General features: G+C 35.4%; 2 protein-coding genes across 2 annotated transcripts; both read right to left on the reverse strand.

The window, feature by feature from the left end:
- Positions 1 to 25,840: 25,840 nt before the first annotated feature.
- LOC131626621 (uncharacterized) lies at positions 25,841 to 32,816 on the reverse strand. Its single transcript, XM_058897456.1, has 11 exons — positions 32,417 to 32,816; positions 30,144 to 30,266; positions 29,918 to 30,014; positions 29,097 to 29,132; positions 28,035 to 28,222; positions 27,799 to 27,901; positions 27,083 to 27,264; positions 26,936 to 27,013; positions 26,740 to 26,842; positions 26,575 to 26,668; positions 25,841 to 26,460 (listed from the first exon to the last, which is right to left on the reverse strand). The coding sequence occupies exons 1-11, from the start codon at positions 32,710 to 32,712 to the stop codon at positions 26,105 to 26,107; spliced, it is 1,656 nt and encodes a 551-aa protein (XP_058753439.1). The 5' UTR covers positions 32,713 to 32,816; the 3' UTR covers positions 25,841 to 26,104.
- Positions 32,817 to 33,175: 359 nt separating this feature from the next.
- On the reverse strand, positions 33,176 to 33,526 carry LOC131626614 (uncharacterized). Its single transcript, XM_058897451.1, has one exon. It carries the CDS (start codon positions 33,524 to 33,526, stop codon positions 33,176 to 33,178), a length of 351 nt encoding a protein of 116 aa, XP_058753434.1.
- Between the last annotated feature and the right edge of the window lie 38,563 nt (positions 33,527 to 72,089).

The following is a 72,089-nucleotide window of genomic DNA, read 5'->3' on the forward strand; positions in this document are numbered from 1 at the left end:
ACAAGTTGTCGTCAGGTTTATCAAGAATCACATCATCTGTCGCTACGGCATTCCTAGTAGGATAATCACTGACAATGGGTCAAATTTGAATAACAAAATGATGAAGGAACTTTGTGAAGAATTCAAGATTGAACATCACAATTCATCTCCTTACAGACCAAAGATGAATGGAGCTGTAGAAGCAGCTAACAAAAATATCAAGAAAATCATTCAGAAAATGGTCATCACTTACAAATATTGGCATGAAATGCTCCCGTTTGCTCTTCACGGTTACCGTACATCTGTACGTACTTCGATTGGGGCAACTCCTTTCTCCCTTGTATATGACATGGAGGCAGTCCTACCCATAGAGGTTGAAATCCCATCAATAAGAGTCTTGATGGAGGCAAAATTAACAGAAGCTGAGTGGTGTCAAAACATATTTGATGAATTGAACTTAATCGAAGAAAAGCGCATGACAGCTTTATGCCACGGACAACTATATCAACAAAGAATGAAGAAAGCTTTCGACAAAAATGTTCGACCTCGCACAATCAAAGGAGGCGACCTTGTACTCAAAAAGATTCAATCTTTTCTCACAGATTCGAGAGGGAAATGGACTCCCAATTATGACGGCCCATACGTGGTCAAGAGAGCTTTCTCAGGAGGAGCCTTAATACTCACGACTATGGATGGAGAACAATTCACCCGTCCTGTGAACGTCGACGCAGTCAAGAAATACTTCGCCTAAATAAACAAAAGAACAGCTCGCTAAGTTGAAAACTCGCAAAGAGCGGCTTAGGCAAAAAAGAGCGTCTCGGTGAATCGAAAACCCGAAAGGGCGATTCAGGCAAAAGATAGAGACATAAAAAAATAAATAATCAATCCCGGTAGACTTAAAACCCGAAAGGGGTAGTTTACGCAAAAGTTAGGGATATATGGCAAGTAATTGTGTTCAGGACAAACTTGATCATCCAGAAAATCCATAGCGGAGTATTCGTCATCGGTAGGTCATCTTCTACGAAGCACGAATACAGTGCAATTCAGAGTGGAAGGGAAAGATAACGGTCGTCACGTTTCATCGTAGTCCTTTTCCCGAAAATTACCAATTTCTAACTTTGTAAAAACTCCATGGAATCAAGCATTTGGCTGGTTACCATTTCATAAATAATAATTTGAGCCTTGTGCCTTTTCTTTGCAAATCAAGTCTTTTTCAGTTTCTTAAAATGCGTTTTTAGTTTAAACAGTCATTTTCTTGAAACAAAATATTTTCATAAAATAAAATGAATTTACTTGCAAAAATAAAGGTGAAATTTCTTTCTAAGGTTTACAAACAATAGGAAGAATGCAAACAGTTGCTCCAAAAACGGTTGAGACTCTGGGAACCAAGATTTCCCCATGAGGTCGCTTTGCGAACATCTCCCGATGACGGATCATCACTTCAAATCATATCACTCACTTCAAAACAGCGGGCAACTGATAAACCAGTTATCCCCAACAGAGTGCATATCTCAAGAAGAAGACATCTTCTGATCATCACAAAATTCAAGTCGTGCTAGGATTTCACATCCGCGACAATTCTATTCACACTCACTTTACATTTTTATAATCATCATAATGTCCATGCATGTCTCACATCATAATTACATAATTAGCATAGTCTAGTTAGGCTTTGATCATGCTAGTGCCCGAGTCACTTGGGCATGTACCCGAGTTTCCCCTGCAAATCGTGAAAGAACTTTCTTCTTCATAATGACAGTTCACACGCAAGGATCTCCCCAGCAAGTCAACAAATGGTAATCTCCTTCAAAGAGATAGTTTGTTCACTTTTGGAGTTCCCCATCTGAGATTCTCCCGCAGAGCGACACTCGACAATCTTCTTCAGATAAGATAGTTTGTTCCGCATTTGAATTCCTCACAGAGTCGGCAAGCGGTGTTTCTTATCCAAGTAGTTCAGATTCCCCGGTAGAATTGACAAGTGGCAGTTTGTTTTTCCTCCTGGAAAACAGTTGGATAAATCCCCACAGAGTCAATGAATGACAGTCTTTGTCGAGAAAACAGTTCATCCGCCTTCAAGCGAAGTCATTAGCCCCTCAAAAGGACGAATTATCATATGGCATTCATTCAAGAGCTTTGAATTAAAAGAAAGCATGATCAAGTTTCTTATCAATCATCAAATGGCGTCTCTCCAACAAGCGCGGGTAAGAAGTTTGGTGAGGAAACAAACCTTTGGAAATTTTCTCTTTATCTGAGATATTGTCCAAATATAACTGAGACCAGTTCCGCGATATAGACATCCGGATCGAGGGGAGGTTATCACAACTGAGACCAGTTTCGAGATACAGACATCCGAAACGAGGGGAGGTTGTTTATCGTCATTATAACTGAGACCAGTTCCGCGATATAGACATCCGGATCGAGGGGAGGTTATCACAACTGAGACCAGTTTCGAGATACAGACATCCGAAACGAGGGGAGGTTGTTTATCGTCATTATAACTGAGACCAGTTCCGCGATATAGAAATCCGGATCGAGGGGAGGTTATCACAACTGAGACCAGTTTCGAGATACAGACATCCGAAACGAGGGGAGGTTGTTTATCATCATTATAACTGAGACCAGTTCCGTGATATAGACATCCGGATCGAGGGGAGGTTATCACAACTGAGACCAGTTTCGAGATACAGACATCCGAAACGAGGGGAGGTTATTTATCGTCATTATAACTGAGACCAGTTTCGTGATACGGACATCCGAAACGAGGGGAGGTTGCTTACCTTTTTCTAAGTATCAATACTTAGTTAAAGAAGATGGATTGCGCATGTTATTTTGCCATCCATTCACCCGAATCCACATAACGTTTTTCTACAGGAGTTTGTCTCCCTATCCCCCGCCAAGTGCGACAACGGGATCAAGTCATGCAAAGATTTCATCACTATTACATCTCAGAAGCGCCCAAAATTCGGGCATTCTTTGGTATTTAAGTCTCTTTCATTCAGAAGAGATCGAGATATCAATCTCTCTCCCTCCAATTGAAAGAAACTTAAATAGGGGCATCTGTCATACCCTAATTTTGACCCCCCCTGAGATGTCATATCTTTTAACTTTTCATCAAAGTCAAAGCAGATACTCAGAGCAGTCACTTATTCATCTGGTACTTAGTCGAGGGTGTTCAGGAACAAAAGAACTCAGGCAAAGGATCAATCAGAAAAAGGGATGGTTTCTAACACAACTATGGGACTCAAAAGCTTCATTCTATTCACCTATGATTGATTAGATACCCATCACCTGGACTCAGGATTGCTTACCTCACCAGTCTAGGGTTTTGAGCTCATCAAGGACTAAAATCAGGGATCACATTTGGGAAACCCTAGAAAGCTCAAGGGCATCACTCAAAGGCTTCAATCATCCTCAATTAGTTCATATTACAATGTCCATAGGGCATTACACTTCAATCCAAGGCCTACAGTCATCAATTTCATCTGGTCGACAATTAGGGTTTTTGACCTAAATCACCAAGATAGTTGACTTTTTAATCAGGACATGGATCCAAAACCCAAAGCATGACTCAAGAGCTTCTATTACCTCAATATAATCCATTCACATCACTCATTTGAATAGGAGAGTTTGATTCATCACAAAAGTCCAAGAATTCACTTCACTTGGAAAAAGTCAACTGTACAGGATCACCTTTGACTTTTTGGAAATTTTGGTCAACCATGACTTTTGAAGTTTTAAATCATCAATATATGATATTTGAAGTCATTTGATCAAGAAAAATCAAGAAAATCAATCAAGAATCAAAAGTCAAAAGTTTGACTTTTCATACTTAGAAATTTTTCTAAGTGTTTTCAAGTGGTTTTTGCCAAACTTTGGAAGGGATTTTCTCAAAATTTCACCTACAAACTGAAAAAAACTTCCAAAGTGAAAGTTGTAGATTTTGATCCAATAAACAACTTTGACACATATAATTGTTTGGCTAAAAATCAACCATTGAAGAGATATGGAGCTTCAAAGTGGCTGCCTTCACAAAACATGCAAGAAAACCCTAGTTTTCTTCAAACTTTATGGGACTTTTTCACTAATGTCCCTAAAGAATTTGGGCAAACACCAAACTAATGAATTGAAGTACATGTTAAGGGCTTTCCAAATTGTGCTCAACCTTCTCCAAATTCATTTTGAGCTAAGAGATATGATTGATCAAAGTTAGGCACTTGAAGTGAAAATTATAGGTCATGTGCAATTTGGAACTTTGCAATTTTGTGCAAATGACTTCACTAAGTGATGCTACCCGACCTCTAATACATCTGCAAGCACACCATACATCCATTTTCATCATTGCATAAGGATTAGAGAATATTCCCAAAAACAAAGGCATGTGATTATGTAATGATTACATTTGAGAATTTATGGCAAGATGATGAATCACCAAAGGAATCTCTTCCCAACCAATTGGAGCTCATTCCTGTCTCAGATTTGTCCCCTAAGATCAAGCAAAATCGAGGGCTAGGGGATTGATCAAATGGAATCAAAATTTCCATCATTGCATTTTGGATATTTTTGAATTCCTTCATAGCCAAGAAACCAAATCAACCTCACTAAGTAACCACACTCCTCTGCAACTATACTGAACCATTTGCCTATAAATACAAGTGCTATCCTTCATAAAATTCACACCAAAGCAACTCTATTCCTTGCTTTCTCTTTCTCTTCTCATGCTTATGGTTTTTCAAAGTTCTTTGGCAAGAAGAATCGTTTTCTTCAAACCAGAGCTTCTCTTTAGAAAGTAAGCATTCTAACATCTCAAGGGGGCTCATTTGAGATGATCCAAGCACCTGGATCACTTCTGTAGGTGGAGGAACACCATTGTTGCTTTCACTTTGGAGCTGTTGCAGTTGGAGGTCCATAGAGCAATTCAGAAGGTTTCAAGCAAAGCCAAGCATCCAGACACGTTCCCTACGACATAGTGAAGCTGTTCAGATGGCTGCAGCTCATCTGTAACTGAAGATTCATCATCCTCCATGTCCACTTGAAGCTCAAATCGAAGGTGTCAGGTAGAGCAATTCAGAAGGATTGAAGTCACAATAAGCATTCAGTTAGCATCACTGAGTCCCAAGGAAGCTTTTAGGATCACTCATACAAGCCCAGGTGTTCCTCATCATCCTCATGACCTCCATTTTCAGAGGTATTTTTTCAAACTCCAACCCACTTATTTGAGTATTCTTTCTCATATAGCTCGATACTATCTTGTTCAGCATCATCAGAGGATTGAAAACCCTCTATCATCATTCATATATTCATCTTGTTTGTCATTTAATTTTAAATTTAGGGTTTATGTGTTCTTCGTGTTCATACTGAAATTAGTTAGCTACACTTAGAATAAATGAATTCTGAACCCATGATCATGTTCCTCGTCTAAAAACGAGCAAAATTGATGTTTACATCGTACCATTTGGTTGAGAAACCAGAGAGTTAGAATTTTGAATTCTCACGAGCTCAAGGAAGAAGATGACTATGGTGGCGCGCAAATTTGAATCCCCTGGTTCTTTTTAAAATATAATCAATTCATTGCGTATGTTATACCAACTGAGCGCGTAGCTCAGTTGGTCAGGTTTTGTGGAGTAGTTGTCAAGGGCGTGGGTTCAAGCCTTGCTAGGACCAAAACCAATTTTTTATCACTTTTTTCCATTTAATTTCTTCACAACTTTAATCAATTATTTAACCTATCAAATTAATTCATTTTGACTTCATTTTTCACACACTTGTTGATTAATATATATATTTTATGAATAAATCAAAAAATCACAAAAATATTATTTATTTTGTATATTTTTATTAGGTTGAAAATGGTGTTGTTTTAGTGTTTAAAATATGTTTTAATATATGTTTTCATTAAACTTTCAAAAAACCTAATACCTCATAAATACTTTGTGATAAAACCCTAAGCCATTTAGGTCTCAATTAGGTTTAGATTTCATCTTTACCCTAATTAAGTTGACTTTTGTCAAAATTCAAAACTGTTTTAATATTTCAAAATAAACAGACGATCGAGGTTGTCAAACAATAGAACCTCGCATCATTCTCAACTGTTTCTCATAAACAAGAAAATCATTTTCATTGGGCCTCTAATAGAGTGTAAGTCCCAACACCTTTTTCTTTTCTTAGTTTGTTTTCAAAACTGTATTTTCAAAATCTTCTTTCTGTTTTCAAAACATTCTTCTGGTATTTGAAGGGCATTATTCCCGGTGAAACTCTTCAAATACCTATGTGACCTTTGTCCATCTTCACTTCTTCTGTTTTCAAAAACCCTTAACTGTTTATCATAAATACTCAACTGTCATCAATAAAATTGCTGGAAAGGCTTTGTACATACTTCTTCAAAGGCCTCCACTCCATCCAGGTTAGGCTTTACAAGCTTTCAATTTACAGTGTTTATTTAAATTACTGTCAAATATAGAACTGTTTATATATATTAGAACTACGTCTGAGTGTAAACCCTAGTACAGTTAAACCATATATATATTATAGGAATATGACCTAGGATTGAGAATGTCTTCCCGGTGAAGGCTCTTTCCTAACTAGAGATTTGTAGTTCAAACCCCCAAGATGAATTATTCCCGGTGAAACATCCTGGCAAAAGCCTTAGAACAAAAACTAGGACACATCCACCCAAAGAGGAATTATTCCCGGTGAAACCTCTTACCCATTTGCTTAGAGCCAAAATAATTTCAAAACCACATAGCTTTCTCTTGTGCTATAACAAGGACCCTCGATGACCCTCGATTAGCCTCCTCTTGGGCTTTGTACAAGGACCCACAGGCTTCTTAAAAGCATTTCCAGCTTCCTCTTGAGCTTGTATACAAGGACCCATCAGGTTTCTTATAAACATAGGAAAAAGTCTTTAGTTACCTTTTAGCCTATCCTGGTGAGTTTCTTCCATTCTTTAAACCAGACTTTAAACAAGCTAAGTTTGTCTCAATCTCATATTGTGTACACCTTTTGGAATGAGAGACATGGACAGTCTCTGTCACCCTTATCTTCATCCATCTTCCTTAGCAGAGTCTAGGATCCATATTTGCTTATCCTCAGTCAGTGTCAGCCTTAATCTTGGGCTTTAAAACAAGAAGTCTCCACTAGATAATCTTTCTGCCATTTTATTTTAACAAAACCCCTGGAAAGGGTTAGCCTCCACACATTCCTTCATTTTAACAAAAACCCCTAGAAAGGGTCAGCCTCCAAAATCACTTCTTCAAATCCAAAAATTCATTCTTTCAAAAAGATAAATTCCCCAAAAGAGTCAAAACCCCTGGAAAGGGTTAGCCTCCAAAAATCCAGTCTTTTAATAGACAATTTCTCCAGCTGAGTCAAAATCCCTGGAAAGGGTTAGCTTCCAAAAAACATAAAAATAAATCAGTTTGTTAAATCCTCTAGCAGAATAAAACTCCCTCAGTAAGTCTTTCATTTTTAAGTAGCTACAACCTCGGGCTTTGTACAAGGCAGATAAACCACATTTCCTGTGTCAAAAATTCCTAATCTCAAGGATCTTTTCCCCATAAAGTCTTCCATACTCAGTTTCTTTAAGAGTCCGCCACAACCTTGGGCTTTGTACAAGGCAGAAAATAATATTTCCCTAGCTAGAGTAGCCACAACCTTGGGCTTCATACAAGGCACAAATTAATAACTTCCTCGGCTAAGAGGTAGCCACAACCTTGGGCTTTGTACAAGGCACACAATTAGAGTCATCCATAGTCTTAAAAAACTCAGTTTCCTCATCAGTTAGCCACAACCTTGGGCTTTGTACAAGGCACACAAATAGAGTCATCCATAGTCTTAAAAAACTCAGTTTCCTCAGCAGTTAGCCACAACCTTGGGCTTCATACAAGGCACACAAAAATAGAGTCTCCCTAAGTAGAGTCAGCCACAATTCTGGGCTTTGTACAAAACACCAAATAAAATCCATCAAATAAACACTCTCCAACTAGAGTCAGCCTCAATTCTGGGCTTTGTATAGAACACAAAAACTCCTTAGTTTAAATTCTCCCCAGTAGAGTTATCTTTCAATAAGTCAATAAATCAATCAAAAGCCTCAAGCTTGGGCCTCATTCAAGCCAGCTAGAAAATCAAATCTTTCAAACAATAGATAGACATAGCTCATCTTCAAAGGTAGATATTTCTCTTATCTCACCACAAACAAACAATCATTTCAAACAAATCATCATTTCAAACATTCTCCCATTTAGGACTCGTGAAAGGCATGCTCTGGAAACACACCCAGACTTGTACGACCTTTTCCCTAATTTGGTTGAGAATCTTTCATTCAAGAGGCATGTTGGTTGTCATACTTGATCAACCCAAGTAGGCTCCCCCTCTTAATGAAACTTTTTTTTAGCTTTTCTGTCACTTTAAAAATGTTTGTGGTGGAATAGTAGAAATACCTCTCTGTAAAGATGATTTCATGTCTCTTTACTGTAAACAGAGATTTAATTCAAGCTTCAACCTTGAGCTTCAAGCAAGGCATCAAAAATCATTAATTTCCCTAATTAGTTCCCCGAACTACATTAAGCTCTGACTTCCATTAGGGATATGTAGGCATGAGGTTCACAAGGAATCTCAGCGAGCTAATAAAATACCAAAAATAGTCAGTCTGTCTGTTTTTCTTTTTAATCAAAAATTCAATTCCTTCTCCTAACACAAAGGAGAAAGTTTCCCAATAACAAGCAACAAACACAATCACATTGACACAGAGAAGGTTCCCGTAGAGTACTACGGATATGTAGGGTGCTTAAACTCTTCCCTATGTATAACTGACCCCCCGGACTCCAGAATTTCTAGTCTAGGTGAATCCCCACACTTAGCAAACTCCTAGGGTTTACTTGAGATCTTTTTCCCCTTTTCCTACTCGTAGGATAATTAAAAAGTTCGTGTGATATCGTAGGAAGAACTGAAATAAAATTCATCCCGCCACGGGCGCATTCTCCTTCCAAATTTCGTGTGAGGGGTCTAGCGTGCCGTCCTCCCAAGTGAAACGGGGAGGTAAAAAAAACGACACCACAGAGTCAGGATGGGTTAAAGGTGACTAAAGATCCTTGAGCTCCGACGCACCCAAAGGTACATACGTAAACCTCTCTCATGCAAAAGAGGTACATAATAACCAGTGGAGGCCTATCTCAAGCGCGAACTCTCATATTGACCAATCCTTAGCTTGCACAAGGGAGGTCTCCATGACTATGCCGCTCCTATATTAAGGTGTACTCGAATCCGGGTATAAGATTCATCTTCCATTCAATACCCAAAACAACCTTGAAAAATAAAGCAAGTAAACAAACAATTATTAAAGTGAACTAGCTCTAAGGTAACCCCTCTTTAAATAAGTGTCCCCAGCAGAGTCGCCAGTTCTGTAATACAGTGGGAGAACTGGATTTTTAGAAATGTTGTGGTAAGCAAGAGTTGCCACCGACTTTTATTTTATCCAACTAGGAAAGGCAAAAAGAACAGGAAAGACCTTTGAAAGATTTTGAGTTCGGGGGGTAGGTTATACAAAGGGAAGGTGTAAGCACCCTTTGTATCCATGGTTATCCATGGGCTCTTAATTGCTTAGCTCACTTGTTCGTTTGAGTTGTTTGAAAAGTGTCGTGTGTGTTTAGAAAAAGATTTTGAATAAGGACTTTAGCTTCTAAATAAGCATAGCCTTTTTGAATTGATTCGAAAAGGAGGTGTGAAAAGCATTTTGAATTTTGAATTGAATGTGAGCAAGCATTTAAGAACACCTACCCTAAGATTGTCTTTTTTATTCTTTAAGTCTTTCGGGCGAAAGGGTCTATCCATACCATGAGAGGGCAGGAAGTCTTTCAATTGGATGTGCGGGTCATCGAAGGGTCATCGAGAATTATCGTTCGCCTCAAGACTGTCCCTACCATAAAGAGGGCAGGTAGTCTTAGGGAAGGATATAATAGTCATTTAGGCAACCGGTAAGGATACCTTAGAAATCGAAGGGACTATCACCATTTAATCGAGGGACAAGATCATTTATACTGAAGGCGACATCGAAGGGACTATGATCTTTAAACGGAGGGACATGGTGATTTTGAATCGAAGGCAGCAAGCTAAGGTATCCCTACGCTTCGAGGGACTTGACTATTTGATCGAGAAGGCAACCAAGAGGGGGTACCCTAAAGGTGAGTGTGAGTAGCAATTATGTGTATTATGTTCAGATATTTATCTTTGATTTAGCGATCTAATGATTGCTTTTAGTCTTGCCACTCCCTAGTTTACTAACCACGCAATAAATATTGTGCAGGAATTAAAGTGCGGAAAGTAAAGACCTACGCTATTACAAGTTTAGGGATGGGGGATTTACAATAAACACCTGTAGGGGGTATGCGGAAAGTAAAAGACGGAAATTAAAAAAAACCTAATTAATTATTACATTAAAAAAATATTTAAATAAACTTGAATCGTCGTCAAATCTTCGATGACCTGAAAATCAAGGATGAAAGTAATAGGATTAGTGTATGAAGGAACTATTTATCATAATCCTAATTAAAATAATTGATTTAAAATTATGTGCGAAAATGATTAATTTTGATGTTTTAAGTTAATTATTTAAAAAAAAAACATGCAAGACAATTAATTTTTAAACGTTAAAAACAATTTTTGATGAGATTTAAAAAATCGAGTTCTCGATTAATAATTAAAATAAAACATTATTTTTAGTTAATATGTTTTTAGAAAGAAAAAAAAATTAATTAATAGTTAATGAGTAACAAAATAATTTAAGAAGAATTATATAATTAAAGAAAAGAAATTAAAAATCTTAGCTTCGGATCCTGTGTGGAGAGGTCCTGAGGGAGCATGGTGGTCCTGCATATTCAGGTGCGTTGGATCTGTGCTTCATGTTAATCCAATGGTGATACACTAAAGGTGCATAGTGGTCGTAGTGAGGGAGTGAGCACTGGAACTGAAACAAGGAAATTCATAGAAAAAAACAACACGCCTGGGTTCGAACCCAGGTCGTTGGGGATTGATAACATTGTTCCACGCCATTTGTGCTGCAATCACTACTTGACAATAAGTGAACTTTAAACAAATAAATAGAAAACGTGATTCAATTAGTGGAATTCAAAAAACAAGTTAACGCTGGGCCCACATGCATCTATTCAGCGAATGAGAAAGAGAGAGAGACTATGAGTATATTGACTGACGAATCACGCTAAGAGAGAGGGAGTGGAAAATTTGACCAACGAATGATCCTGCGCCACGCGTGTTCCCCACTGTTCATCATCCTCAACAACATCTGAACCCAGATTTCCTGCGGATTCTGTAATGGAATTTCCTTTGGAAATTCCTGCGGATTTTTCCTTCGAATTCTGCAAAAACATCAAACTCAAAAATACACGTAAAACAAAACAACCAAGGCGCCCAGATCTACATAATGGAACCTCCAGAGTTCGAATATGACTTTCGTTCGGTCTGAAAAGCCCTGGAAATTAGAACCCGATGATGAAACCAAGTTATGCCCTAACAATGGTGTAATCTTTATCCTACGTGAAAACTCACGAGTGGTGGTCCAAAACAGTTCTATATAGCATCATGATCATAAATAGACATAAAAAACTCAATAATAATGCATGTATGAAAAATTGGAGACTTGAAAGAATGATGTAACCGTGATTTGGTGTGACCCTTCCTCCACGCGTTCTGAGATTTGATGAAGGCAAGGATGAACCCCTCTACTGAACCTATGCTTTGAAGTTGCACCTTTCTTTGAAATCTTTGTTCTCTTGAAACCCTAGTGTTCTTCTCCTATTTTCGTTCCCCTCTTTCTGAATATGCTAGCCATATATATAAGAGAAGATTAGGTCAACCAAGTTGGAAAGAAATTATGTAATTTGATCATTTAGAAATATTGAAAAAATTTGATTGAAAATCTCATAAAAACTTCCTATTTTTATTCAATCTTTTTTCAATCAAATATATATTATTTTCTTGAGCTCCAAGAATAATCTTTGATAGGAAAAATCAAATCATGCACAAATTTGATGCTTATTTTATTTTATCTTGATTTAAATTGAATAAAATCAAAAAATAAATAAAATAAAATTCAAAGCCATGCACCAACGAAATTTCTTGGTCCTCAAGGTGTTTCTCGGGCCTTTATATGATCCAAAACAAAGCCCTATGATTTAATTCATTATTTAACTATTTTATTTGATTTAATTTGGGTTTTAAATGAATAAAATCAATATTTAAAGAAATAATAATAATAAAAATAATGGAATGGGCCTATGGACGCGGGATAAGCTTAAGATCATGTTCCAAGACCAAAATTTAGGCCCATGGGTTCAAAAGATCAAAATTCTTCATTTTGCACTTCATGCACTTTTCCAAAATTTCCCAACTTTACCAATGCGTATCTCTCTCAATATTAACCCTATGAAGGTGTTATTGATCATTTTAGAAAGCTTAGAGTGTCCTCTAAATGACCCTTTTGGTTTCATCTCAATTGAGTTTTCCATTTGCAAGTTATGAGCTTTGACCCAAAAGGTGTTTTTGTTGACTTTTTGGAGGACCTATAATCTCTTGATTCATATCTCTCAAATAAAGCATTTTTAGCCTTGTCATGTGAGAGACAAAGTTGTATATAATTCAATTTCCTTCAAATTGAGCTTTTGATGGAAAATTTCTGATGTTCCATGTGAAAGTTATGGCTGGTCAAAGTTCTGTTGACTTTAGGTCAAAAAACCCTAATTTAGAAACTTTAGGTTTTGTTGATTTCTGAACTTTCCTTGATGAATCATGATCAATCCTTGATCAAATGATGAATGATACTTCAAAATGAGGATGTTGACCAAAAATCAGGAATTTTGACTGTACTTTGATCATAGTTGACTTTTAGGTCAAACTAGTTGACTATTGACTATTTGAACTGTTGTCTGAGCAACCTTATGAATTAGAGCTTGCAACTTGGCATGAGGATCCTTTGAGGCATATGAGAGACCATGGGTTCCATTTGAGGCCTTGACTTATCCTTTTTCACCAAGAAATTCAAAACCCTAGTTTTAAGAGCCTTTGATTAGGAGAGTGTGTACTCAATTGAGTCTTGAGCTTTTGATGCTTGCATGAAATTATGGTGGGCAAATTTTGGGGTATGACAGTGTGGTTGTGATGATTGAATTGTAATTGAATGCTCTCTTAGGTTTTGACACATTCGTTTCAATGGTCGTGAGATATGACACTTCCTTGTTAACCAAGCCAAGCTACAGCCCTAAAGTCCTTTGTGATTCATGCTTTTACACTTTTTATATATCTTTTGCTTAGATGATTTCATAATTAATTCTGGATGTTTGCGTCATTGTCTGGTGAGTGTTAGGATCCTCCATTTTTGTTCTCTCAAAGGAGAAGTGTGTAGGTGTGATTCATTCTTGAACTTCTGTTGCTTGTGGAATTTCTAACATAGAATTTGTATATAGGATTAACATCTTGATCATGGTACTTTGATTGAAATTGGTAAGGATTGATCTTTGTGTACTTTTGGAATTTGAACCATTCAATTGTTCTTGTTTTTGCTTGATTGGTTCATTGTTGATATTTGTGTTCCTGGTAATTTATCATTGTTTTGTTTGAGGACAAACAGCAGTTTAAGTTGGGGAGAGTTATTAGGTGCCAAATTGTGTTTATTTCTAGTTTAGTTTGTGGAACCTTTCGACCGATTTTATCGAGTATTCGTATAATTCCTTTTAATTTTATATAATTATTCGTAGTTTTATAATTTCAGCTTTTATTTCATGTTAATATGTTTTTTAGTTATGATTTTGCAGGTCTTGGCAATTTTTGAAAGCTTTGAGCTTCATTTGGCCAAGATTGAAGTGTGGCTGGCAGAGCTTTGCGCGCTTCCAGCAGAGAAAAGCGCGTGTGGCGCGCTTGGGCGGTTTGATCTGAAACTGACTTGGCACGAAGCGCGCGTGGCGCGCTTGGGTGGTTTAATCTGCAAGTGACTTGGCGCAAAGCACTCTAGAGGGCGCGACGCGCCCTGGAAAGAAAAGAGAAATGCTATATAAGGATCAAATCAGATATTTTGTGGGGGGATTCCAACTTTTGAGAGCTCAATACACCATTGTCTACTGTAGCAACTGAGAAAGTGAAGATTCGAAGCTTTGATCGTCGATTAATCGCCGTTGATGCTTGTTATTCTTCATCCTTTCCTTGTTGAGCAAGCTACCATGTCTATGGATAGCTAAATCTCTTTTGTATCAAGACAAGATGTAATCTTCCTTTACTTTTGTATGTTTTTCTTGTGAATATTATGTATGAACAAGTGATGATCAATATAGATGGTTTAGTTTGTTTATTAAAGCTTTTCTATGGTATAAATGTTTGAGACATCAATGTTTGTGCCTTGACCTAATTTCATCATCTATCAAACTATAAATTGCAGACATGGATTTAACGTTTGATATTTACTTTGTATCGGTTTATAAAACGTTACTTGTATTGTTTAAGTGGAGAAATCGGCCGTTAAACAATACGGTAAATCTAGCTATATCATTGTTGACACGGACGGTATAGACGTCGATACATAATTATATTGATCGTTAACAAGTTCATATATATATATATATATATATTTATAGGTTGACATACAAAGTTAGGTCGGTGAAATCGAATCTTGATACATTCTCTTAACCTTAGAACTTTCCTAATTTTACTCTTTGCTACTAAATCTTTGAATGATCTTAAACCAAACTCAAAGTAACTTTAACTCAAAAACAACATAAACTATAGAACGGCCGTGATATCGCAATAATCCATGTGCAAACGATAATCTAAAAGTACTCCAAAATACTTTCAACACTTAGTCAAACCTACATACCAAGAATGCACAAAAAGAATCAATTACATCACACCACAAGTCTTTCGACAAAGCACGGAGAGAATACTCATATTTGTCGCAAATAACCAACAAAAAAGCGTGCAAATTTCATTATTATTATTTAAAACAAGCAAAAACAAACAAACAAAAACAAAAACAAAATGGTTCCCTCCCCCACACTTAAGACATACATTGTCCTCAATGAAAAGAACTAAATATTTCAGTAAGAGTGAGAGAAAGGAAAGAATTCACCCGAGCAGTCAAGGAGGATAGGTGATTGCATACGCAGCTTTTTCTAGTGAGGACTCTTTTACAATCTCTCCTTCCAAAGTAGGGTTCTCATGGAGCAGCTTTGGGTAGTGTCCATTGACCTTGAAATTTGTTTTAGTGCCTTCACCTTTTATTCCATGATCAAAGAACAATCTCCGAAAAGTAAAAGTTTCGAATGCGCACGTGAAAGTGATGTCATTTGTCACAATATCAAGGATCAATGGTTGAAGGGGATGCCTCACTGCTTTTGCTTCATCTGAAAGTGAGATTTGATGCACATTACATGATGGAATAATATCAAGGATGTCAATCAAAGTCCATCTAATTCCCTTCTTATGTTTCTTCAATGATTTCTCTTTATTCTCAAATTCAGCCTTTGATGAATAATTTAAATCTTCAGGAAGTAGTTTAGACTCTAAAGAAGGTGGTTGTTTAATAGATGGTGTGTTCGGGGCATCCGGAGTGTCAAGTTCAATTTCATAAACAACTTCATCGACAACTTCACTTCTGCAAGGCAACATCAATCTCAGCACATACAACACAAAGGTTAGAATTAGTATAATCAACACATGAGTAAACATCATCAAAACCAGAAAAAAAATGGAAAATCAGCAGCTGCAAACAAATCATAATAAGTGTCATCAACAATTTCATAATTAGGTTTGTAAATGGAATTAACGACCTCTTTATTTTTTTCTGGTGCTGGTTCAACCGGTTCAACACTCTTTCTGAAACTCAAGGAAATCGCACTTACATTAGGACCTTTTTAATTCACTACTGTTTAGGCAAGTAGTTGTTTTGATCCTTGAGCTTGCATGGCATGTATTGAAGTTACAAGTTGTCCAACCTGTGTCTGCAAATTCTGAATAATCGAATTTGTTCGTTGCTGAAATTGGAGATTATTCATAGCCAATTGACAAGGTCCTCTAGTGAAGGTGCAAAAGTGGTAACTTGGGGAGGGAAGAACCTTTCTAGGAATACTTTTTTGAGATCATTCCAACTTGTAACAGAATTCGGCTCAAGCTAGTATAACCAATCTTTTGCAGCACCTTCAAGTGAGAATTGGAAAACTCTCAACTTGATATGATCTTCTGTTATTCCTTTAGGTCTCAAAGCATAGAACAAACAACTTGGAAATCTTTCAGATGCTTATGTGGATCCTCACCTGCAAGACCACTAAACCTTGGCAACAAGTGTATTAAACCAGATTTCAATTCAAAAGGAACAACAACATCAACATATTCAATATATAAACCATTATAATTAACATCAGGAGCATCTAGTTGCCTTAGTGTTCTGTGATCAGCCATGTTATCAAAATCAAGTTCATAATCAGAATCATTTAAGCAATGCAGCAACAAATGCGAAAATGCCAACAATATCTTATAACAGTCAGAAACAAATAGTATAAAGGAACACGATTAAAATAAGTTCAAAAAAAATCTAAAAACACAAAATTTAATCTAATTAGATGAAATAAGAATTTTAGAATTTTTTTTGGATTTTTTCGAAACTATGAAAACAGTAAAAAATTCATAAAAAATAAAAAAAACGATGAATTTGGGAAATTGAGGGAAATATAACTTAACTCTTTTAGATTAAGGGAGTAATGATCGCACGATTTTTGAGCTCCCAGAATGCAAAAAAGTTTTACAATCGGACACAATTTTTCCAAAAATTGATTTTTCGACTCTAAACGCGAATTGGCCAAAACCGTGAGGAAACTAGGGCCTAAACGCGAGAACACTGAACCTATGACTCTAATATCAGTTAATAACGATAAGAATCCCTGGAAACGGCGCCAATTTGATCCGTTGTCGCGCGCAGATAAAAAACGAGTGATTTTTAAAACTGTAGATAACGTCAATGGCTCGAGTCGTATCGCAAGGATTCTTGTATTATATTAACTAACAGTAACGATTAATGGTGGGGGTTGGTTCAAGGTTCGATTTAACAAACATATTAAATTAAGTGATTATCAAAATAAGCTAAACGGCTAATCCTACTGATCTAGGTTCCGACTTATCATCGACTATAATAACACCAATCCCTAAGCGGCTTCGATCCCATTCAATTATGAGACCAATCAAACATGCGCTTATCAAAATCATACGTATTATGTTCTTGTTTACCTAATTAAGCAAACTGTTAAGAGTATGACGAGCTAACGAATTAAGCACGCGATAACACGCAATTAAATTTAGGAACATGCATACAATCGAATTTAATCAATTCTATCCTATGAACACATACGAATTAAGAAAACAATTGCAATCAAATTAATAAAATGATTTCATAGAAAATAATTGAACAAAAATCAAATTTAAATTAGTATTAGAATAACCTCAAAGCTATAAAACCCGTAAGTAACATGATTTGCCTTTGGATTAGTTCTCCATGAATCGTAAAAAAATAAAGAGTATTTTTTTATCGTGAAAATTGAAGGTGAATGAACAATACCATTCCTGCCTAGGTAAAAGGGAAAAATAAGGAATTCGGGTCATAACCCAACTGGGTCAAAAACATGAAAACCCGGCCCAAAATCGGTCCAAAATTAATTGTTTCTTATGACTGAAACGTCAATGACTTTTCTGAGGCATCTACAATCTGAATCAGCTTCTGGCTTCAATATGAAAGTTGTAGCTCTTTCTCTCAGCTTTCCGGAGATTAGTAGAACGCGTCGATCCGATTCTCGAAGCTCCAATTATGATCATTTTATTAGAAGCTGCTAATGATGAAAATAAAATACGAAAATCAGTTATAGGTAAAAATAAAGTGGAATATGAAAACACAATAAAACATAAAAATAAACAAAACAAAGTATGGAAACGCGTAAGTACAAACATAAAAGAATGTGCATTAAAATACACTGATCAACATGCTTTTAATTGATTACACCTCCGTGGTAACCAACTACATCACTTGAATTACTGTTTTCTTACTTAACAGTTATTGATGTGTAAATTCGTGTTTTGCATTTGTATTTCTGGCGAGTACAAAGCTTTCATTACATGTAATAGCTATAAAAATTTAAATTTAACTTCTACATAAACTCTAACTTTTCAAATATATTTAACCCCTTTTAGATTTTCTAGCTATAATAAACTAACACAACATTGGTATTTGATTTTAAGAAGTGTCTCAGATTCTTATGCTCCTAGAAACCGCTGGAGACTGGCTACGAAGGCATACTCTCTCATTTCTGTTAAGTTGAAATGTGACTAAATAAATTTGAGCTAATCAATTGTCTTTCTTTTCTTTTTGAGGTCAAGAAAAATCCTCTCCTTCGTGTTTTGAAGAAATTGTGTATTGCTACTAAAGAGGCAAGTAAGTTGTGTCGTCTTCTTCGTTAACTTCACCTATTCTCGATGGGGAATCAATGATACACCTTATCACGTTGATCTCGTGGTAGTTGTTGTTGAGATATTATTGAGATTGATATTATTAATATAATATCAAATATAATATAATCTAATAATATCAAATATAATCCAAGTTGTGTAAGCCCAAACCCAATCAGGATTGTATATAAATAGTCATAGTTTATAACATTATTTGTACAATTCAATTTAATAATATAATCCTTATTTCCTTTATTCTCTCTATTCTCTCCTCATTAAAAGTGTCTCACGCACTATCAAATTGGTATCAGAACCTGGTTATTGTTCTTGAGAACTTCACGTTAGAGATCGTGTTTCCAAGGAACGTGAATCAATCGCTGCAAAGATGAACGATACTAACGGCATTCTGAATTCGCTTCCAATGCTTGACGACAAGAATTGGATTCAAAGGAGAAAACAGATGCAATCTCTATTTGGCTTTCTTGAAGCCCTAGAAGTGGTTACTAATGGAGTTCTTGTGCTGGCTGCAAATGCATTTGACACACAAAAAATTGCCCACGTCGAAGCCATGAAGAAGGATTGCAAGGCTGCGTATTGCATTTAAACAGCGATTGTTACTGCAAATTTTGGCAGAATCTCTCGTGGTGAATCGGCGAAAAAGGCATGGGATATTCTTGTCAAATATTATGAAGGAGGTGAGAAAGTCAAGGTTGTTAAGTTGCAGACCTTGCATCGACAATATGAACTATTGTCGATGCGAGAAAACGAAAAGGTTGCAGAGTATGTGTCGAAGGTGCAGAAACTCGTCCATCTCATGAAGGGTTATGGTGAAACCCTAACTGATAAGATGATATTTAAGAAGGTAATGCGTACTTTGACCTCTCACTTTGATCATGTTATCATAGCTACTCAAGAATCCAATCAAATGGAAACCCTAAAATTGGAATATTTGATTGGTTCATTGGAGGCACATGAGATTAGAATTGTCGAAAGGAAAGGAATTAAAGATTCGATACAAGCTTTGTAGGCTTAGTCATGGAAAAAAATGGCGGTTCCAACAAATTCAAAGGCAAATTCGAAAAGACTCAAGGCAAGAAGCATTAGTCAAACTCTCGCAAGGAGCAGGTCGAAGATAGAACTTCTGAATCCTCGAAAGGAGGAGGAGGAAACTATCAAAAGGACAAAGAAGATAAGCAAGGTAAAGGTGTGCAGTGCTATCACTGCGAGAAGTGGGGTTACTTGTCTAAACATTGTTGGTACATGAAAGACAATGGATCTACAAAAGGCAGGGACGAAAGAGTGGACCTTGCACGCCAAGATTCAGATGATTCTGAAGGTATGGTAGTTATGGCTACAGTTGCAGATAAACATGTCGAATTCAAGATCTTGTTCCTTGATTCATGATGCTCGAATCACATGACTGATCAAAAGGTGTTGTTGGCAGATTTCGGCGAATCGAAGAAGAGCAAGGTAAAACTTGCATATAATAGTTCGTTGCAAGTAGAAGGTACTGGCAACATAGTTTTTCACATGATTAATGAGGAAAGCTATGATCAAAGATGTGATCTATGTACCTGGTATGAAGTGCATCCTGCTAAGTGTTGGACAACTGGTCGAAAAAGGTTTCTCAATTGTCATGAAAGATGGAGTTTTAAAATTGTTCGACACTCAGAATAATTTGGTCTTGAAATCTCCTATGTCGAAGAACAAGATGTTTAAGACCATGGTAAGTTTGATTGAAGTATAATGTCTAAAAATTGTTGTCGACCACAAGGATAGTTGGTTGTGGCATTTGAGGTTTGGACATTTGAAATTTCGATCACTCAATCAACTGATTACTCAAGATATAGTGACTGGTATTCCAAGTCTTGAGATGCCTAACAAATTATATGAAGGTTTTTTAGTCGGAAAGAAATCTAGAAATTCTTTTGCTTAGACTATGCCAATGAGATCATCCTGAATACTCGAAGTGGTACACTCATATGTATGTGGTTTATTCGAAGAACATACTTTTGGTGGAAAAAATATTTTGTTTTGTTTGTCGATGATTTTAGTCGAAAGCTATGGATCTATGTGATTAAGAGAAAGAACGAAGTATTTGCAATCTTTAAGAGATTCAAGATACTTGTCAAAAACCAGAGTGAAAAGAAGATCAAAATTCTGCGAACAGATGGAGGTGGTGAATACACATCCAAGATGTTAGAAGAATTATGTGTAGACATGATGTTGATCACGAGGTAACTGCTCCTTATACTACTCAACATAATGGAATTTCCGAAAGAAGGAACAAAACCATATTGGATATGGAGAGATGCATGCTGAAGCAGAAGAATCTGCCAAAGTCCTTATGGAATGAAGTTGTTTTGACTGCAATTTATATCCTGAATAGGTGACCTACCAAGAAGTTGAAGAATAAGGTTCCTGAAGAAATGTGGAGTTGAAATTGACCATCAGTGAATCATCTAAAGGTGTTTGTCTCTATGTGTTACAAACATGTTCGTGATGCAAGAAGAAGGAAGCTTGATGACAAGAATGAACCTATGATTCTGGTAGGATATTCAATCCAGTTAATGCAAAGATTTTGTTGAGTTGAGATATTGTGGTTGATGAAAATTCTGCCTAGGATTGGAATTTGAGTAATTCAATCAACAGGTCATTGATGATCTCTGACTTCAAAGAAGAAACAGTTGAAGTCGAAGTTGATGCAATTGTCGAAACTTCATTCAAAGTCGAAGTAGTTTCCAACATTCCTGACACGGTCGAAGTCGAAGAAGGTGTGGTTGCTACAAGCCAAAGACATCAAAGAACTTGAATTCTTCCAGCAAGACGTCAAGATTATGAAGTAGATTGTGATGATGAAGTCACACCAGATGGATAATTAGTTCATTTTGCTTTACTTGCAGGTGCTGAACCAATCAACTATAGCGAGGATTTAAAGATTTAACCATGGAAGTTAGCCATGGTCTAAGAGTTACAAGAAATCAAGCGAAACAACACATGGGAGTTAGTCGAATTTCCAGCACAAAACAACTATCGATGTAAAGTGGGTGTTCAAACAGAAACACAATGACGATGGGTCGATGGAAAAACATAAAGCAAGATTAGTAGCTTGAGGATTTCTTCAAAGGTAAGGCTCGACTACTCTGAAGTATTTGCTCCAGTAGCAAGATTGGAGACTGTTCGACTAATGGTAGCATTGGCATGCAATCAAGGCTTGAGTGTCGACATTTCACTTAGATGTGAAGTCAGCATTTCTGAATGGTCCTTTAGAAGAAGAGGTCTATGTCTCACAACCTCCTTGTTTTATGATTCAGAAGGAAGCGAGTAAAGTATATAAGTTGCATAAAGCACTCTATGGTCTCTATATGGCACCGGGCATTGAACAAGAAGATTGAATCATACTTAGTCAAATTAGGATTTGTCAAATGCAAATATGAGTATGGTGTCTATGTTTAGGTTGTGGCACAAGATAATACAATCACCTGCTTATATGTCAATGACTTGCTGGTAACTAGAAATAGCTTGGAGAACTTGTTGAAGTTCAAAGAGCTGATGATGAAGGAATTTGAAATGTCATATCTGGGAAAATTGTCTTATTTCATAGGCATGGAATTTCAAATTCCAAAGCAAGGTATGGTGTTGCATCAAAGGAAGTATGTCAAAGAGATACTCAAGAGATTCAGAATGGATGATTCGAATCTTGCATCCTCACCTGTCGAAACAAACTTGAAGTTGGAGAAGCATGGAGAGGAAGTCAAAGTCGATGTAACTTTGTTCAAGAAAATTATCGGATCTCGGAGATATGTGTGCAACGGTCAACTTGATATAGGTTTCGCAGTCAGATTAGTGAGCAGATACATGAGTGAACCAAGAGTGTCACACATGAAGGCTGCAAGAAGAATTATAAGATACCTAAAAGGATCAATAGACTATGGAATTCTATTTCGAAGAGACTCTGAAGACGAATAAGAAAAATTTACTTGCTTTTCAGATGATGATTGGTTCGGAGATAAGGAAGATCGGAGAAGCACAACTGGATATTTCTTTCAAGTATTTGATGCTCCAATTTCATGGTGTTCGAAGAAATAACCTGTGGTGGCATTATCATCGTGTGAAGCTGAATATATAGCAGGATCCTATGTTGCATGTCAAACAATTCGGATCCAATCAATACTTAAAGAAATGGAGGTCGAAGTGAAGAAACCCCTTGTGTTGCAAATCGACAACAAGTCATCCATAAATTTGGCGAAGAATCCAGTTCTGCATGGAAGGAGTAAGCATATCGAAGCTAGATTTCACTTCCTGAGGGAAAAGGTAATCGAGGTGAACTTGAAGTTAGGAATGCTCGAGTGAAACACAGTTGGCCAAGATTTTCACCAAAGGATTGAAGATCGACATATTCCTAAAATTGAGAAAGAAATTAGGAATAGTTCAGGTTGACTATTTTTATAGTTGTTCGACAACTTGCATTATAGGGGGTATGTTGAGATATAATTGGGATTTGTTGAGATATTATTGGGATTGATATTATTAATATAATATTAAATATAATCTAATCTAATAATATTAAATATACTGCAAGTTGTGTAAGCCTAAGCCCAATCAGGATTGTATATAAATAGTCATAGTCTGTATCATTATTTGTACAATTCAATTCAATAATATAATCCTTATTTCCTTTATTCTCTCTATTTTCTCCTCATTAAAAGTGCCTCACGCACTAACAACTGTATCAATGCCACTTTTAATAGACAATGGCAATAGTTGTATCAATGCCACTCTTAATAGATAATAGGGTAGTACTTCTTTAAATGTTTTCATTGACACTTCTTCTAAACAATATGTGTTTGATGTTAATTAGTCAATAGCTCCTCCGTTATAAGTTTTACTAACCATGAAGGAACCTTCCAAATTGGACGATCATTTCCCGAACTTAGGATCCCAACTAAGAAATACTTTTCCAAACTAACTTACCTTAAGTGAATTATTTGAGCTTGACTATCTTGATATAGACTATGACCATCCTCTACTTTGAATTCTTGATTCTATCCATAACTATCAACTGATCTTTGTCTAAAGAGTATAACTCTATTAGCATTTCTTGATGATATTCATCCATAATGACTTTGTTTTTTTTGGAAAAATGGTAACTCCACTTATGTTAGTTATTTAAGTGCCAAATAATTAGATTCATCGCTTGTAACTTAGGTGGTTAATAGTAGTTTTACTTGAACTAAGTCATTTTGTTGGGTATTATATTTGAGTACACTAGATGCTCTACTTGTAGATTTAAGCTTGTATTCTACACAACAGGCCACTTGTGTTTATATGATGAATTGAACACTTGTGCCTTAATGAAGAATATTGTGATGCTATGTCACCACATAGAATGTTCTTAAAGATATTACCACATTTGTGTCTGTATAAAGAATAAAGGATAAGGATCAATATAAGGAATGAACGGATAAGAATTCATACAGATAAAACAATTCCAACGACCAAATAATTGGAAAGGGAAATTTTACATGGCAATTTAGAATTCCCAAGTCCTATATAAAGGACCACTTTAAGTTTTTAAGGACAGACACACAATATCGACTGTTTTGATTGTAGCTACGGATTCCCATGGATTGCCTTCTTCTTCGTTGAGATGCATATTAAACATTAGGATCGATGTTCAAATGATGATAGGCTACAATCGGGTCGATGTCGAGCATTTCATGAGGGGATGCAACAAAGAGATCTACGTTAGCCATAAGATATTCGATTAGTATATTCTTCACCCTGGATGGGAGTCCAACCCATATCCTTAATAGCCAGGCAAGATTGTGGTCAAGTTAATTATCTCAAAGACTCCATTTGAAATCTGCCTCAATGCTCTGACTAGTGTTCTTCCCTAAGCCTTTTTTGACATCGTTGTGGTGGCGAGGAGGTTTCTTAATAGTGTATCATGGGGACGGCTTATTTCCCTTAAGTAGGAATCAAGGACAATTGGTTTCCCGACATCACTATGGCATGTCACATTGAGATGGATTGGGGAAGCCACTCAGTCTAACGCTGTTACGAAAGATCTCCCAAAGATGCCGCTGAAAGCGCTTTTAAACAGAAATATAAGGAAGCGAAGAGTTACCTTTCTTTCATCTTCTCGTTTTCCAAGTGATCACGATAGACCAAATAATCCACAGGGGTTAGTTATGAAATCGTTGAATGCAAGGAGGCTTCTGTCATCGCACATATCCAAATCTTGTTGACAATGCCCTAGCTTCACGAGCGTTTAGACATACAGAACATTACATGAACTTTCATCATCTACAAGAAGGCCAGATATGGCAAGATTTGTTAGGCTGGCTGCAATGATCAACGGTAGCGCAACATTAGGGATTTCATCCACCTTTTCGCTTTCTCAAAATTCTAAGATCGATATATATTCCCTTCGTAATTTGGTATCAATCGTCACTTGGAGGAGGTCTTGTAATTGAGGATCTTCGTTGCACAACGCTTTCCCATGGACCTCATCGATGACGGAGGTTCGAAGTGGCGTGAGATCGGGACAGAGTTCTTTGGTGTGATGTCAAAGGTTAATTTCTCCATCTTGACGCAATCTTGTAGCAACCTGGATCGAACGAGATTTGATCGTGTGATTTAGAAGGAATCAATTATCGATTCTCACAAATGGCGACACTATTATGTACTGAAACCAAAATTGTAATTGATTCGTAGTGGTGGAGTCTTGATACGGTAGTGTGGATCTTCAACACGGCAATGTGGGAGTGGAACTATAAAATTAGCACTCCAACGCCAAGTCAGTTAAAGAGTTTGACAATAGATAAAGTGTAAGTTTGAAAAAAGTGTGTCCCTTGTGCTTTTCGTATGTCAATTATATATGATCATATATGATGAACAATTTTAATGGATTTCACTTTATTGGACCTAACACTTGGATCTTATCCATATTGGGCTTTGTTCAGCTAAAAAATAACCATATTGGGCTTTGTTCAGCTAAAAAATAATAATTTAAAAAGATACATGATAGAAAGAATTTGAAAGAAATGATAGATGATAAATAAAAAATAATTTCGAGTAAAATTTGCTAAAAAAAAATATACATTAATATATCATGTATAAACCTCATAATCATTCAAGAGGAAAATCAAATGATAAAAGAAATATGGTCAATTGACTGCATTAATTAATGTGATTCATTGAAATGAATCCGGAAAAGATTCACACAGATTCATATCAATTGAAATCCCTTTCGTATTCAAAAAAAAAAAATTGATTCTTAGTTATAGCAAAATAGGCATTTGTTGAAGAGTATGAGATTCTAAATTCGCACAAGTTTAAAACAATAAATTGCCATTAAAATTAAGAACAGTCAAGCTGTTAAAACTGTTATTTCATTCAAGACTTGGCCAAACATAACATTTTTGAAATTTTTCCCTTATATTTATTTAGCTAGTTCAAAAGCAAATTAAGTGTTTAATATTTCATGGACTAATTATCATTAATACTCCAGAGAATGAGCACAAATGTATCCATCCAAATATTTACATAAGCTCATATTTGCAAAGAGCAGAAACACATTCATTGTCTTTATAATCCTGCTATTTACATCAACCAAGTATTAGTCTTCAAATCATTGTCCTTATTTGGAAGTAATGCCTGCTGACTCAACCATAGACAGGTACTCAGTTATGGCTTCCCCTTCTATATTAACTTCAATGTCATAATCGGCGAAGGCATCACCATTAGCTATATCTGCCGAGAGCTCGTCTTCCATCTCCACGTCCCTTGATTCAGCTTTTTTGTGATCTTCAACCTCATTCATTAGGTCTAAAATATCAGAACTAACATTGTCAGGTAAAGGGTTAGATGAACTTGCACTGCCATGAGAAGCAGCAATTGAATTCACTTGAGGTGGCATATTCTCCGCCGCAGGTTGTGCTGTCAGTCTCTGCAATACTTCATCTAACTTGCTGCTTTCCTCAAAAGCAGCAATCACTGCAAAGAAGCAGGAAATGAGAACAAAACAGAACACCCCTGTATTGTAATTCTCTTCTAACTAGGTTTCACTTAAACAAATTATTGTGCCTAAAATCTAAATAACTTGTGTACCTCTTGATTTTTCAAATCCCATTTGTACAACTTTCTCAATTGCAGAATCTTTTGCTTGTTTCTGTCTTTTCCTTTTCCTTGTCTCGATGTTAACCTTCGTGTTGAGTAAAGTAAGTTATAATATTGTTTAACGGTGCATGGAATTCAGTTAAGACATGTTTTTACCTGTAAATCAGAATTGGTTTCTGGATTCGTCAAATCATCCAATGCTTTCTGAGTATCGTTTTCATTTCTTCTAAGGGCTTCAGCAGCAAGCTCCTTTTCAAACCTACCAGAATAGCCGTGTAAAGTTTAACTAGAATAGTAAATATGAAGTTTTGTGAAACCAATGGATCCAATAGAACACCAAAATAACACTTACCCAATAGTTATCAATTCCTTCAGTCTCTCCAGATCCACGGCCTTTTTTAAGGGGGTCACTCCAAACTTCTTTTGCTCCCTGAAAAAATGTTATTCAGAAACCGAGATAAAGAAAATAAAAAGTCAATAAACATCAAGTTGCACCCACCTAATTTCATCTCTTCTTTTTAAATCTTCCTCCTGTTTTTGCAATTTCTTTGCCTTCTCCTCAACAAGGAAATCAATGGCACCCCCAACATCTTGATTATTCATTCGCAATGCTCTCTTTGCATTACGTTGATTGTAGCCCATGCTCATGACAAGTGATAAAGCTTCATCTGGCACTTGCAGCTGCAACACAACAGAACATTTTATAGGAGAGTCGGGCTCATTATGAGCCTATTGTTGGCAGCAGTCTTATTTTACAATTTCAAAACAATGAATCCATGACTCAACCCTATAAGCTCCTAATCACACGACAACTCCAAGCTTCGCATCAGTTCTCCCCTTCATGGTATAGAAGGAAAGTAAAAATTGAAGTATGTAATATGCCATACTATTCAGCCAAGACTATATGTTCCTTTTCTTCTTTGAAAGAGAAAATGAGGCAGCATGGGCGTACAAAATTAAACAAAACTGGCCATATATCAATCAATTTTAAATAATAAAAAAATCTGAAAGCAGAAAAATGCTGAATTAATAACGGAACCTTAAAAATCAGTAAATGTTGATTTTTTTTCAGATCTCTATCTTAGAGACTATGACATATAAGACTTCTACCAACTATTGCGAGATCAATAAAGGAAACCAACAGCTAGAACATGTGTAAATGTTGATTTTTATCTTACTCAATTTATCACAATATGCTATAATACTTCAACCCACCTGAACAAACTTTACTTTTGCAGAAGCTAATGCTTGGCTTGATTTTTCCAACTGGCCAGTATGAAATGCCACCACCCCTTCAAGAAGCTCTAGTCTCAAATGCCTATGTACAGAAATTCAGCCAACTTAAAAGTTGACAAACAATACTGATAACTAATCTACTTTTAATTGCATTCCAGTAGTTTCATAATTTCAAAGGCAGAAAAAAGGATAAACAGTGCAGCGAAATAACTCACAATGCAAGTTCTGGATAGCGACCACCTTGTAAGAGTCTAAGGCGGAGAGAATCCTTCCCATGAGCACGTCCAATTCCTGCCCTAGCCATTTCAAGGCGCTTCCCTGCATCCGATAGCCATCTAATGTCCCGTAGCATAAAGTAGCACCATACCATGTCAATTTGCAGTATTGGGACATTGTCAATAAGCTGAATAAACATAAATTGTATTAATTTCAGAGATTAGGAAGACATGCGAAAAAGAATTTGGCTCCTCTTAAGGGGAAGAGAACAATTAGACAACTGAAATATCAAAGACCAAAAGATGGAGAAAATTCATGCATAAATATAATATGAAGAACCATTCCTTTAATTTTTTATGAAAGGTAATATATATTCCACACTTTCCACTCTAAAGTGAATCCTTCACTTTGGATGAGCTAAATTCTGTGGAAAGTTATCTTTAAAGAAAATTGGAATCAATAATGTTCTATTAGGATCCTATCTTTGAGTAAGAAAGAATTCCCAGAACCGAACACTATTGTGTAAAATTGTTTCTTCAGGATACTTGTCTGTCATATAATTTTCTCTAGCTATTTTAGGTACAAATGTTTCTTCAGGTGTTTCAAACAGCTTCTTTAAAATGCATGTCTACAACAAGCTCATTTTTGGGGTTGGGGAACTATTTCAGCTGTAAATGAGACTTGAGGGAAAACAGAACAAATAATGTTAGATAATCCCATTAGTTAGTTAGTTTCAATTAGATAGTTAGTGGACTTGAGTAGTTAGAGAGTAAGATATAACACTATGTAAATAATGGAATAGGGGAAAGGACGAGAGCATTTAGTCAAATAAAAAGTGTCGGGGACTTCAATTTAGGCATTGGGATGTGTAGACCCTCAAAGTTATGCAGAGTTGCTACCAAGGGGATTTTTCCAATTAATAATAAACTGGCGGTGACTATTTATAAAGACAGCTAATAAACAGTTCAGGTGAAATAAATATGCAGCTTAAATAAATAATTGGCAGGTAAATTTTGTCATATGTCAAAATGAAAATATAATCTATAAATTGGACTACTCACCTCAATGACTTTTGGATCACAAATAGAGAATGCCTCCTGCAAGATAAATTTCATATGGAATTCTTTGATTAACGGCATGAAAAAAGCTTTTGAATAAATTAATTTTCATAGATATAATAAATAAAAACATCAAACAGTTCAAGCTATTGAAAATGTTGCAATATAACATCGTATTAAAGCCTCTTCGACCAAGTGGATCCTTGCCACTGCCGCCCACATCCTTCTAATTAAAGTTGAATTTCAGTATAAGGTAGATGGGATTGTGCATTGTCAACACTTTAAGCCAAAAGGGTTCTTGCAAGAGGAGACATGTTTGAGATATAACATAAAAAACCTTCCATGTATCGTGATAGCTTAACCTTGTTGAATAGATGGTTGGTTAACGAAAAAGTTTTATTGAAAAAGAAAGTTAGATAGAAGAGGGGGTAAACGTGGAACTTCATTAATTATTAGTTAAAGTAATACCAAAAACATTTTTCAACAAAACTTTTATAAAGATAGGAAATAAGTTACGTTTGAACTTTGAAAACTCGTTGGATTTTTACCCTAATGAAAGAGTTAACTTCAACATACAATTAAGTCAAGTGCATTATCCTCATATTACATTGAGCACATTGGTTAGTTATACTGCTAAAATTAATTTGCTTCTACACCGATTTAAAAAATACGTTTGCAGCAACCTATAACCCATACCAAGATAAATATCTTAAGATCCTGCTAACTTGTTCACCAAGGACACATGTTTTAAGAGAATATTTCTATAATGAGCTCCTAAAATTGTGCCCAAGTTAGCATTTGCCTTAAAATAATAAGCAACTGACCTCTCCCATAGTAAGCACTTCAAGTGCATCTTTGTAATTTCCCCCTTTGATAAGACGCTTCCCCTTTGCATGAAGCATCAGTCCCATCATCACTGCCCTGCAAAATGAAAACTTGACTATCACTTCAACAGTCAAAATGGTATATTGTCCTTTCATAGTTAAAATCCCCCCACTAAAAAAAAACTAATTCCATCTAGATGCATGAAAATGCCACAACAATTTATACCTCTGATCAAGCTCGGTTCCTAAGCGTACTTTCTGTCCATTTTGATCTTCAACTTCTATGTTAAAGTCTTCAACAGGCAATGAACCATCTGCATGCCTTTCAGCCAATGCAGTTGCAGCTGCCCTGTTTGCATGAAACTCAAATAAGCTTCGGAGACAGTATTAATGCTAACATAGTATCAGTTGCGATATTAATATTGATTCTAATCAGATTTGTTGGTAACCTTTCCTTATCATTAGCCGTAATAGTTACAGTAGTTAAGGGATATTAGATCTGATCCCAAAACTATAGGATCATGATAAGAACATAGTCCTCTTCAGATTATATCAATCAAGTATATAAATGCTTGTCAATGTTTGACAAAAACGAGAGTTTACTCAAAATCGGTAGAGGATTCAAAAATCGTAACTCGAGGATCGTAACACGGATAGTGAGATTTTACTATTAGTAGAAAAATATATTTTTATATGTAGAATTACATACATATGCTCTAAATTGATCATATATAAAAATGATAAGTTCAAAGTCATAACCATAAATTCATAAGTTAACGATAATAACCATACATTCGAACAATCGTGAATGAGATAATAGAATTTATGCTGAATAATTGATTAAAAATTGTAACGGTTAGTGAATTTACTGAGGAAGAAAGAAGGCTGCAGAATTGAGGAAGAGGGCTGCAAATTATCGCTTTAGGAAGGCTGGAATCGAATGAAAAGATTTTAGTTTAATGAGAATTCTAATCGTGTCACATAATTCTCTTTTTAAAAAATAATAAATCAGAATTAAATAAGTAGACCCGACCCGGATCCAGCCCTGTTTTGGAAAATTAGGGTTTTTTAAATAAATAAAATCCAAAAACACGTAAGCACCGCTTCAGAATTCATTCGCCGCTTTGAGAACTCCAAAATAATCCTGCGCCGCTTTCAGAAATCCAAAACGATTCTGATTATCAACTCAGTCGAGTTTACCGAGTTTGTGATATGCGATGTTACCTGGATCGCAGCACGGAGTCATGTGAATAAAACGTTGAATCGTACGTTTTTGCGAGTTAACTCGCGATTCTGCAAACATTGATGCTTGTACAATCGTATTTATAGGCTATAACTAAGATTGTACAAATGCGTGTATATAAATGTGTGTACAATCATTGTTACATCTTTCATGCATGTACAATTCCAAAATGAAAGACCAAATCAAATCTCCGTTTTCCTCAATAAAATAACTAGAACAGGAAAAAGGAAAAAGGTACAACAGTTATGAGATTTAAGCTCCTGGGTAAGAAAGTAGTTTGGGGAAAACGTTTAAAAGCTAAAGAAAGGGTAAATAGTCAAATCACTCTCTGAAATATATGCACATTCAATCATTCTAGGTAATTATGCTTAAAGTTCAATATTCGCTTCTTTGGCAGAACTGAACTCCATATAAAATTCATATTAATGACAAAATTGGGCAATCAGACCATATTCATTGGCCATGCAAGTAACTTCTATCATTCGAGGAACTATTAAGATCGATGTTTTGTTGCATAAGAACGAATTTGACTACTCACGCTAAAACTAAATTGCATATAAAAGTATTTTAAAGAATCTAATAACCCTTGCTTTATCACTTACAAGTTGTGCATTTCCTATTGAATAAACAATGAAATGGTCCAAAAGGAGTAAATAGTAAAACCTTATTTGCTAAAGGATAAAAGTAGTGTTTTATAGAGAAGTTAGAACAAAACAGAACAACGCGCGAGTTCTGTTCTATACACAGTGCATGTTAAAATTACAACAAAACAGAAAAAATGAAAATTAGTAGGTATGATTCATTCCACTAAAAAGAGTGGAACAAAAGAGAACATAACAAAACATACTATCCATTTCAGTTCCCATCATGTGTTATGGAGTAATAGAAATATTATGAATGACATTTAAGATACTACCATCTCCGAGTCGAGAGAATCATCAATTTAGTCCCTGAAGTTGTAAAAGCCACACAATGTCCCAAAATCTAAACCACCAATATCACATCCATTGAAACCAATTTTAGGAGCAAAATTAACCAAATAACGATCAAATATTTCTACTTTTAATGATCATTTTAGTAAGCATTTGTAAGTCCAAACACTAAAATGTTGATTCCCTAACTATCATGGAATTTCAATTCAGTCGTACCAAACACAGACACCAAAAACACGATTTTGACGTCGACATCAATAATAATTTGAAAAAATAAATAAATTAAACGTAATTAGTTTCAGTTTCGGTATCAGTTTCAGTTACCTAATACGTGCAAGCCTTTGAGAGCTCTGTTCCTCAACAACAAGGGACTTCCCCTGTTGAGGAGACGAGACAGTAGCGAGAATCTTAGAGTTATTCTTAACGCCCAATTCAGTCAACGTTAGGGTTCCGTTATCATCCTTGAGAATTCTACCGGCGCATATGAAGTTGATGAAGTGAGGGTTTTCGCAATTGGATCGCTTCGCAACTTCTTCACGTAACGAAGATATGGTCCAATTCGACAAATCGACTTCTTCTAGTACACCGGACCATGATCCTGCTATCTTCAGTTTCGCCATGGTTCGATCACGAAAGTGTTGATTATTGATGATGATGATGATGATCGGTTCTGGCTTTCTGGAGTAGTGGAATTCTTAACTGAGAAGTTTTGTTGGAGGGGTATTTATAGGGGAACGGTTTTATTTTGGAATTGAATAAAATTAAATTAAAGAATCTTGTTAGAGAATTTCTTTTTAGACCTCCTAATCTTCTTAGGGGTCTGTGTGAAAATTCATTTTTTATCTCTCAAAATAAGAGATTTATCTTCAAATCCACCACATTTCGTTTTTTTAGAGGTATTTTTGGAGATGTATTTTTGAATATATTCATTGGTGGAATTCAGAGTTACATCTCCAGAATAACGATTTCCATAAACAAAACCTAAAAACCAGAGATACTTAATATAAATTTAACATAGATGTTTCAAATTACTTAGATATTGAAACAGAAAATTTAACATTACATATTGTTATAAACGAGTAGTTAAGGACGTAGCAACATTTTAACGAAATCTTCTCCAAATCTCTGAATCTTCGCATCAACTTTAATCGGACCCTTAGTGGAGTATTGACAAAAAGTACTAAACATAACCTTTAAATCGTCATCTTTCTTCAATGCAAATTGGGTGAACTGCACATTTCCTTCAGTTTCGAGTGATGGTGAACGATACTCGAGCTTGACTAACTTCCGAATTTTTGGATATTGTAGGAGAGAATTGAGTATTGTAATCAGCTCGGTGAAATGCGTGTCCTCGGAGAACCTAAATTGAAGTGGCGGTTTTGCACCATTGAAGTAAACAAAAGCAAGATGAGGATATGTTTGAGTTAGAGGCATGTCTCTGATTTGTGGTGTGTGATATTGAAGAATTGGTTACATACCCTATTAATAAAAGGTATGGAGCAATTTGGTCCCAAGATTTCTTATCTTGTGTCAGAGCATGTTTCGGAGATACAATTCCAAATTCACCCTTATTTTGTAACAAAAAAGTTATTTTCGGAGATACATATCTGAATAATCCCTGATTGTTTTTTATAAACAATTAGGAAATGTATTTATGAATTATGCAAAACTAGAAACATAAATTAATTTGGCAGAATCAGCACCGTGGAAACGTAAAATCAATTAAATCGGTAAAAGTAAGCAGCGCTAAAAATGTTGAGTAGATATATTATATATGTATTGAATCGTGTAGAATTTACATTGTGCACGAAAATACATACAAAAAATGGTTCGGTTACTTTCTAAAATACACTGAAGGAATTGTCACTACTTAAATCTAAAACCGATTCTTTCTTCTACTTCTCCCTATTTGATTCTCTCTCAAGCTCTGACAATTTAGTGAACTCTGTCATTCTTTCCAAAAAGTGATCCGGCCAAGTTTCTGCCTCTTTTGCGGAATGTTCCATCCACTCCACTGATGTAGCCAGAATAGGACACCCCGATTTCAAATAAACCTGAACAAAATGGAGTGATCTAAGATACCCAATACAAATGATACGCCCGAATGGATCTTTAGGTGGACGACTCCAACGTAGAAATAATGTCTCCAAAAAACCATATCTTGTCAGATCGATACATACCCTGTCATATGAACTTTCTATAAGATGGACCATTTCGGGGAAGTTCATCCACTTTTCAGGTGGTACAAAACCGGTAACACATGGAACAAGAGCATTGTGAATTTTATTGAATCCTTCCTTATTACCATATAGTTGTGTGTAAGCTTCCCTATGCACCGTCAACTCTGAAATAAATGTTTTTCGCACAAGATTCTGGTTCTTTTCTCCTTTACTAAATAAACCAGACACGACACGAAATCCACAATTACCATAACCCCTCAAGTCTACAACCCTTTCAATGTGTTTGTGCATAAAAAGCGGCATCTTATCAATGTGTATAATCGGTGGTGGAATTGGTGGTATCTTACTCGGAGATGTATGAGGTGGTTTGGAAATGCGTGCTCCCTTGAAAACACTTTTTGGGATTTTGGGGTTGGAGAATCTGGGAAATGTGAATTAACAACTTCATAGTAAGACACAATCTTCTTTATTGAACTATTATCTTATGTACTTTCCACACTTCGAACTATCTGACCCCATTGTCTCTGCATGTTTCGCTTCATGAAAGATAAAATCCAATCCCGCTCGGGATATGTTAAGAACCAATTGTGAGTATAGAATGTTAGCTTTGAAACGGTGTTCTACCACGGTTGTGCCCCGACCAAAAGTTGTTTGAATTTCATTATGTTGGTTTTGAAGCATTTGGTTCACCGTGTCCCATTCTTTACACAAATCTCACTTGCTATCACCCAACCATTTCTTCAACACCGCATGTGCATATTCGACTCTATTAGTTGTTGTGTTTCCCAAATGTCTAACCTGGTCCATCTAAACACACACAACTTTCTCTTTCACCTGATCAAGAATAGTAGATTCCATATACTTTAGAAAATTTAGATTCTTGACACACAAGCTCCTGAAGTGTACAACATTCTCCACATACAACTCTTCTGTAGAAGAATTTATAATATTTATCCATGCACCCATTATATTCTCCACCATGACACTAGATTTGAGCATGTTTTCATCTTTACTCTTGAAATCTTGGGTGCCAACCGCAGGTTTGAGTTTGAATCTCACATTTTTTGTTATATGATACCGACAAAGTAAAGCATAGTATGTAGGAAACACACTACCAACCGCATTCATAAGGGTATTATCTCGGTCGGTTACAATGACACTAGGCATATTTTGTGGATCCTTCAATGAACTCTTGCATATGTCTACTTCCCATGTAACATTGTCTTCTTTCTCACATTCGAGAAATGCAAATCCAACCGAAAATGTCTTCTCCATAAAGTGACACCAACATTTTCTGAGAGCGGAAGCCTATACTTGTTGGTCTTGTACATTGAATCAATTATAAGGAGGATTGGAAATGTGTTGAACAACTTGATACTTTCTGTATGAGTCCAAAAAAATGTCACGAACACTTACTTTATCATCACATACTATGTACCTTGAAACATAGTGGTTATCGTCCAAAAGTTTCAAAAGTTATTGCCTTTCGGATCTCGTACCTCTGCCCGCAATGTTCCGTTTATAACGTCCGTTGTATACTTTCTTGATATTTGACACATTTTATGGTCTTTTCCGCTTCAAATATGCAATTATGTTTCTCGGCGCAACTTTGATGATCGACATTTCTGAAATCATTTCTTTCTCCTCCGGCTTAAGTCGACCTATAATTGGATGACCTTGTAGCTTGATGTCTAATGCAAGATTATGTTTACTACAAATGACACCAAATCGCTATGTATCATCCACCCTACATGATCCACGCAATTTAAATGGACACTCACATTTTCTCGATCCGATGTCATCATGTTTTAACTGCCGAACTTTTGAAACATATTTTCCACCTCTCTCGCATATCATCGTTACAAATGCTTGCCTTATACTACTGTCATTGCCAGACCTTCCAATCACAATGCCAAATCTGAGTTTGCTAGCTTCTATTCGGACCTAGTCAAGCATATGTTAACGAGCATTGAAAACTCAATCATTTGAAAATTGTTGTCCAACATCCATCTCGACAACAATCCTTTTAGCATCATCATTCACCTCATCTAGCTTAGCATCATCATTCACCTTGGCCGAAACAGCTTTAGGAAACATGTTGGGGTTCTCCATATCTAAAACGGGAAAAACAAAAAATCTGTTAAGAATTTTGTTTCTGTAACAGACAGTTTTGGAAATACACTTCCAAAATAATTTAGGTGAGTTTCGGAAATGCATTTCCGAAGCAACGAGGTATTTTGATCCTAAAATCAGCTCCAAAGTAAGGAAATGTGGGATGAAATGATGAAAGTTTACCTGAAATTGCAGCTTTTTATGCTTTCTTTGACATGATAAAGCACTTGAAACTTGGTTTGAAGACGAAAAATGGATTGAGAATGGATGAGGTTTTTGAAGGATTTTTGGTTATGGAGTGGAAAAAGGAGAATGAAATAGTTTATCACCAAGATAGTATATACTGATTTATTTTAGAAATACATATCTGAAAATACCCCTGAATGTTTACATTTAAGGTTCAAATGTAAATAAGGTGATTTCGGAGATGCATCTCAGAAACACTTTAAAATATGATATGAGGTGCGTTCGGAGATGCATCTCCAAAATTCCTTAAAATTTTATATGAGGTGCATTCAGATATGCATCTCCAAATGACATTTTGGGGGGGGGGGGGGGGGGGGTTAGGGGTTTTTTCACCCCTACAGGGTGGAAAAAGAAATTATCATCTCATTATTCTTATTAAGGTTGGATGTGTATTCTTATTCGGGCCAAAAACACTCAACTCAACTTTGCTACCCTCATATATAACCTATGGTTGGATGTCTTCTTTTCCTCCTCATTCAACCTCCTTGGATTGGTTTTTTCTCGGTGCTGGCTCCGACAGCCCGCTGTTGTGTTGTCGAGGCTTCCTTTTCAGCCTTTTTTTCCTCTAGTGACGCCTTCATTGCGTCCTCGTCATTGGGTTCTTACCCTTATAGTTTGGAGACACATAAGGGTAGCCCTTCGACCCATTACCATTCTCTTGATCAAGCATACCTACTTATGGGTCGAGTACCTTCCACTTGGGTCGTTTCCTTCCTTTCTGATTTAATGGCTTCACCCACTTCCCTTGTAGGGCATCAACAAGAGGCAAAATGTCCTTTGTGTAGAGTTGTAAGGTTTTGATGTTAATGTTGTAATGAATGTGAGGTTTATGACATGGTTTTTTGTTTGAATGTTTAAACATGGTGAATATGGTGTATGAATGATTTTAAGAGGATGGAGACTAGTGGATGAGATGTTAGTGATTGTTTATTCTACTGTAAATAAAACATGAAAAATAACTATGCTAATAATAATCCTAATATTAATAATCATTTATAAAAAAAAAGTGAGAAAAATAGGAAGATAATCATATTAGAAATAAAGAAAGAAATGCAATAAAATGGAAAAGGTGAGATTCAAACCCGAGACCTCATGCTTGTACCTCCTTAAATCTCATTTTACTACCAAATAGGCTATCTCATTCATTCAAGATAAAAATGACTACAACCCATATAATAGTAAAATGCCCAACTTTAAAAGTGAAAATTATTATACAATATGATGCACAATTTGCTTAACATGGGTATTCTATATGAATACGTTTCAAAATTACGAAATCAATTTAGTACAAAATTACAAGGAAATATTTCAGACAAAATTTTACATTAATTTCAAACATAAATTCAACAAATGATTACAACATAAATTTCAATTGACAATACAAAATGTCTTAAACAGACACAAGAACAATACCATTTTAACTAACATCAATTTCAAATGATATTATAAGATACTATTTCAAATAGATTGAACCAATCCTCCCTCCCCATCCTCTTAATAAGCTCTTCCACTAACCAAGAACATTGTTACTAACACTACATTCAACCTTAAACAACCAACCCTAAATATCATTGATTAAATGATCCATAGTTTTTTGGTTATCCAACCCGTTCTTCAATTTTGAATTCTTCTTCTTTTTCCTTTTGTTGATATTTACATATGTATATATAGAAAAAGAATATTCTCTAAAATATTCCATAGTGTATTCTAGAATAGAATAGGATATCTATGTAATTAATACTATGATTTATATTTTTTCCCTATGTAATTCATCTTCCGCTGTGCTATTCGAACACACGGTTTAATCTAAATGTCTCTTAGTTTCGCTTATTTCAACATGGTATCCAGAGCCTATTAAGAGGCAACTCTTCGCCATACATAGATATTCTATTCTAGAATAGAATAGGATATCTATGTAATTAATACTATGAGTTATATTTTTCCCCTATGTAATTCATCTTCTACTGTGCTATTCAGACACACGGTTTAATCTAAATGTCTCTTAGTTTCGCTTATTTCAACATGGTATCCAGAGTCTATTAAGAGGCAACTCTTCGCCGTACTTTACCCGGTTTACCCACTGTCTTTCGGTGAAATATTTTGTTCGCAAACCGTGTCATCACTCTGGTTTGGGGGATGTTGTGCTCACGACATGTTACCTTATAAATCACATGCCCTCATTTGTCCTTTATAATAAAATACCTCATTCAATATGGTTTACAAACTCTCTCCTTCACCCAATTCCTCCTCGAGTCTTCGGGTCTATATGTTTTGTACGCAATTTGTAACACAGCTATTCTATTTTCTTTAATTTTAATGTTTTATTTAAATATTAGGAATTTGTTTGTGTGTTGTTTAGTCTAAATTGATGATTTATGCTATTTTATTTACTTTGGATATTATAACGGTATTTTGATAATTTAATAATTACTAAAATAGTCGAGTTTGGGAGCGTTAGATTTTAATTAAAAATTAGATAAATTAAAATACTAGCAAGAATTAGTTATATTATTATGAGAAAGATATTATAATAATATAAGGGTTAATGTAAATTAGATAAAATATCTTTTTAATTATTTTAGGTGTGACAATTGCCTTAGATATGTTTTCAATTTAAATATTTACTTTGTAATGACAATAATGATAATTGTGATAATAAAACTTAATTTTTATTTATTTGGGATAATAATAATAGAATTATATTACAGTTAAGAAAATCACCTTAAAACAGTAAGATAATAGTGAGGGGTGTGTAAGTAAGTAGGAGCTGAAATGGTCAAATGAGATTAATTGGGACTATAAATACTTAACTTGGTGTTTGAGGCTAGGGTACGACAAAAATTCCAAATTTGTGAGAAGCGGCACATCAGAGAGACGAAGAGGAGAATTTTTGGAAGGGAGAATGAGGAACGTCAAGACTTTTGTGAAAGCGTCAATTAAGGTAAGGGGGAGATTGCTTACTATGTGGTGGGTTTAGGAAGCAGGATGATGAAGGTTCCCTCACCCTCTCATCAGCGCCAAAGATTTTTGTATGTTATTCCTATGTTTGTATTGATCGATCCTGTATGTTGTGTGGTTATACTAATTGTAAATTTTTTGACCCAATGGGATTTACTTAACCCCTATGGTTTATATGATAATATCTCACAAGTGTTAATTGTTATATTCATATTATAATATGTGTGTTTGGAATTTTTGTGGAATTGATCGTGTCTATGCTCTGTGCCTAGGGCCGGTCCTGACATTTTAGAGGCCCATGACAAAAAATAAAAATGGGCCCTAATATATATTTAAAATTATAAGAATTTTAAAATTTTGAGATAATGCGATAGAAATTTTAAAATTTTATTAAATTTAATATATATAGTAACGTGAAGAAATTAAAAAAATTATAAGGCCTTAAAAATATTCTAATAGACTAAATTAATTATTGTTCAAAAATATTTTAAATCTATTAATTTAATTATATATATTTAATTATAATAGTTTAGTTAAAAATAATATTAATATTAATAAAATTTAATATGATTATAAAATATGACAGTTTTGCATATACTAAGAATTGAACACACAACCTATTCTATCTCAGCTATCAGAAGTACCACCGCGCTGCAGTTTCACTTTTGTTAATATTGCAACATAATGCATATATATTATATTATTATATTTTCTAAAGCCCAAACACATAAAATATGAGGCCCACATTTTTTTGAGGTCCTGGGCTATGGGCCTGCTTGCCCTAACCCAGGGCCGGCCCTGTCTGTGCCCAAATAGGATAATCCCATTTGGTCACTTTTTGGTGATCAATGAATATCGATATAGTATTTTGGAAGATAAAATGAGATTTGAGAGAAATATGTTTGAATACTGTAGATATCACATGAATTTGATGGATTATGTGTTTTTGGTGATTTGGTAGTAAAATTGATAACGAATATACCCTGAGAATAAACATTTTCTTGAAAATGATATAAACTGTATAATTTCCCAGAAAAACATATAAAATTGTATTTTTCAAAAAATTGCATTTCTCTACGCGTTTCAAAAAACATATATGATGTTTTTGAAAATATTTATTTCTGCTATTTTTCAGGGGATTGATATCCACGTCGGTGTTCCTCTATTGTACACTCAGACTTTCGATTTGCAGTTGGCTGTTAATGTTATTATGTAATGTATTTGAATTGGAATATGGCAACCTAATGCTACAAGCATGTGCGTGTTCTACGTCTTTTGGAAGCACTAACATGGATTTTGTGTGTTTATTTAGAGGGAAAGGTTCGAGGGCGTTGTTGAAAAAGTTCAAACGGATGCTGGTACACGATGCAACAATTTACTCTTCTATTCAATTAGAGGGTCTAGAGGTAGTTTATAGTTATTGTAAGCTCAGCCTTTGAAAATATTGGTTTAGTTCTCATAACTTTATTTAAGGTTGTTCTCTTTATATGATTCGTTAGTTTCAGTATCAAGAATGGTACTTGTGCCCTCTCCCATAGAAGCAACACATCCCATATTTGTTGCTTGTGTGTACATTGGTTTCACTATTCCTTGGGGGGACTAAATGCATGTAGTTGAATGAACTTATTTGATCCAAACAACTTCTAATCCTATTTTTTATCAATGTATCAGCAGTAAGAGTGTCTCTAATTTTCCCAAGAAAGGAAATGATGGACACAATCCTAGCTCTTCCGCAAAACTGCAAGTTCCCGAGGAATCTCGTGATAACTAATTCTCCGATATTCCTTCATTTTTTATCTTGATTTAATTGTTCATTACACTAAATAGTTAATTGTGTGATTTATATTACTCGTGCAGATATATTTTGATGGTAGAACCTGACCACATATTTGTCAATCCTTCGCTTAATTTGGCTTCAAAAAATGAACCAGCGGGGTATCTGGTTTTGATCAATCGGATTCATTCATGAAAAGGTTTTTGTTTATTCTGTTGGATTTTGAGAAAGAAAGATATAGTCCTTTACGGACACTTCGTTGGAAGTGGACCAACTTTGGAAATCGCGACTCGGTTGCCTCAATTTCGAGCTGTTGTTTTGCATAGTCCAATACTTTCTGGCTTAAGGGTCGTTTTTTCGGTAAATTTTTGATAAATTCTAGCATAATGATATTTAGGATAAATTTTTATGTTTCTTAACATTTATTTATGTAGGTGTTGTGGAAAGGATTGAAATAATTGAGAGGCTGAGTACTAAACTATAAGGAAGTCTTTTGTGTTAGAGGTGCATGCATATGCCTGAATGGATTTACACATAGTAATCTGTTTTATTTGGTTCAGATCAAGGTGTCAATTCCACTAAGCTGCAAAATTGCTCATAATTATCAAATGTTAGGATGAGATATTTTGCCATATAGTTTCTTAAGTATGGTAGCCTGCAATTTTTAGTGTGTACTGAGGCATAACTAAATAGAATAATTGTTCAGCTGAAAAGAATAAGAACAAAATTGTTAAGGCAGTAGTTAATTTTATAATACTCAGTCCTCTTATTTTCTTAATTCATAAAATTCAGTGTAATATTGTTTTGAAAATTAACATATTCAGTTTATGTTCATTTAGTTACGATTTTCAAATAAAAATTGAGGAAAATTGATCTCATTTTATTAGATTTCTGAACTATTGTTTGTTGTATATCTTGTAGTTATGGTTTTCTGCTGATAAAAAAACTAATTATATGCTTTAAATTTTTGAAAAAATTAATATGATAATAAAAATAAAGTAGATACATAATTTGAAATAATATATTTTAAAACTGGTATATAATTACTGGAAAATACTATTTGTTACGAAGGAACAAATAGAAGAATGGCAAGAATTACACTAAACCCACCCCATGTTTCCGTATAATGCCACGTTTATATTTTTTTCTAACTAAACATTTTGCCTTCGTGTGTTTCGCTTCGTACCCAGTAGCATAGCTCATAATTACTACCATATTAATTGGATTTAAGACAATGTGTAGTTTATTAATTAAAGTTGTTAAGTCATTGGAGTATATTTTGAAGCCAAATTAGGGTTATTTAAGTAATTTCATTTATCAATATTTATTTATTATTATTAATTAATATTTTTTATATATTATTTAACTATTTAATTATTATAATCAATATCCATCTAACCCACTCACTTTTTTAATCAACCCATTTAAGCCATGTTACATATTTAATATAAACTAACTTATTATATTATTTTTCTATTATTTTAATTAATTAATTAAAATAAGAATGGTTAATCTATTTTATATATATATATATATATATATATATATATATATATATATATATATATATATATTTATATATATATATATATATATATATATATATATATATATATATATTTAAAAGTTGTTAAGTCTCTTAACAATTTTGAAGTCAAAAGACTAATTTTGTAATTTCATATTTTTATATTTATTTAATTATATTCCACAAACACTTTTAAATATCATTTGACACAAACAAATAAATAAAACTCACACTTATAAAATGAAATTAAAAAAAATTGATAGAAAATAATTTCTCAAATTAAATTTCATTTAACATAACTAAATAAACTCAAACTTTGTAAAATAAAATAAAAAACAATATGTCAATTTAACTTTACTAGATTATAGATCATTTAGTAATTTTGATCATTGATTTTATATAAAATATTTTTTAGGATTAATAGTAATTAATTCTCCAGTAATGTTAGCGAATTTTGCTTTTTCCCCTCCCTATCTTTTGGCAACGGTTTTTTCAAAAAAATCGTTGTCAAAACCTGCCTTTGGTAACAGTGGAGGTAAACCAAAACACGTTCATATTACAGGGGGTAAACTACTATTAACTCTATTTTTTAATCCATATATGTTTACATAATAATAAACTAAAGTTAAATCATTTCTTCCTAACCCACTATCCCACGCTCTCTATTTTCCCAACTTAAATTTTCATTTGATATTCTTCCTAACCCACTATCCCACTCTCTCTATTTTCCCACGTTAAATTTTCATTTGATATGCATAAATGAAAAAAATTGTCACTTTATAAAAAAACTGATAAAAAATCGTGGGATCATTATAGTGATGTTGTGATCGTGGATCAACTCATTTGCATATTGAACATGGGCGGAGCTACAGCTCAGCAAATTCGGGCACACTTGCGGGCTCAACTCCTCGTTTCGATATATACTCATTACCTAATAGTTAATTTTTAGACAACACCAAGGGCAAAATTAGTAATTTTTAGACAAAATTAGTAAAACAGGGTCTGAAATTTTTGGACAAAATCAAAGGCAGAATTTTTAGATAAAATCAAGAGCAAAATTAGTAGAAACAGAATATAAAATTAGTAAAAACAGGGTGTAAACAGAATATAAAATTAGTAAAAACAGAATATAAATTAGTAATTTATATGATTTTTTTTGAAGACAAGGTCTATATAATTTTGAATGCATGCAACATATACATCAAAGTATTTGTAAGTTTCATTGTTATGTTTACAACTTTATTTGATATAAAGTTTATTTAATATCTTCTTTATCTAATAGCTGTTATAATAGGAAAAAATATCATAGGAAACTCTTAAAGTAGATTTTCATTTGTGAATTTTTATGGTGGTTATTTGTAAGTTATATTTTTCTTAAAATTTTATTCATTACTTATTTATTTAATTTTCTATGATTATTTTATTAAAAGTTTATATTTATTAATATTTATAACAAAATTTGAGGCTAATCTTAAAGTAAATTTTCAGGAATTATTTTGTTTGATCATTTGTGAGTTTAATTTTTCTCACAATTTTATTTGTTACTTATTTATTTAATTTTGTTTTTCTATAATATAGTTTTTACTAAAAAAGTAAATTGTTCTCTTAAAAGTAAATTTATAGAAAATATATTTTTTTAAGGTGATCATTTGTGAGTTTTATTTTTCTCAAAAGTTTATTTCTTACTATATAATTTTTTTACAAAGGACAACTTTATTATAAAAACAAAATTTGAGTTTTCTTAAGGTCATATTATCTCGGGTTAAGATCCTCTCGGTTTCTCAAAATATAAGCATATGAGAAATAAAATCATACACATTTCACCACTTCACAAAATCATCATCATCAACTTCACAAAATCATCATAATCATCCATCAACAAGTAATATATAAGTATTCAACAACAAACAACTCATCATCACATCATTGGTTATAAAATGCAATGAGACCAACACCGACTAAAATGCATATGGTACCAACAGGACATAAGTCCTCTGTTGTGAAAAACGATACCAAGAACAAATTATAATAGGGAATTAGGGAAGAGAATAAGAACACAAGAATTGATTATAACTGCTATTCTTTTACTTTCTCTTAAAACAAGATTACAAGTTTACAAGAATAACAAATAACCTCTCTCACCCTAAATTAGGATTTGCAGCTTAGCAATGATGAGAGACTAGTATGCTATTTATAATAAAACCTAACATACTAACTAATGGGCTTTTTCAGCAAGACCCATTACACAAGCCAACTTAATAAACAAGCTAACTTAACAAATTAGGGTTTAAACACTAAAACCTAATTTAACATGCTAACAACCCTAGCATCTTCGACATCTGCATGCTAAACCCATCTTTGACTACAGCATGCACACTTCGACACCAGCATGTGAACAATCCTTCGACTTCATGCTTAACTCTGTCGAACTGTCGAACCAAGAAGCTACCCTTCGACAATACTAGAGTTCGATCCAATATCTCACAAATCTCCACCTTGGACCTAACTCTACAACGTCAAGGAACAGACTAGCTTTCTTCATGCAGCTTTATCAACTGCATACAGTGGAAAAACTTGCAACTCGGCAATGTCTTGGTGATCATATCAGCAGCATTGTCTTCAGTCGAAACCTTCAGCACTTGGACTTCTCCACGCTCGATTACTCCTCTGACGAAATGCAGCCTCACATCAATGTGCTTAGTTCGCTCATGATAGGCTGAATTCTTTGACAGGTGTATTGCACTTTGACTATCACATTTAACAGTGATACCTCGACCTTGAAGTTTCAGCTCCTTCGCAAAACCTTCAAGCCACAATGCTTCTTTCACAGCTTCAGTGAGAGCAATATATTCCGCTTCAGTGGTTGATAGAGCAACAACCTTCTGAAGAGTTGCTTTCCAACTAATTGTTGTGCCAAACATAGTGAAAACATATCCAGAAATATACTTTCTAGAATCCATACAACCTGCATAATCAGAGTCGACATATCCTTCTATTGCTGCTTTACTATCTTCACCCAAGGCTCCACCATAAATTAAGACTCTGTTTAGAGATCCATTTATGTACCTTAAAATCCACTTCAATGCTTGCCAGTGAGCCTTTCCAGGATTCGCCATGTACCTGCTTACAAGACTTACTGCGTATGCTATGTCGGGTCTAGTACAGACCATAGCATACATCAAAGAACCAACTATATTAGCATATGGGATGCTATTCATATAGGCTCTTTCGACATCAGTACTGGGACACTGATCAATACTCAGCTTGAATTGAGGGTTTGTTGGAGTCACAACTGGCTTCGAATTCGACATACCAAACTTTTCAAGAATCTTCCATAGATATGCCTCTTGAGATAGGCATAACTTCGACTTCTTTCTATCTCTTCGAATGTCAATTCCAAGAATCCTGGAAGCAGCTCCCAGATCCTTCATATCGAACTCCTTATTGAGTTCAGCCTTCACCCTCATCACATCTTCAACACTGTTGCTAGCTATGAGAATATCATCCACATAAAGCAACAAAATAACAAATGAATTACCAGGTCGAAATCTGAAGTAAACGCAGTGGTCGACCTGACTTCTAATGAAACTTATGCGTGCCATGAACTTGTCGAATCTCCTATTCCACTGTCGAGGAGATTGTTTCAGCCCATACAAAGATCTCTTTAACTTGCATACATAATCTTCCTTCCCCTTTTCGACATACCCTTCAGGTTGCCTCATCAGGATCGTTTCATCTAGATCACCATACAAGAACGCAGTCTTCACATCCATATGTTCCAGTTCAATATCGAACTGTGCCACCATGGCAAGCAACATTCGAATGGACCTATGCTTCACAACAGGAGAAAACACATCATTGAAGTCGACACCTTCTTTCTGAGTGAAACCCCTTGCAACTAACCTTGCCTTGTATCTTTTCGACGTCACTCCTTCAATTCCTTCCTTAACTTTGAAAATCCATTTACAGCTGACTAACCTTGCCCCAACAGGTTTATTGATCAGTTCCCAAGTATGATTATCATGAAGAGATTTTATCTCATCATCCATGGCCTTCAGCCATTCAGTCTTATTTCGACTCCTCATAACTTCCTTATAGTCTCTGGGTTCTTCGTCTAGAACCTCACTTGCAGAGATTAAGGCATAAGTTATAAGATCTGCATATCCAAGTCTTTGAGGTGGCTTGATGACTCTTCTCGACCTATCTCTCGACAATAGGTATTCATCGTCAGTTTCCTCAACTTCAGCATCTTCTGCTTCTTCTTCGACTTCATCTGGGATATGCAATTCAGCATCAACATGCTCCACCTCAACAGGAATCTCTACCTGTTCCAGCTCTTTGTCAGATGTTTCTGTACTTCGACCAACATCATCAGTTTTCTTAAAAGCCATTTCAGCTTCATTGAAAACTACATCTCGACTGGTGATACACCTCTTGTGACCTGGCTCTAGGCACCATAGCCTATAAGCTTTGACTCCTTCAGGGTATCCCATGAACATGCATTTCAGAGCTCTAGGTTCGACCTTGTCTTGCCTAATGTGAGCATAGGCTAAGCAGCCAAATACTCTCAGTTTGTCGAGATCTGGTGGATGTCCCGACCAAACTTCTTCAGGTGTCTTCATATCTAACGCTGTCGAAGGACATATGTTTATCAGATATGTTGCTGTCGAAACAGCCTCAGCCCAGAACACCTTTGTTAACCCCGCACTAGTCAACATGCATCTGACTCTCTCCAAAATAGTTCGATTAAACCTTTCAGCCAAACCATTTTGCTGTGGAGTACCTGCAGTAGTTCTATGCCTTGCAATACCAGAGGCAACATAAAAACTGTCGAATGCCTCATTGCAAAATTCAAGGCCATTGTCGGTTCTCAACCTCTTGACCTTTCTTCTAGTCTGATTTTCAACCAGAGTCTTCCAACTTTTGAAATTCTCAAAAGTTTCATCCTTAGTCTTCTGGATGAATACCCATAATTTTCTGGAATAATCATCTACTATGGATAGAAAATACCTTGCTCCTGAATGTGATGGACACCTTGCAGGCCCCCAAAGATCAGCATGGATGTAATCAAGGGATCCATGTGTTCTTTGTTTGCCTTTGTTGAACTTCACTCTGCAAGATTTTCCAAGTACACAGGGTTCACAAAACTTCAGCTTTTCGATTTTGTCTCCACCAAGCAGATTTTGTTTCCCTAATTCGACCAGACCTCTTTCACTAACATGGCCCAATCTCATGTGCCAGATTTCTGTTTTCGACAAAGGTTTCGTGGATGCAACATTTGCCGAACCACTTACAACTTCAGCCTCAAGGGTATACAAGCCTTGTTTCTTCACGCCTCTCAAGACTTCCTTCGAACCCTTCATGACTCTTAGGATACTTTTCTCTCCTTGGAAAACATATCCTTTCTTGTCGAATTCACCAAGAGAAAGTAGATTTCTCTTCAAATCAGGAACATACCTGACTTCAGTCAACAACCTTATTGACTCATCATGGAGCTTGAATCTCACAGATCCAACACCTGCAATCTTGCAAGCCTTGTTGTTTCCCAGCAATACTGATCCACCATCTTGATCACATAATTCCTCGAACAAGTCTTTGTTTGGAGTCATGTGCCAAGTGCAACCTGAATCCATAATCCACTCCTTCTTAGAGTCATTGCTTGAAACCACAAGAACATCAGATGATTCGAAATCATCTTGAACAATGGCAGCGTTGCCATTATCCTTACCTCCATGATATTTCAAGCGTTCAGGGCACACCTTTCTTGTGTGACCCTCCTTCTTACAATGGTAGCATCGATTGTCAGATGCTTCGCCACTGTAAGTCTTCGACTGGCTTTTGCCTTTCTTCTTGTCGAACTTACCATCCTTTCGTAAGAGTTTTCCTTTAACGGCCAAACCTTCGCCAACAGTCGAAGGTTTATGCTCCTTTCGTTCATTCAAGTCCTTAGAGTACAAGGCTGATTGAACTTCTTCAAACGTCAGGGACTCCCTTCCATACAAGAGAGTTTCTTTGAAGTGAGCATGTGATCGAGGCAAAGAACACAATAGTAACAGCGCTTGATCTTCATCATCGATCTTCACATCAATATTTTCAAGATCAAGAATCAGCTTGTTGAACATATCCAACTGCTCAGCCAATACTTTGTCTTCAATCATCTTGAATGAATACAAAGCTTGCTTCAGGTAGAGTCGATTTACCAGCGATTTGGTCATATACAAACTTTCAAGTTTCACCCATAACCCTGATGCCGTCGTCTCCTTTGATACCTGCCGGAGAACCTTATCACCAAGGCTCAACAAAATTGCGCTGTGTGCTTTCTCGATCATATTTGTCTTCTCCGCTGCCGTCAATTCTGCATTCATGGTTGCCTCTCCCTTCAACGCTTCCAAACAACCCTGCTGAACCAGTAGGGCTTTCATCTTCAAGCGCCACAGACCGAAATCATTCACTCTGGTGAACTTTTCAATCTCATACTTTGTTGAAGGCATCTTCTCCACGCTCACCGCACCAATTTGTTGTGAAAAACGATACCAAGAACAAATTATAATAGGGAGTTAGGGAAGAGAATAAGAACACAAGAATTGGTTATAACTGCTATTCTTTTACTTTCTCTTAAAACAAGATTACAAGTTTACAAGAATAACAAATAACCTCTCTCACCCTAAATTAGGATTTGCAGCTTAGCAATGATGAGAGACTAGTATGCTATTTATAATAAAACCTAACATACTAACTAATGGGCTTTTTCAGCAAGGCCCATTACACAAGCCAACTTAATAAACAAGCTAACTTAACAAATTAGGGTTTAAACACTAAAACCTAATTTAACATGCTAACAACCCTAGCATCTTCGACATCTGCATGCTAAACCCATCTTTGACTACAGCATGCACACTTCGACACCAGCATGTGAACAATCCTTCGACTTCATGCTTAACTCTGTCGAACTGTCGAACCAAGAAGCTACCCTTCGACAATACTAGAGTTCGATCCAATATCTCACATCCTCAATATAATGACAATAAATAGAGGCAGCAACAAGGCATAAGCCTTCAACGATTTGATAAATCAGACCAACAACAGAGCATAAGCCCTCAACAATGCAATGTATGCGACATCGACATGCAACAATGCAATTATGAAACCACAAGGCACACGCCTTCTGCAAACGCCAATATAGGCCATCACCTCATCGTCATCATACAGCCACATCACACAATTACAAACAACAATTACCAAACAAGGTCAAAATGTCTTTCTCAAACAATCATCCATTACAATGCATAACTTAGGAAATTCAAGTATTCGGTTTTCATCAAAACTCGGCTCAAAGACCATTCAAACGACTCTAGTAAATTCTGGAAAATTCACTAAAACTCGTGATAAATCACTATTGTCCAAGACCTAATTCAGTTTTCAAAAATATAAAATGTTTTCTTTCAGGGCTCACTAAGCGAAGTAACGATTATGGAGAAAAATTCTGCTACGGGATAGCTACTGCCCAAGCCATTTTTCCATAAAAAATCCATCTTAGACAGTCCGGTTTTACGAAAGAATCATATATTCATGTTCCTCTATTCATATAACATCTATTGGGATCATAAAAATGCAATTCTACAACGTCACTTTCGACACTGAATTTACGGTCAAAACACGAAACTTTGCGAAAACCAACAAGATCAAATTTCATGAATTAGAAGAAATACAACATATATACAACACATAGCAACAAGAAATTGTCATCAACATACATCAATCATCAATTCTATGAAATTCCCATTCAAAACCTAAAAATATCACATAGAACCAAAACCCCATTCCTATCTAATAATCATCATACCCAACCTTATAAAGTTAGAACCCCACTCTTACCTTGAATTGACGATTCTCTAATCTTGCAATTGATTTCTTGCCCTAGCCTCTTTGTGCATCTTCTCCTCTTCGATAACTCATCTTTTTCACGTTCTTTCTAATTTCTTCCAATTCTCTCTTTTCTCTCTTATTTTAGTTAACCCCTTTACTAACTTCTACCTCACTAATGGGCTTAACAACAACACCCCCATTATTCCTCATGCTAACACAACATAGGCCTAACTAATTTTATAATAATTTATTCTATTATTATTATTATTATTTAACTTCTAATAAAATATCATAACCTCTAATGTCTAGCCACACCCTCATGTTTCTACACTTTTAGACATACACCCCTCCAATTAACACAATTTCACAAATAAACCATAATTCTACCAAATAATCCACAAACAATTAATTAAATAATTGAATAAAATTAAATAGATGTTACATATTTCTTCAAATCCAGTCTTCCATGAGAGAACCAAACATATTGAGATAAACTGTCACTTTGTTAGAGAGAATATCGAGTCACACGACATCACCTCGAGCTTTGTCAACTTTAATGATTGACACTTGTGTTTCAAAAATCCATGCGAAGCCCTAGAACCAACTATATATATATATATATATATATATATATATATATATATATATATATATATATATATATATATATAACAAGTTTGTGCATTTGACTTATATGCTCAAATTTGAGGGAGAGTGTTGATATTTACATATGTATATTTAGAAAGAGAATATTCTCTAGAATATTCCTTATTGTATTCTTGAATAGAATAAGATATATATGTAATTAATACTATGTTTTATGTTTTTTCCTTATATAATCCATCTTCCATTGTGCTATTTAGACTAGGGATGTCAACGGGGCAGGGAATGTTCGAAGGATGCTTCCCCGCTCCCCGCCCCACCCTCGGATTTTTTCCTCGTCCCCATCCCCAATCCCCGCCACGGGGGAATATTTCCCCATCCCCACGGATTTCCACAGAGATCCACAAATATCAAATTTTGATTTTTTTTTTTACTTTTTGATCAAAACTGTAACACTAATATTTTGTTATTTTTTTTCTTTTTTTAGAATTAAAAAAATGCAAAAGCACTGGTTGTTTCTAATTTTTTTTCTATAAAAAAAATAAATATTCAACTGAACTTGTTGCTACAATGCATGCCTTGTACAACCATGATGTAATGCCACAATACATAAGAAAAAACAACTATAATCCCTTAGGAGATGATGAATGAGGAGACAGAGAGTTGAGATAATAAAAGGAGGATACGACATGTACATTATATGTACTGGATGCACTTTTCCAGAGTTTGGTAATTAGAGTAGTGAAATAATACATTATACAATAAAGCAAAACAAAAATGATCCATCCACTAATGAGTCTTCATTTTCTAATACATTAATATATATTTTTATAAAAAAATATGTTAAATTATATATATGGTTATATTATTAAAAATATAAAAAATATAAAATTTAAATAATATGTTCGGGGTCGGGGAATTCGCGGGCCGGAGGATACTTTTCCAATCTCCTCCACAAATTGTCGTCAGGGGAACTTTTTCCTCCACTCCCGTCCCCACGGAGGAAAAAATCTCCAACTTCGAAACTCCGAACAGATAATCCTCACGGGAATTCCTGTTAACAGATGCAAATTGACATCTCTAATTCAGACACACAATTTAATCTAAATATTTCTTAGTCTCACTTATTTCAGCAGCTTTCAATATTTAAATCTCTTTTCATCAACAATGTCATTGTTGAACCACTTAAAGAAATTACATCATTTATTAGTGTGGTTTTTGTTGTTTCTACATCCCATAATTTTTTTCCAAAATTCAAAATTGTAATGTGAGTCACGGATCAAAGAACACCATCCTCTTGACTGTAACATTCTCTCCTCTTGTGTATTCTTAGTACAAATCCAACAAAACCAGATTTGGTTGGTTTGTTGCAAACTATAGTTGGATCTCAAATTATGGAATTGGACGTGTTGAACATGAAGATGAACATGTACTAAACTTGGGAATTGGAATTGCATAACAATAAGAATATGAAGATGAACGCGAGAGTATTTGAAGGTACATGGAATGTAGATCGAGTTTGGAAAAGACTTTTGAACCATGAATCTTATTGGGCAACTCATTAATGATCCATATATAAGTTCCTCACAAATGGAAAGTGGGTTTTAGCATGCATGCATCCATTTGAATTAACCCACATGGGTTGAGAGTTTGAGAAAAAATGAAAGAGAATGAACAATCTAACTAACTCTAATTGTCTTGCAATAAAAATTGATTCAAGTCTCTATAATATTTACATTTTAAAATGATACTGTAATAAATTTTATTTTTGATGTTTATTGTTAATCAAACATCGGAAAAAAAATTGCTCAATATTTTAATGGTTTTTCAAGTATTATTTTGTTTAGTATTTACTCTTTTGCACCTAAAACAACCTTAGAATAGGAGTGACTCTAGAATTTTAAGGGAGATAATTAGAAGAGTTTTGATAAGAAAGGATAATTTGGAATTGCTCTGTTTTATTCACTCACCTCTCAACTTAGAGGAGAGTTTGTTACAAGTTTTCCGGATCAAGTGTCATATGTAACCTTGATCTTCCATCCATTCATTCATAACAGAAATTTGTAATGCTATCTAATGGAATAATCATAATAAATTAAACCTAGAAGCTACCAATAGATCTTATGATGTCATTTAAATGTACTTAATCCCCTTATTGTTGAACCAAGCTGGTTTCTTTTTCTTCTATTAGGATTCATCCTGCCACCCCCAAAGAACCCTAAGATGAACCTTACACTCCCATAATTTCAATGTTTTTACCGTAATATCTTTGGTGATTTTTTACGTTTTAAAAAATTATGCGTTTTAACGGATTTTTTAAAATATATTATGGATAATTTTTTTTTGGCAAACTTTATCCCAAGTCTAATTTGCCTATCACCCACTACTGTAACTCATTCCGACATCATATTTTCGTAACTCTGCAGTCACCACCGCCTCTGCCACCACCTTAGTCACTGACTCCGACACACCACCCCCGCAGACAAAAGCATCAAATTTGATCTGACCCATCCCTAGAGAACACTGTGGGAAACTACCTTAACAAGCGCCCCGATGCGCTGCTGTAACCTCCGGACGGGGCCAACTCTAGCAAACTTTTTGTCGCCCTCCTCGTCTCCCTGTTATGGTTCTAAATGCAGTCTCAATTTTTAGTTTCAACTCATAGAAAAATCGTGCTCTAGTTCAAACAACCATTGTTTTTTCGTCCGTCGTGACCGCCACTAAGCGACCTTGTTTGCACGCCTTTCAACCACCAAATCTCATGTAAGATTACTTTGTAACACCCCAAATCTACCCCAATCATTTATTCGGAAAATATCAGAGTATAAAAATTCTCAACAGAATCAGGATGTCACACATTCAACATAAACATAAACCTGTCATGCTTTTTAAACTAATACATAACACTATCAGGATTGGAATGAACAGAACTCATAACATATATCTCAACTTCTGAATAACATAGTATTCATAGCATATTCCAAACTTAGGTTCAACATGCAACAGATTCACAATGATTCAACAATTAAGACATAACATCTTTTGAATCATAAAAAGCAACAATACAAACAACTCCTCAAATACATCATAAGGTTCAATAAACAAATAACAACATCAAGCAATTGTTCATTTCTCCCCGAGTGCTACGTATCAGAGCAATGACACCCAAAACTCGACTATAAGCGGAAACAGCTACTCATCTAAATTACCTGCACGTTACCCACGTGGAGGCAACATTCAAATAGAAAGGGTGAAATATCAAACTATATAAATAGGATTATGATAAACCATATATTAGGTAAGGAATATAAATGAATCACCGTTTCACACAACATCAACATAAACAACACAAAGAACATCATCAAAGAATAGTCTTCATATCAACACATTGACATCTTCAACAAATCAACAGATAAGCATCACAATGCATAAACAACAACTTCAACCAACAACAACTAAAAACGACTCGAATACGACTCAATTGTACATATGCATGTGGTACCATTGGAGTAAAACTCCCAACTTAGAACATTGCCAGTAATTCCGAGGCATAAGGCAAAGTCTTCAACACAGTCACATATCAACATCACACCATTCAACTTTATGTTATGCTATGCTATGAGGCAACATACAACGACCACGATTCGACAATGAAACTACGACATAACAACAACACAACAACGGTCACATATCAACAATCACACCGTTCAACTTTAGCCAAAGGCTCACAACATAATCTTAACAACGAGATTATCAACTTCATAGCAACATATATACAATATCAAAATTCACTAGGATTCACACCATAAGGCTACCCACAGAATAATGCACAATAATAATCATATCGGCAATCACAACATTATTCGCAACAAATGCATCCAAACCCAAACCATAGTTTTCGGTCAATTCGCAAAATAATCACAATATGCCAATATGTCAAGTAAACCAATCTGACTTCGATTTATCATCTAACTCAATTAGAAATAATGCTAATTATCAAGACAACATCATTGGCATAGCTATATATTATTCTCAATTTAATTCTTCAACTAAAACACAATTACAGTCAATTCTCAAAATACCATAATTTACCGATAAACCGAATAATTGATCCAAGTCTAAGTATTTTTCCAATTTAATAGAATTATTGAAATTAATTCAACTATTAATTTAATCAACCAATTAATATCACACTATATTAATTTCAAGTCACTATTTTATTTCCAATTCTAGCATACTACTATTTTCAAGGCATTTTATTCCACTAAAGCTGCTGTTCACAATTCATTTCTCTATTGTTTCCATTATCTATATCATTATACATCATCTCATATTTATGTTTCATTTCTATTAGTATCCTATCATTATATACTTCTCAAATAATAATATGTGAAAATATGGAATGAAACAGGACACAATTAATGGAACAACAAATCAAACATGGTCACCGCATAGTAGCATGGGGAAAACGAATTCCTATGGTCTAAGTGGGGTGTTTTTCATTTCCCTATACCACTTTGTATATATATAAAATAATAGTGTGAGAATAGAAACAATACAGGATTTGGTTTTCGCTGCAATCAACAGTAAAGCACAATATTCATATCCCATTATATATATATATATATATATATATATATATATATATATATATATATATATATATATATATATATTACATTAAGTAATTGTAGGAAAACATGAGAATGATTAATAGAACATAAGTGTGAACGAAAACAAAAAAAACGAAATATCAGTATACAAACGAGACATATTTGGCTTGAAGGGGTGTTTCCAATTTCATTATATATGTGTTTCATAGCATGAAAGAAATTAACATGGTTTAAGTGGAACAACACACAAATAAATATAGCTCACAACAATAGCAACATAGACTTAAAAAAACAATTAACACCACACAATGACTAATTTATCCCTAAACCCACATAGAATTCATCATATTCTCATTTAGGTAGTAAGAATCTCCCCTTACCTTGGATTGATTGCAGCTCTAAGAAATTTCAATGGGAAAATTGGAGAAAAATGACACTTTAGAGCAACACTTTGTCTCTTTTACCAAAATTATGCTCATCCCGTGCAAGAAACTAACCAGGATAATTAAATGTCATAAAAAGGAAAAAGAACAACAATGACAACCTAGGGTTGTTGAAGTTGCTCAATCAACCATCGCCAAAGAATGTTACTATTTTGGCCGCTGATTACAACAAGTTCCTTCAGTTTAAAGCAAACCAAAAACCATAATCTCCTTCCGTCGTTGCTCAGTTAGGTAATTCTATAGTCTTTGTTTCTTCATTCTCCTCCCTTGACCCTTGGGTCCTTGACTCTGATGCCTCTAATCATATAGTTGGTAATAAATTTATTTTATCTTACTTGTCTTATTCTAATTCTTTGCCTTACACAACAACGTTTGGGTCATCCCAGCCATAATAAAATGCGTCTTTTGGTTCCTAGTTTTTCTAAGCTTTTGTCATTTGAGTATCAGTCATGTCAATTAGACAGACATACTTATTATATATATTCTCAACGAGTAAATAAAAGTGTTGTGTCACCTTTTGCTTTATATCATTTTGATATTAGGAATGCTAGTCGTGTCAAGTCAACTTTAGGATATTACTACTCTGTAACCTTCATCGGTGATTTTACACGATGTACTTGGTTATTTTTGATGAAAACCCATTAAGATGTCTTCCATGTATCCCAAAAATGTAATGCCAAAATTTAAAATCTGTTTGACACTTCCATTAAAGTTTAACGCACTAATAATGCTCATGAATAAATGTCATCCCAGTTTCAATCCTTTTTAACATCATAGTGGATTATTCATCAATCATAATGTGCTTACACACCATAACAAAATGGTGTTGCTGAACGAAAGCTTTGTAATGTAGCTAAAACTGCACAGACTCCTTTACATCACCACAATGTCCCTTCTAATTTTTAGGATGTTGTTGTTCTCTTAGCTTATCACCTTATCAAGCGAATGCCTTCATCGATCCTTCAAGATCAGATTCCATACTATATTTTAAACTTGTGATATGATCTATCCCCCCTTTTTCTCTATGTCATAGGTTGCACGTGCTTTGCTCACGGCCTCAATCAAGGTAAAGAAAAACGTTATGCCAAATCTCTCAAATTTATATTTCTAGGCTACTCACTTATACAAAAAGGATATCATTGTTTTTTGTCCCCGACTTCAACGATACATTGTTTCCTCCAGTGTCACATTCTTTGAAACTTCCTCGTTCTTCTCTGCCTCTTTGTCACCTGATGAGAATAGTACTTCATATGATCGAGATATCCATTCCATTACCCACACCCATTACTGCCCATACCCCTCCACTGTAGGTATACCAGCGATTGACAACCCGTCCATCAAATATAAGAGATGATATTGATCCACCAACACCATCTTCTGCTCCAACTGTTCCTCTAGCTATGTCACCTAAGCTTGAACTTCGAATAGCATGAAGAAAAAGTTATTTGGTCACATCATCCTAATCCTAAATATGCTTGTATTGTAAATTATGACTGTCGATCTACCTCTCATGTCTCTTTTGTTTCTGCTCTGGATTTTGTGTTTATTCCAAAGTCTATAGGTGAAGCTATGATTGATCCAAATTGGCATCTGGCGATGGTGGAAGAAATGGTTGCATTTCATTAAAATAACATTCGGGACATTGTTACTTTACCTCTAGACAAAACTACAGTGGAATGTCGATGGGTTTATACAGTAAACGTTGGACCAGATGGTCAGATTGTTTGTTTCAAAGCTCTTTTAGTAGCCAAAGGATACACACAAATATTTGGTCTTGATTATGGTGACACTTTTTTTCCAGTGGCCAAGATTAGTTCAGTCTGCCTCTTTCTTGCAATGGATTTCATTCATTATTAGTTGTTTCATCAGTTGGACATTAAAAATTCCTTTTTACATAAGGAATGGGAAGAGGGAGTTTATTTGGACCAGCCTTTCGGTTTTACTGCTTCTGGAAATTATAAACTTGTTTCTCAGCTTCATCGTTCTCTTTTTATGGGCAGACAATTCCCACGTGCTTGGTTTGGTCACTTCTTCTATTCCTTGATACAATTTGGTATGATTATATGTGAAGCAAATTACTCTGGTTTCTTCCTTCATTCCTCCACTAGTCGGTGCATCTTTCTTATGGCCTATGTTGATGACATTATTATCATTGAAGACGATACTGAAGGTATCAAGCGTCTCAAAACTCATCTTTAAAAAAAATTCAAACAAAAGACTTTGGTCCACTCGGATTTTTCTTAGGTATTGATGTTATTCAAACCTCTCTAGACATTGCAATCAACCAACGCAAGTATACACTAGACATTCTCAATGAAACTGATATGCTTGATTGTCGTCCTATTAATACTCATATGGATCTCAACGTCAATTTTCTTCGGAATTATGGGTAGCCTTAACTATCTTACGTTTACCATACCGAATATTACATTTGCAGTGAGCATTGTGAGCCAATTTTTCAACGCTCCTTGTGATAATCATTGGGATGTTGTCATTTGATTTCTTATATATATAACTAGTAGGAAACCCGTGCGACGGGATCATATTACATGAATCAGTCTATCACTTGTAATGTTCCCTTATATAAATTAACGACATTTATTTAGCCAAAGTGTTTTCCAAGTTTTAGTAAATATTAATAAATGTTAAACGCATGACACACAACGGTAAAACAATGAAAAAGCTATTAATACATTCAAATTTTTATGTCTTCAAATAAAAACAATAAACATATTTGCTAGTATAAATATCAGATGCTATCTTCTTGTATGATTGCAACCAGCCAACAACATGCATCGTATACATTGTGTGTTTCATACACAGTTACAAAGATGGAAAAGAAGAATAAGCTTACCATCTAACAAAGTGATTGCAAAACCTCCTTGTATACAACATTTGTGGTAGTGGAAATTGTCTCTTAATCAACTTAAATGGCCACGGTGACTCTGAAGGTGACATAGACATTTGAGGAATGTAAAAAAGGTTATCTATGCTCTTGCCAGAAATAATTTTTGCCTCAATGACATGATTGACCGATCTTGTGACAATCAATCTTGTTCCATCACACAATGAATGTGATTGGTCCAAATTTCACACAAGCATATAAGAATAATAATAATTGTTAAATAAATAAAAAAAACCTTTTAATTATTGAAAAAAAAAGTTATGGGATATAAGAAATAGATTACAAAGTTATTTTATAACACCTATGTATTTTCTATAGATTACAAAGTTATCATATATGGATTTGGAAAATCAAAACAATGCATATAACAATAATAATATATAGGGGTGGTAATATAATAATATTAACAATTATAACATATTTATAATCATAAGATGTTTGTAATAAATAAATTGTTAATAAAAAATAACAATTATAACAACTATAACATATTTAAATAAAATAGGAAACATATAAGAAATCCTTGTTACTTAAAATTTAGTTAAAGATAACAATTATTTTTAAAAAAACATAATTTAGAAATAAAATTTTGATACAATCAATTAAATATTGCTGATATACTTTCAATAACATATCAATAAAATAATAAAAAGATTATATTACATTATTTAATTAATAGTCATAAGTCAATATTTTATATAGTTAGTCAATTAACAAATTCAGTTAAACATTAAGAAAAAATGGTGGGAGATTATATTAATATATTAATACAAAGTAAGTTTAAATTGTTATTTAAATACTGTTTGTATATTTTTTAAACATGGTTGATATATTTAGAAGATCTCAACAGTTGCACGTTTACCTAATATGTCACTGGTATTTGGAAAAGTGGTGTCAATTAATAACCAATGCAATTATGAAGACGAAGCTGAACGGGTTCCAAGGAACAAATACATCACGTTTGCAGAAGTTGTATCACTGGGATAAGTGTTGTAGCTCACAAATATATACTCGACAGTGCTTTCCGAGAGACAGTAGCTGAGTAGCGACAACATCCAAACTTGGCCATCTGAAAATGTCACGCTCATCCGAAATCGCCAAAGCATGCAGGTGAAAATTTTGTCTTCCATCAGCAATCTTATCCTTTCTGTTTCTTCTTCAATAGTTTTATTTTGATTTAGACCTCTTTCTATCTATGTAGGAATTTAAAATTCATTATGGTTGATGATCGGTGGGAGAGATTTGTCGTCAAAAGGAAGTTGAGACGATTGTCTCAGGATCTCCGTAGGTCCTTGAGATGGAAGAAAGGTCAGGTGACCAAGTTGTGCGTGAGTTTGGGTTTAAGCGTATCGGACAGCGATGCATGCATATGGGAAAAGGAAAAGAAGCTGAGGAATATCGCAGGTGTGTGGCAACGAAAGATGGTTGAAATCAAGTGGAGGGGAAAACATGAGGCAAAGAAGCTTGGTCCAGGGTTTGCTGTAGTTGACGATGTTCAATCTGTAGCAGATGTAATGATCAGCGCGGGGCTTGATGTGAATCATAGAGTCGTGGATGTGTGCGAGGGAGTGTCTATCGTGTATATCGATTTAGAAGATGAAAGGTATGCCATTATTTTAATTAGATATACTAATATTTACTTTTGTTCTTAGATTTCGTTCTTCTATATCCATATTGTAATCAACTTTGTATGTTGTATGATAGTGAATGGAAGGTCTGGTCAGAATTGGTTTCCAACATGTAAAATTGGTATGTGATATGTGTTTCAGTGTAATTATGGTATAACATTGACATTCAAAATTTAATGTGGTGATATGTGTAGCAACCTGCTTAAAAATTAGAGTCGCCACCCACTTTATTTGGGCAAGTGAGAAACCCTTAAAAAAGAGAGATTTGGGTAAGTAGGTAAATTAGGCAAAGGGAAGGTGTTAGGCACCCTTGCCTCCCTTGTACTCAAGGGAACCCATTTAATCTTTAGGTTTAGTTTTATAAAAAGGGTTTGACAATTGTTCATTAATAGATTTGAAAAAAAGTTAGCCTTTGCCCAAAAGGGTAAATCTTAGTTTTGATAAAGTCATTGTCAGATCGAGACAACAATGACTATAGGTCAAGGACCATGTATGGCAAAGAGGGCAAAACCTCAAGGATGATTTGATAAGGTCATTGTCAGATCGAGACAACAATGACCATGGCTAAGCCAAAATACATGTATAGTATATAAAAACACGGCCTCAATGCATCATTGGCCAAAAACCTTTAAAAGATAAAAAAACATTAAAATTCAACAGAAGCCTCAGTTGTTCATCATTGGCCAAAACAAATACTTTTAAAAGGGGGCCTCATATTAAATCATTGGCCAAAGGTTTTTTGAAAAAAAGGGTTTTCAAAAAGGAGGCCTCATAGATTAATCATCGGCCAAAAATGCTTGAGTTTGTGATTGAGTTTGAATGATTTGAAATCGTGTTTGAGTGGTTTGAAAATTAAGTTTGAAAGGGGAAAGGGTTTGTCAGCTCTTGTCAGTTGATCGACAATGGCGGATTAGGGATGTTCAAGACAAATCCTAAGACAAACCCTCAAAGGGAGAAGAGAAAAACGTAGTTTTTTGGATATGTGAATTTGTGGAAAAATACGTGAAAGTGAAAGGAAGCCAGTCAATTGTTAGTCGGGTCAAAATATACAGTGAAGAATTGACCTCCCCTAATGTGTACAAAAATATCCTATTTATATTAGTCAAAATTAGGGTTTTCTACAGCTAATGGGCCTATTGCCCAACTAATTAATTAACTAAGTAAATAATAATAATAATAGTTTAAAATAATAATAATAATGATAATCCTAATAATATTAGAATTAACATTAATAATAATTAAACAAATATTAATTAATAAAATACTAGTTAATAAATTTATAATAATAATTATACCAAATAATGGTTAATAGATTATTGTAAAGAGATGAAAATCCAAACCTTATAGTGGGATAGATTGGGCCAAATGATTGGGCTCAAAATGTATACATCTAAATTTAATTGAAAGGTTTTATAAGAGGGCGGGTTTAACGATAGATATGTTAAACCCCATAACTCTTAATTTTAATACCTTTAATAAATTAATAGACGCAGACTGGATCGGGCAAATTTTGGGGTATGACAGCTGCCCTTGTTCAATCTTCTTAAACCTGAAGAATCGGATATGCACGTCTGCCTATCGTGATCTAAAGGTGGAAGATGATTGAACACTGAGAATGCCCTGAAATTTGCTGGTATTGTAAAATGTGGCGAGCTTGTTTTGAGAAACAGGGAAAATAAATCCCTATTTGCAAAGAGGCTTAACTCTATATCACTGCCGAGGGACTAACGTGATACGAGTCAGCGAGAAGATTTGAAAGGGTATCACTGCCAAGGGACTAACGTGATAAGACGTAACTTATTCCTACTCAGGGACTAACGCAATAAGTCACGATTTGAATTGAAATTGGAATGAGTCTTGGTTACTGCAAAGGGACTAACGTACCAAAGAACTCGGTGCCATATCACTGCCAAGGGACTAACGTGATAAGACGTAACTTAATAGGTCACGATTTGGATTGAAATTGAAATTGAAATGAGTCTTGGTTACTGCCAAAGGACTAACGTACCAAAGAACTCGGTGCCATATCACTGCCAAGGGACTAACGTGATAAGACGTAATGCAATAGGTCACGATTTGGATTGAAATTGAAATTGAAATGAGTCTTGGTTACTGCCAAGGGACTAACGTACCAAAGAACTTGGTGCCATATCACTGCCAAGGGACTAACGTGATAAGACGTAACGCAATAGGTCACGATTTGGATTGAAATTAAAATTGAAATGAGTCTTGGTTACTGTCAAGGGACTAACGTACCAAAGAACTCGGTGTCATATCACTACCAAGGGACTAACGTGATAAGACGTAACGCAATAGGTCACGATTTGGATTGAAATTGAAATTGAAATTGAAATGAGTCTTGGTTACTACCAAGGGACTAACGTACCAAAGAACTCGGTGCCATATCACTGCCAAAGGACTAACGTGATAAGACATAACGCAATAGGTCACGATTTGGTATGAAATTGAAATAGGATTTGAAATAGGATTTGAAATGGGATTAAAATAGGATTGGAAATAGGATTGAAATAGGATTGGAATAGGATTGGAAATAGGATTGAAATAGGATTGGAATAGGATTGGAAATAGGATTGGAAATAGAATTGAAATAGGATTGGAAATAGGATTAAAATAGGATTGGAAATAGGATTGGAAATAGGATTGGAATAGGATTATGCCTTAGAAAAGATTGGATACATATTTTAAGAAGGTTACCTAGAAAGGCATGATGTGCCTTAAACAAGACTGACCTAGATAGACTGAGATGTGTCTTAAATAAGATTCACCTGGAGAGGCTTTTAGAAAGGATATGGAATGTCTTAAACAAGATTAACCTAAAGGAGTTCCTGGAAAGCATATGAAAATGCCTTAAACAAGATTACCTAGACAGGTTATGACACGTCTTAAACAAGATTACCTAAAAAGGTTTCCAGAATGGATGTGAACATTTGTCTTAAAGAAGACTACCTTATAAAGGTTTGGTGTAATGCATCAACCAATGTATATAATGCATGATTTATATGTATTTGCATGATGCCCCAATGATAGGTTGTTGATAACCAAGGCGTATACTAGCTTGCTAATGTTATGAGGTTGTTGGATGCCAGCGCGATTTCCCAATACCTGTTATGTTTGAACTTTGAAGATCGTAGTTAGGAGGAAGATTGATTCGAGGTTGTAAAGTATGAAGACGTATTTTCCTTTTGTTGTGCGTCTTACGAATTTGATATCCATTGCCCCAATATTTTCGTGGAAAAAGATGCTAATGAGGGAAGTGCCCCAGGAAATAGCCTTGTCATATGCTTCGACGTTTAAATTGAAGGGTGTGCCCCTGACTTCCCGGATATGGAGGGTTATCCATGGTGTTCTATCCTTTTGAATTTGAATTCGTCCATTGTTTGACATGCCCCTTATTGAAATTGCTTCGAGATGTGACCCAGGTCGATTGAACCTTTAGGATGAATGCCCCTAGTTAATAGGATGTTTGGTCGTATGCCCCTGTGATCCTTGAAAGTTTTCCCCTATTTAGGAGAACCCCCTAGATGTGGTTTGTAACACCCTGGATTTCCGCTTACCCCGCAGGGCTTCCGGCCTACCAAGCATGTCACCAGCTTAATCAATAATCCCCCCTAGGTCCGCTTATCGGCTGCCCAGGAAATATTGTTTTTGCCTTTCGCAGGAATCGAACCATGTACCTAGGGGTTAAGTACATATTCATAGCAATTCCTGCTACCAATTGACCATGTAGCTCAATTGGTAGCAGGAATTGCTATGAATATGTACTTAACCCCTAGGTACATGGTTCGATTCCTGCGAAAGGCAAAAACAATATTTCCTGGGCAGCCGATAAGCGGACCTAGGGGGGATTATTGATTAAGCTGGTGACATGCTTGGTAGGCCGGAAGCCCTGCGGGGTAAGCGGAAATCCAGGGTGTTACATTAAAAGGCGCCTTTTTAATGTAACACCCCGATATCCGCTGCACGCATCAACCGTGTCGGCCAACCGAGCATGTTACCGGCTTAATCAATAATCCCCCCTAGGTCCGCTTATCGGCTGCCCAGGAAATATTGTTTTTGCCTCCCGCAGGAATCGAACCATGTACCTAGGGGTTAAGTACATATTCATAGCAATTCCTGCTACCAATTGAGCTACTAGCATTGTAGAACGGACTCCGAATACAAGGTAAGGGGTGGGGTTCTAACTCTATAACCGGACTCATGATGAATGATATGCGGGGGTTAATTTCGTAGGAAATTATTCCGGTTTATTTGTGTGTGATTTATGTTGCAAAACAATAATTTTTATGCTATTGCGTCGAATCTTGTTGTTGTTGAATCGATAGTGTAGTTAAATTTGTAGTGCAAGATAATTATTGGAATACTTGGAGATAGTAATATGATGATTGTGTGTGGGATTATGGTGTATTTAGTTATCCGGAATTAATTGAAAATTGTAGAGGTAGTTCGTATATGCTAGTAGGTGATTGTGATCGGCTTGTTTTGTGAATTATGATGAGTACGTTGTGTTGTTATTTCTTTGTGATTTCTGAGTGATGTGTATATTGTTGTTGTTTTATGCGAAGTTGCAGGATGTTTCAGTGACGATGTATACCTCTATTTATTGGTATAGCGACGATATAGGCTTATGCCTTGTGACGATGATGTTGTTTGTTGTGTGTGTTTGTTGCATTCATATACATATGCATTTTTGGCGACGGCCTGGATTGGCAAATTAGTGACGAAGGCTTATGCCTTGATGCCTCTGTTTAACTGGCAATTGGCGATGGGGGCTGAAGCCCTGGGTACCACATGCATGTGCAGTTGTAGAGTCTCATTGTATGTGGCATGAGTGTGATTTAATTGTGACGTGATGTGACTTGAGTTGTTGTTAAATTGTGATAATATGGAGTTGTAATTATAAATTGTTATACTAATGACGTGTTGTGACAGGTATTGTCTGGAAGATGAGAAATAGTTTTTATAACTATTAATATGTTGTTGTTATTGATTTTTGTTAATATAACTGTTCAGGTTAATTGTTATTATAAATGTAGTCTGAAAGCTGTAACGTGATAATTTCGTATGATTAAATTCTAATATATTGTTTATCATGCGTTTGTTTATATTGGTAGATATCTCACCCTTTCTGAATGATGTTTCCCTTACCGTGGGAAACGGACAGGTACTCAAGATAGCGGTGGAAGTTTTGAAGTGATTTTATGAAGTCTTTAGTTGCTGTTAGTCGAGTTGGTGTCTTGCTCTGATACGTAGCACTCGGGGGAATAAAATGATTGTTTTAATTATTATTTCTTTTGCTGAATTTTATTTAGTTTTGATTTAAATTGTAACCTAAAGTTACCGTGCAAAGATGCTACGGCTTGATTTGAATAGTTATGAAGTTTGTTGATTCCGCTGCGAGTTAATTATTGAATTTAAACGAAGTGATTTTTAGTAATGATTTGATTATCGTTTTAAATTCTTGTGCTATGTATCTATGTGAAGGCAAATAAGCCGTAACTGTTTTTGAAATGACGAATATGTGATACCTCAAATGAACTTGTTTGGAATTTATACTCTGATTTTTCAGTATAATTTATCGGGTAGATTTGGGGTGTTACATGGTTCCCCCCGTGCAAAGGTCTTTATTAGAAGTGATCACCCTTGATTAACCAATTTCGAGATTTCCTTGATGCTAAACGTATATTCGTAGATGACGTTGTACCTTTTGAGAAATAACTCCAATGCGATGCGTATGCAAGTTTTGAAATCGAAGTCCGTTATGAATTAGGACTGGATGATTAGAAAGGAATGCTTGAAGAAGCGCAGTGGTTAGAAATAGTTTTAACAAACCTAGGAGTCGGTATAACAAAATCCTGCTTAGTATGCTTCCGTAGTTAACCTTGCCTCAATTAGGACTTTTGAATGTTGTAACTTGGCTTGGTTCATGGTTTAAGAAACAACGGATATAAGGCTCAAAATTTATTTAGCCCACCCCTTTCTACTTGATGTTCTCCAAGTCCTAAAAATTCGCCTAATCCAATGGATGTGCTTTGTTTGTAAGAGAATCGTTTCAGTTTTGATGTTGAGCAGAAGCCTTAGTAGAGATCCAAGCATTGATGGTAAAAATGTTGTAAAGATCCAAGCATTTATGAGAAGCTTCGATGATTTAGCAGTCACAAGATTGTTCTTTGTATTTTGTCTTTGTTTTGTTTTTATCCCTTATTTTTGCATGAACCAACTCCCGTGAATTTGATCCATCGGGATGCCCTAAATTTTGCCTAAGTCATTTGGTTTGTTTTCATGGAATTTCCATTTTGACTTAGCGGGCGTTTTTCTTTTGAATGCTCATTTTGAGATTTGATCCTTGGATATTGAATGTTGTGACTTCCAAGTTGATGTTGATTTGTAAGCTTCGAATTTGATACTTCCTCGATCTTAATGACGTGTTGAGGAAGAAGATATTGTGAATATTATCTCCATTGCTTCCTCAATCTTGGATGAACGCAAGGAAGAAGTATGCTTGAAACTTTGCTTGATCCTTATGCTTGAACTTTACTCGGATCCTTACTCGGATTGATTGATTCTCCTGACAACCAAAGTACGCCATTGAATTAATCGAAATCTACCCTGCCCCTGGTTAAAATCAAGATTTATTTGAAAATTAGAAACAAACTCCAACTCCTGGCTCGAGGGGGTAACGAGGGATTAACATCCTTATATCTCCATTGTTTGGGAATTGAAACAATGCCTGTACATCGTCGGTTCGGTCTTACCTTGAAAGCATACGTTTTAGCGAGACTTAGTTATTTATATTCGTCATTCTCCCTTAAGTTTGTTAATAATTGAAAGTCGAAATTGAAATAGAATAGAAGGGTGCGAGTGGAAAGTCGTAGTAGTGAGCGAATGAAGCGACTGGATTGATTTCAAAACATGCATGATTATTTTATTGAATTACTATTCGAAAGGTACAACGTTTTACATCAAATAACATTTTGTGATCGTAGGAGTTACAACTTGAAAGATAAACCTATTAATCCTAAGGGCAATCACCTTTGTGAGTCTGTTGACCATATCCTACTCCTTAGTTCATGGAATCGTAGGAGTGAAGGGTAATCTCGAATTCTCCTTGGGCACGTCGAATCTATCGGGAATAAATTGTTAGCGGTGGGTTTTCGTCGTATCGGAACTTCATAAGTTTCCTTTGACTGAACTTCTTTTGCTTTTACTAAGGATAGTATCACACCATTCGCAATCTTCAGCGTTCGTAAATTGATAAAGAAAATTTGTGGCCCTTTTGCCCCTTGGTGGGGGGTTAATATATGTCGCCTTCCCTCCATCGTGGTTGTGCATCTTTGTTCAGGATATTGCCCCAGTTGGACTTAGTCCTTGTCCCAAGTTATCGTAGAGCGTCCTTGTAAGCTTTGATATGTTCATAGATGAACCCCTTATGGCTAGATACCCCTTGAGTGTATCTATGAGGGAACTTCTTTGTTGAACTAATTCTTGCTTGACGATAACCTTTGTTATAAGCTTGTTTTGAAAAGTCATGAGCACGTGGTTGGCATAGTGGAAGACATCCTCTTTTTTAGCAAGACCAAGATCTCTTATTCTCCTTTCTCCACAGTTTTTTATCCTTTGATTTTTTTCGCGAGTCTCGGGAAACCGGCTAGCATGGTAGGTATGGATGCAGACGAAGATAGAAATGCAAATGCAAATGTATGGATGCATGAAAATGCGTATGCAAAAGACTCCTTTCTTTTTTTGCGTATGGTGACTCCTTATATGCAATGCAAGCGCGCGAGATAAATAATCCTAAGGATAGCCTATGTGGATCTAGAGGTGACATTGGACCTTAGCATAATCATTGCAAGTTAGATATTATGACACGTTAATGGGAGTAGATTATGGAGTGCGCAAAAAGTAGCAGCTGATGACCGCTCAAGACAGTCACCAAGTCTCATGGCCATCGAGATGTCGTTCGACATGTACCAATGAAGTTGTCCCTCGTGGGAAGGTTCTCTATGTGGAACTCAACCTATCTAAGGACGATATAGACGACGTGAAATCCCTACAGGCTAGGGATTGAAGATGCATAAATGGAAATCCAAACCCTACAAGTTAGAGGGTGCGCGGGAATAAGCATGGGGTGATCGTTCAAGACAGTCACTAGATCTCATGGCCATCGAGAGGCCAATCAACGTGCGTAAGCGAAGATGTCCTTTAGGGGACGGACGAAGTCATTGTAAAAGCACATGGACATAAAAGAAAATCCCTACAGGCTAGGGAGTACGTAGGAGTAAGCACGGGGTGACCGTTCAAGACAGTCACTGGATCTCATGGCCATCGAGAGGCCAATCAATGTATGCTACCGAAGATGTCCTTCGTGGGAAGGACCTGTTTTTGGAATTTAGAATCCCTACAGGCTAGGGAATGCGTAGACGTAGGCACGGGGCGACCGTTCAAGACAGTCACTATATCGCATGGCCATCGAGAGGCCAATTGACGTGCGTAAATGAAGATGTCCTTCGTGGGAAGGACACGTGGTTGTAAAAATACAAAGATGTAGAAGGAAAGTCCCTACAGGCTAGGGAGTGCGTAGATGCAGGCGCGTGGTGACTGTTCATGACAGTCACTAAGTCTCTGTTTACGGTGATTTCCGGTAAACAACCGCTAGTCCTCCAAATTATAAGTAAATATGATTTGGTTACTCGCAGGATCGACTAGATTGATCCTAGGACACATAGTCAAAAAGATTGTTATTAATGGTCATTCGAACCATACTTATGATTTATCTTTGTCAATAAGAGTTTCTTCGAATAAAACAAGTAAACTTGATAGTGACTTTGTTATATGCAAGTATAACTTCAACAAAAGGTTAAGTAAAAATAAGACATGAAACGAAAACTGTTTAAAGTGCAAAGAATCTAAAATTGCAGAAATATTAAATACTTCAAAAGTAAATGACATGAAAATAACAGTACAGGAATGTAAATGTCAAGAAGTAAATGAAATGCAATAATACTGAAAAGATATCTGAAAACGAAAAGGGAATACACATGTATTAAAATGGTGGTGTCATACGTACATTTCTCAGCGAACTCTTTCTCTTTAACACTTGATACTTGAGTAATATGTAAGTGATTTGTACAAAATGAACACCCAGAATCCTAACATTAAGACTCCTATTTATACTAATTTCGACCTTAACGGCCCTACGCTAATCTAATGCCACGTTTCTCATAAGAACTCCAGGGATGCCATCTGTTGTTAGACAGTTACGAAACCGTCTTCGAATTTCAAATCTTCCCGCCTAAGTCCTTCTTCGACGCGTGGCAGTGTATTTAACATTAAAACACTACGAAAACACGCTAATTAGTAATACTTTAACATATTTCATAAAATTTGCCTAAGTCTTCGAAGACATGCACTCCTATGAGCTTCAGTGTTCATCATCTCCGCTGTGACTTAGAAATCTTCACTCTCGAAGCATGGCCATCAGGAGCCATTTTATTATCTTCAAACGATGGTCATCAGTAACCATCTCTTCTTCGAATTTTTATTCTTCTAAGAACCATATATTTGCAAAACGAAATCTTCAGCTAACAAATTGCCCCCAATAAATGCCTGTTTCGAAAAAACAAGAGAAATAGGCGTTTCTTGTCATCGTAAGATTTCGTTCCTTGTTACTCTTTGAAAGTTCCAAGATTGCTGACTAACGTCATAATCATTGATGACCCTGTTTTCAAAATGTCTTGTCATTTTCAAAGATGTCTTCTCATAACTTACATTCCCACGTTTTTGACCTTACTTCTTGATCATTATTCCTTCATACTAGGAGTAAAGCTAATTTATTTGACTGTCGTTGGATTAAATCAAAACCCGCCGCGTGTCCTTTTGTTTTACCCAAAAGATTTAAAAAGGTTCCCGTTAAACCTTTAAATACCTGGTCTTCACTTTTAAACAACTTTTCATTCCTATTTCTTCATCTTCTTCAACAGAATACTTTCTCAATCAAACTTCTCTATGGCTTCATCTTCAAATGTTCTTCAACCTGTTCTAAAGCTCCAAACAACAACGCGGTCTGGGGAACGAGAACACATTCCAAACCCTAACACCGCAGAGGTGCGCGCAATTTACGCTTCTCATGTACTCATCCCCTTTGAACTTTCTGGAAAACCTCTTGCTTTTATGCGTCCATTGCCAGGTGAAAGTAATCCATCTATAAACAAATTCTTCCCTTCTTATTACAAAACTAGACCCTTGGTTAGTAAGATTAAGATAGATGAAGATGGTCATTCCTCTTTAGGAGAACCTGATAATGCTGAAGAAACTTCAACTGCACCCCCTTTAGCTCTGGCACAAATTAGGTTAAACTATATGACCAACTTTGTAAAAGTATTTAGGTCAATCCCTTTAGCCAAAGATCCTGATCTATACTATGCCTGGTTAGAAAAAGTAGAGAAAAAGAAAGAATCTTTCTGGAAATCATTAGGAATATATGATTTGATTCAATTATCAAAAACAGGCTTAGAATATAACCAACCCATGTTAGTAGCAGCGGTTCATTTCTGGGATGCTTCCCACAACACCTTCCATCTTCCATGTGGGATGGTTACCCCCACTCTCTTCGATATAGCTGCTATTACAGGACTTCGACCAACTGGGGAGACCTTCGACCCCAATGATATGGATATTGATACTATTAGCTTTAATGAATCAACAGTTACTTATACTGCATTCATCCAGAAGTACCACAACACAACACAAGCAGAAGTTTCTGATGAAGAACATATTGCTTTTTTAGCACTATGGCTCTCGCGATGCGCTTTCTGCTCAAGATCCATACAGGTTGCAAAGAGGTATCTTTGCATGGCTAATCAGCTACATGCTGGAAAAAAGCTCAACCTAAGCCAATTACTCTTAGGATTTCTTTATGAAAACCTCAGCGAAGCCGCGAATCTTACCAAAAACTACCAAACTGGCACTCTACTTTTTGCTGGTCCTTTTTGGCTACTGCAACTGTGGCTTAACGCTACATTTGAAACTCACCTTCCCTTTCGAAGCAACGTCAATGAAGAAGATAATAAAATTAAGAATCGAACTATAGAAGGAACTAGGTTGGCTTACCTAACGCCAAAAGAAGA

The sequence above is a fragment of the Vicia villosa genome, unplaced genomic scaffold, assembly GCF_029867415.1.
Source record: "Vicia villosa cultivar HV-30 ecotype Madison, WI unplaced genomic scaffold, Vvil1.0 ctg.000314F_1_1, whole genome shotgun sequence".
Taxonomy (NCBI): domain Eukaryota; kingdom Viridiplantae; phylum Streptophyta; class Magnoliopsida; order Fabales; family Fabaceae; genus Vicia; species Vicia villosa.

What these genes read in the sequence shown, in the direction of transcription:
- LOC131626621 (XM_058897456.1), bottom strand. Translation starts at nt 32,712, where the DNA reads ATGGCGAAACTGAAGATAGCAGGATCATGGTCCGGTGTACTAGAAGAA. An exon ending in CAAAAGTAAAGTTTGTTCAG is followed by an intron (nt 27,265 to 27,798) that starts GTGGGTTGAAGT and finishes GTTGTGTTGCAG; the next exon opens with CTGCAAGTGCCAGATGAAGC. An exon ending in AAGGAATTGATAACTATTGG is followed by an intron (nt 26,843 to 26,935) that starts GTAAGTGTTATT and finishes CTATTCTGGTAG; the next exon opens with GTTTGAAAAGGAGCTTGCTG.
- LOC131626614 (XM_058897451.1), bottom strand. Translation starts at nt 33,526, where the DNA reads ATGCCTCTAACTCAAACATATCCTCATCTTGCTTTTGTTTACTTCAAT.